The 71,773-nt window shown below is 46.9% G+C and overlaps 1 long non-coding RNA gene across 5 annotated transcripts; it reads left to right on the top strand.

Annotated features, from left to right (window-relative positions):
* The first annotated feature begins 25,999 nt into the window (after positions 1 to 25,999).
* Positions 26,000 to 46,141, top strand: LOC147828457 (uncharacterized). Of its 5 annotated transcripts, none has more exons than XR_015450800.1 (3): positions 26,005 to 30,073; positions 35,425 to 41,357; positions 42,295 to 46,141. It is a non-coding gene; the product is annotated as an uncharacterized LOC147828457 (long non-coding RNA). The 5 variants fall into 5 exon arrangements; XR_015450799.1 differs by having other exon boundaries at positions 26,007 to 27,240; positions 27,634 to 30,073; positions 35,425 to 46,141; XR_015450801.1 differs by having other exon boundaries at positions 26,008 to 27,913; positions 28,653 to 30,073; positions 35,425 to 46,141.
* Positions 46,142 to 71,773: the final 25,632 nt, after the last annotated feature.

Here is a 71,773-nt window from a genome sequence, read left to right as displayed (position 1 = left end):
GAATTCCCAGGAGCAGGAATTCAGGAAGTGAGCAGACCAGGATTTGAGACTGGAGGGGCAGGAAAGCGAGTTGCAGGATGTACGGGCGGATGAGCTTCCAGTGCTGGCAGCTGATACGTGATGCAGAAGACCTTTTGAGGGCTTTAGAACAATATCCAAACTAAGAGGACAATTGGAAGGAACTATTCGGGCATCTCCTCACATCTCTTATTGGTGAAGGATGAATTTCTGATCTCTTCTGCCCAGGACTTCTAGAAAGCTTCAGGTTATCCTGGGAGAGCTCAGTAAAATCAGCCTTGGAGCCATCTGACCATGAACTGAACCATCTGAAACCATGAGCCAAGATGAAACCAAAAACCAAGATGGATTTGGAAGGAATTCTGGTGAAACTATTGGAACAGAGTTGATTGGAATAAAAACAAATGTTGGGTGCATTTGATGAGGTGGACAACAACCATGTGATACAGTGTCAAATAACAGATTTCCACAGCATACAAAATATAAATACCAACATCAATAATTGGTTTTATTAGGAATGTTGCTATGGGTTTGCTTTTTTTTTTTTTAATTCCTGTTGACTTTCTATTTTTGTCCCAGGATGCAATGACCTGATTCACATTCTGGAGTAGCATTTCCACATGGGTATGCTGTCCACAGAATCTCACCAGTGGGTCCATGCTAAGCAAATGCTACCATCAGATATACTGTGGAAATGTTGAGCACATACTTCCATGCTGCATAATAATGTTTTATTTCATGACAGATGATGTACACTATGGTGGTCCCATTAGATTACAGAATCTTGTGACATTGGAGCCACCTAGATTCCTGGAAGTATGTTCTGTGGCTCCTACAAAGACAACATTGCCTTGAGACATTTTTCTCACAAGATAGTCCTGTCATAAATGGGCCCGTGACTGTTTTATCCTGTGGGCCATTCACAATCTTGCTGTCTTTGTCACCTTTACATTGCTGTGACAAAATATTTGAGTATAACTACTTCAAAAAGGAAAAGTTTGTTTTGGCTCACGGCTTCAGATGGTTCAGTCCAGGGCCGGCTGCTTCAAGGCAGAAACAGCATGGCGGTCAGAAAGCAGAGAGAGAGAGCAAGAAAGAGCCAAGAGAAAAGGACAGGGACCAGATATAGTCCCCAAGTTCACACCCCATACTATATTCTCTTCAACTCATTTCCATCACTTCTTGATAATGCCAAAGTATGAATCCATCAATGTGTCAATCCACAGATAAGGTCTCAGTGCTCATGACCCAGTGACCTTCCAGTGTCCTCACCTCTGTATCCTCACCTTCCAATGTCTTCCAATGCCTTCACTGCTGTGTTGGGGACCAAACCTTCAACAGAAGGCACCTTGGAAACATTCCAAAAGCAAACTATAAAACTGTATGACAAAATACCCCCACACTGAGTGTCATAATAACACACAAATGACGCACAAATGTCAGATTTTCTGGAGCTTAGCATCCTGAGGGCCTTACTGGAGAACTTAACTGATCTTGGGAGTTTTAATCAAGTGAAAGTGAGGGCTGCGAATGCATTAGGGTTTGAAGTAGGTAAGAATCTGGTCCCAAACTCGCTCCTGTGAGGTTGGGTACACTCAGTTTTTTGCTGGCTTCTGTTTGTTGGAGAAGGTGTGGTTTTTTAGGAGATATCTCCATTGTGTCTCCCGTGGACTTCTCCATTGTAAATGAGCAGGATGGAAGCCGGGTTCCGCCGGAGCAAGCAATCCAGGGAGCCAGGAAGGAGGTTTGGGAGGCAGCCTCCATCTAAGCTAGTCTTGCCAGTTGTCTCTCATATTGGCTAGGGTTTATATAAAATTATGCAAGAGTATTTATTAGATGAGCCCCCAGGGTCAGGTTGGAGAGCCCACAATGTCCGTGAGCTCTCTGGAGAGATGAAGGACCCCAGAGCTTCCCATTCTAAGAAGATGGAAGCCTCATAACAAGAGAGTTCATGATGCAGCAGTAGCCCCACGTAGGGAATGGGAAAGGGGACATTAGCCAAACCCCTGCAGTGGGCCCCGATCCCCTGTGAGCCATGACAGCACAATGCTAACTAGAGAATAAAGACAGGAAATGAGACATGGAAAAAGGCTGGGTCTTGGGCCTGATCAGTGCTGATCCAGACAGCAAAGACAAAGAAACTCCAAGCTTGCCATTATTTATTGAGTTTACCAGCTGCCTTTCTGCTGGATGGAGCTGGGCAGCAGCAGTCACTGTATTTTTCATCACACTTGGTAAAGACCCTCAGGAAAGAGGACTCCAGAGCTGCTGCAGAAAGGGGCAACAGCCGTGGGATGAGTGTGTGCACAGTGAAACCAGAGAGAGTATTTCAAGGGAGATTCATGGCAATGTGTCCTTTACTATAATACCTTTTTATCCAATTTAAACATTCACTGTATATTTTGATCATATAGCGTGTCATCCAGTAGACATTCAACTTCTGGGGAATCGTCAGTGTTTAATTCCTTCCTGGTTGTGCACACTCTGCATCCTAACCTCCCACCAAGCTGCAGTATCAGCACTTTCCAAATTGAGCTAGGTAATTCAATTACTATGGCCATGCCTCAGTAGTTGTGGTTTTGCAAGCTGCCAGCAAGCTCTAGTGAAGGATGTGCTGATTAATACCCAGGGAAAATTGATGGTTACACCAGCTGCTGAAATTTTTGTCAAGGCTATGCCCACATATTTGACCAATTCTCCCCATGCAAGGCTCCAAGAAAGCAGGAATACAATAGGAGGAAAGGAAATGCTTGCTCATAAACACCAACATACTTCCTTCTTTTCCACATGGAAGCTGCTGGTGATGTGTTGCATCTTTATTTAGAGTGGCAGAAAGCAGAGATGCTTTGTAACTATATTCATCCCTTATACTACTTTCTCATCACTTGGACAAAATACCTGACATCCGTAACTTAAAGTTGGAGAGCTTCACTTTGATTCATGGTTTCAGAAGGTTCAGTCCATGGTCGGCTGCTCCAAGGCAGGAACATCATGGTGGATGGGTGTGGAGGAGGAAAGATGCTCACATCATGGTGATCAGAAAGGAGAGAGAGAGAGACAGAGACAAAGAGAAATAGACCCTTCAAGGTCATATCCTCAATGACCCAGCTCCTCTAATCAAACTCCACCTCCTCACAGGACATTCAGCTATGAATGCGTGAAGGTATGGATTCACTGATGAACACAGCGCCCCATGATCCATTCATCTTCCAAAGCCCCACCTCTGAACACAGGAGACTTTTGAAGGTCATTCTAGATCTAAGCTACAGGGTCTCTACTATTTTCTTCTCGATCTTTACTACCATGCAGGTTTTCCTATTTCCCTTTATAACCTGTATCCTTTGCACCCTACTTCCAGTTGCATTTTAGGACCTTGTTTTGTTCTTGTGTGAAGCTCCAAGGCACAAGGTACTGGCTGAAAGTTGGCAACCAGCAAATGGATAACCACTGTCACCCGTCACTCCCCACCTCAGAGCAGGCCCTGTGTGTGTGCTGTCGGTTTAATTTTCCTGACTTTTGTGACCTTTGAGGCTCCCTCCAACACATGCACCACAGCTCCTCAGACTTTAAGAATTGTGTTGGATTTTCCAATTCCCAGTCTCGGTTCGTTTGATGTTTCATACGATGCTCATGTTCATTTCTTTCGTAGCACGCTTGACAACTGTGAAATGTGCTGTCCTTCCAGATTTGTGAGGCTTCCCCATGGTAGAAAATTTAATTCACATGCTTAATTTGGTTTGTACTCAGATGTGAGATACACAGATGATAGGTGGTAGGTAGATGGGATGGATGGATCGGAAGCAGCATGCACCTATGCAGGTGTCCATGAGATGGGTAGACAGATGACAGGTGATGAATGGAGCAGACACATATAGATAAGTAGATACCAATGATAACTGATGCACAACTGCATGAAAGAGGGGAACCAGGATTGAGGAGATGTAGATTAGGTGTATGTATGTATGTATGAAATAATGGATGGACAGATGGAGGCGAATATGTAATTATACATATCTGTGTGCATGTCCATAGAGTAGCAAAGAATTATCCATATCTCTGGTCTGAGCTCAATGAGACAATTTCAACTTTATATAGAGAGGGGAGAAATGATTCTCTCCCACCACATAAGAGATGCTGCATGGTTGACTCTTCTTTACTGTACCACTTTATTTACATAAGCTAGTTCAAACAGAATGGCTTGGTACGTTTGTGTGAGTATGTGTAGACACAAAAGATAGACGGAGAAATGGAGAGATACAGACATACAGAGATACAGAGATAAATAGAGGCAGAGACAGAGACACAAATACATAGCTACATAGACACGGATCCAAAGACAATAGATACATAGACAGATGCATAGATAGCTACACAGATGCATAGATAATAGATACATAGATGCATACAAAGATACATAGACACTAGAAATGATAGATGAATCAATTGATGAAGGGATCCTAGATTGATAGAGAAATTAGACACATACATAGACAGAGGTAGATACAGAGATAGATAGATAGTACATAGATAGATATAGATAGATAGATGGTAGATAGATGGATGGATGACAGGAACCGCTTCCATTAAAGCACAGCGCTATATCGTGTGCCTGACACTGAATACCGTCCGCTGGACCTCGAGGTCCACACTGGAGGGAGCGGGAACTGAACTTCCTGTTTCGGGCAGAGCTGATGTCTCCTCTAGTCCAGCTGGGATTCAGGACGTTGGTGCTCTCCTAGACCGTGGGAGGAGAGAGACAGTAGAGAGAGCCAGGCAAAAAGGAGCCAAAGGGGATCCAGGCAGGGGGCGTGCATAAGCATCGAAGCCTTGCGCTTTCTGTTCTTCTTTGGTTATTTTGTTTTACAGGCGAAGCACTCTTGAGCATGGCCCCCTTGATTCAGGCCAGCGCTGATGTTCCCTTAGTGAGGGCACAGACGGATGTCTGGTTTTCAGCTGCAACAGCAGCGTTCAGACCAAGGTATGGGCCACTCGGGACTGAGCTCGAGGCCTTGCACTTAACGCTTGTCTCCCTCTCTGCAGCTCTGGTTTCCCGGTGCTGCCACGCTCTCTTCTGCTTTTGAGATTTGGAAGAAACAGAGCCCCGTGCGCAAGCACAGAAGAACTCACACACAGCAATTAGACCATCCCCGCTTACAGATGCAATCGCCACAGGGCCGGCCGAAATAGACAGGCGCTTCTCAGAAGAGGTAAGAATTCCAAGGAGTGCGTGGAAAAACCTGCAGCATCTCTGGCCCTTGGAGAAAGGCAAATAAAGCAACCCTGAGATTCCATCTTACATGAGAAAGAACAGCCTTCACCGAAAACTCAAGAAACACCAAACGCAAGTGGGTGTACGGGAGAAAAGGGACCCTTCTACGCTGTTGGTGGGGATGTCAATTGGTGCGACCACTGTGGAAATCAGTGTGCAGATTCCTCAAAAACTAAAGCTAGAAATTCCATTTGACTCAGCTGTTCCCCTCTTAGGTATCTTCTGTGAAGAGTTGAAGACGTCGTGTTACGGGGATCCGTGCACACCCGTGTTCATAGCAGCACAACTCACAACAGCTACCTCTTGGCAGCAGCTTCTATGTCCAACAATAAATGAACAGATCAAACAAAAAGCATGGTGTTTGCAAACCATGGAGTACTATGCTCCCGTGAAGAAGGAAAAAATTGAGTCATTTGTAGGAAAATGCATGCACCTTGAAACCACAATGTTAAGTGAGATAGATCAGAGACACACAAGCTTCAGTACTGGGCGGTTTCTGTCATACGAGAAACCCAAAGTGTAAATAAAGAGCAGAATAGCAGATATGTGGTGAGAATCAGAGAGGCAGACATTTGCCAGATGGCATGGGCGTACAGAGAGGGAGAGAGACAGGGAGGTGGGGAGGGAGTGAAAAGGAATAAGATGAAAGAGAAATAGGTACCAACTCCCCGCCGTGTAAGTCTTCACTACCTATCACAAACATGTGCTACTAATAAAAAGATTGGTCAGATTAAATATGAATTTTAAGTGCAGTTTGACTTTCAGATAAACAATGTTTTTTTTAAAAAAAATGATTTTAGAGTATGTCATGGGCCTTATACTAAAAGAATTACCCATCATTAATCTGACCCACCTTTAACTGCACATTCTTTACTTTTTATTTTCCGAATTTGATATTTCTGGTAGAGGCCGGTTGGATCAGGGGAACTAAAATGTAAGCCATTTGATAGGAACCCAAATATTGGATTCTGTCATAAGTGCACATTGATTATCTTTCTTCTGAATGTGTTTATGAGATGTGATCACAAACACGGTGACTGCTCTGCCGAACACCGTCCAGAGGAAAGGCAGCTCGGAAACACACGGCACTATGTCCTCCTACACCCGAGTCACCGCAGCTGGCACTGTGTGACTCCTGGCCTCTCCCCAAGGTCAGGATGACCCGGAAAGGTCACCACTTTGAGTTCACTTGGGACATTGAGGCAGCCGGCACGGTGCAGCTAAAGACCCCCAGAAAAGAGGACTCCAGAGCTGCTGCGGACAGCGGCCAGGATGGTGGGAGGAGGGTGTGCACAGCCGGGGAGGATTCTGAGAGATTCGTGGTGACAATGTGTCTTTGACTGTAACAAGCTTTTTAAAATCGAAACATTCGCTGTATCTTCTACTCACGCTACATGGATGCTGATTACCTCTGGGGTGTATTTTCCCCATCCATGTCACCTCACATGGGTTAGACATCCGTCCCCTGCAGGTCCAAGGTGTTCAGGGACAAGCACACGCCATGGTGTCCGCAGGAAGCATCCGCTGTACTTGGGGAGTAGCAACACAGACACGATGTGTTTTATAAAATTCACCAACACGAAGGATCCTAACATTTTCCTCTTTGATGACAGCCAGCTTTATATTTTCTGAGTGTTTGTAAAAATACATCTTTCGCATTTCCAACCCATTATATGACCAGCGTTTGGCAAAATAAAACAGGCACGGATTCAAACAATTGCAAGATTTTCCTCTTCATTTTGGAACCAGAAGAAGGTTAGTGAATCCCTTGGATCTTGAATCCAACTCTATTGTAAAGGAAAAGTAAATGACATGTTTAGACATTTTTTTTTACTTGAACTCTACTTAAACAGAGTATAGCACAGGAAAAAAATCTCTGCAATTATTACACTACCATGGGACATCCCACCCATGCCAAACCGGCATATTTTAAGTCAGTATGCAAAAGATAAATTTTCACTTTAAGGGGAAGGTGGGTCAAAGAAAAAGAGTAAATTGTGATTATTAAAGATTCTTAAAAACTGACCTATAAAAAGCAACAGTGGGATGTACTTATTTGGCTTTAGCAAAGACCTGGACATTTGCAACTATTTTGTGCAAATGTACTTTTTTAAATGTCAGTACTTTAGTGAGGGAAGGAAAATGCAGTCATCAAAAAAAAACAAACAAACATCAAATGCTACGCTGAGTGGAGTTTAAAATGGATTAGAGCAGATGGCTGGGCTCCATCTAAAAAGTTTCCCCACCTCTTGGAAAACAAATGCAAAAGGGAAGTCAGTTTCCAAATTTAAAAATAAACCATTTGCCCAAAGAGACAGAAGAATCTCCTTCTTTCTTTATTTTTTGTTAGGTCATACCCACTCATCCACCTTTGGACCATGTGGGAATTCACGTGCGTCTTTTCTCTGAAATACCACACGGTGCCCTGGATTTGGAATCGAAACTCTTCTGAGGTCCAGCTTTGGTTCAAGGAACAAAACATAAATTGATGAGTGCAGGAGGGAGGCGAGTTTCTCCCAAAACCATTTACTCTGAAGAAGGTTTAAATTTCCTTTCTGGCTCTTTATTTATCCAGCTTGAAATTAAAGGGTTTGCCAGTGAGTATCTATTAAAGAAATATTTTTTTAAATTACAGTGTATTTGTAGCATTTGTGCATGGGAAGGGTGTTCTGTGGTGAATGTGTTTTGTGGGTGGGTTGCCGGGTAAGAGGCATCTTAGTACCCGAGGGCACTTTCTCACTGCAGGCTTCATGGGCCTGTGTGTGATGTTCCTCAAAAAGAAAATTCCGATGCTCAAGATCTACAAATCATCCTAAACCCCAAGCTTCAGGGTGCACGTGGGTCTGACTAAAACTCAGATTCTGGTGTTGTCAATGATCTTTTATCCTCTCTCCCTTCGACCTGTCTCCCCGGTGGAGTGATCATTTACCAAATTCTACATTTCCGGTGGTGCCCATGGTGCAGTGTAGCATTCGGTGGCCACATTTTGAGAAGTGCTGTCGTTTTCTGGATTTATTTTTAATTCTCCCTGGGGGCGCTGTTGTAGAGCCAGGGTTGAAAGACCCGGATCTGCACAAAAATGTGTACCTCTTCCTGATCATCTGGTACTCTTCTTCGAAGGTGCCTGGGCTCACAGGACAATCCACCATTCCCCTCTCCACTGATTCCCCGATCTTGGTACCTGGCTTTTCTTCACTGTTTATCTGTTATCAATCAAGATAAACATCTTTCCGAAGAATCTTGATTGATAAAAATAAATACTGCAGTGGCCACTCCCAGCTACTGTTCTTTAATGTGATTGACTTTTAGCCTGCAGAAGTAAATGACAGTGTGTGGGATTTGTCTTGGTAAGGGAGAGGGAAAGAGATAAGAGAAGGGGAGAAGGGCCGGGGATTTAGCTCAGCGGTTTTGCCGCCTGCTGCACAAGCACAAGGACCCGAGTTCGATCCCCCCCACCCCCCGTACCAAAAATAAAATAAAATAAAATAAGGGGACAAAAACATGTGGAGAGAGGAAGAATGCTGTTTTCTATCCAATAACCTTTCCCTGCAACAACCTACGAGACTTTCAGACTAATAAGAAAAGGTGGGCTTGGTGGTGCATGGCAATAGTCCCAGCACTTCAGGAGGCTGAAGCAGGAGGATTGGAAGTTTGAGCCCAGTCTGGGGAATTTATCAATGTAGCAAGACGCTGCCTCGAAATAAAAAATAAATTAAATGAAAATTAAAATGGACCAGAGATACTGCACAGTGCCAAAGCCTGGGGTTTAATTCCCTGTACCACCAATAAGGAGGAAGAGGATGAAGATGAGGAGGAAAAGGAGGAGGAGGAGGGAGAAAAAAGATCTCCCCTTATTTACATTTTGGAAGAACTCCAAGATTCTCCCAGGGAAGAGAGAGCAAGAGAGAGGGAAGCAAGCCACCCACACGCAGCGACTACCCTAGGTCCCAAAGTGCACCATTGTATAGGGGCGCAGGGCAGGAAAGCTGAAAGCCAGATCCTGGGTTTCAGAGTCCAGCTCCCACATGAATAAACACCATTGTTCTGACTCACGAGTTGAAGAAAGACAGTTTCCTGAAGAGGAATTAGCAAAAAGTCCAGCACCCAGAGCACGCGCACTCTACTCAGCAAGAGTCACTGTGATGAACACACACACACACACACACACACACACACACATATATATGGTTTTGCTTCTGTAGAAAATACTCCTTCCAGTCTTGCTTCTTTAGTTCTTCCTGAACTGGACAATCAGCCCTTTGTTTCCCCCCTCACTGTGCCAGACGTACCACTTACAGTCACGATGCCAGAAGCAGCAGCTCAGTGACGCTTGGCACACTGAAGGAGCCAGGAGGATGTCACAGTACCCCTGGGGCATTGTAGACAAACACATGCAAAAATAATAAGCGCAATATTAATTACCAACAATGTAGGGATTAAGCAAGAATGATTTATTATGACCCGTGGCTTTTGCAAACAATGAGCTCAGCAGGCAGTGCTGTAGGTAAGCAGTGTGTGTGTGGGAGACTTTCTTAGATGAAGATAACCGCTGAAATCCAAAAAGCCCACTTGTGTGACAGAAGTCATTTTTCTTGTTATGCAACAGGGCTTGCCTCCTTGGCTTTGCGGCCAAAGACCTTCAGTCGCCCATGCCAGCCGAGGTTATCTCAACGAGCACAGCCTTTGCCAGTCCTAATGCACCGTCTAGACGTGGACATTGTTGGCTGATTGGATCCCAAGCCACAGCTTTGTAGGGTGGCCAACCACAAACTTCATGCCCTGGAGGCCACCCACCATATTGGAGCTCCAGGAGAAATGGGCAACTCATTTTAATGTACAAAACACCGTGCTGGTGTTACAAGGTTATTTCCTTGGATAGCTAAAATCTCACACTTCCTCTGAGTATTGAGTGTGTCTGTGTGTGTGTGTGTGTCTGTGTGTATTACCCTACTTGTCTGTTCTTTTGGTCTGCTTCTAAACAACACCTTGTAGGAAAAAATAATGGACATATGCAATTTAGAGAAGGAGAGGTCTATTTTGGCTCATGGTGTCATGGGATTCAGTCCATGGTCAGCTGCTCCAATGGTCTCAGAGGATTCAGTCCATGGTTGGCTGCTCCAATGGTCTCAGAGGGTTCAGTCCATGGTCAGCTGCTCCAAGGCAGGAGCATCATGGCAATGGGCCTGGGGTAGGAAAGACGCTCACATTATGGAGGCCGGGAAGCAGAGAGAGAACAAGAAATCCTAAGGGAAATAAAGGGGCTGGGGACAAAAATACATCCTTCAGGTCACATCTCAACCTCCTCCAACTAAGTCCTATCTCCTTATAGCACATTGAGCTGTGACAATCAGTAGATCAAGTGGATCGATTCACTGAAGCGGGTAGCACTGTTATGATCCAGCGTCTTTGCAGGCATCTGTAATCCAGCCACTGTGATAGTTAAGAGGAACTGGCCCAATTAGAATTGCTTCTGTAAGTATTTCTCAAGCGTTTCTAATTCTCTGTTCCACAAACACCAAAATCTTTACCCAGAACGAGGAGCCTCTGCCTTGCTCAAATGGAAATAGAGGAGCCGTATTCTCAAATCAGAGTGTAACAGCCTGATTTTAGACTAGATAAGGCCCTCATGCACTCACAAGGAAAGCTTTCCACATGATTTTTAGGAATCCTCATTTCCAAGATGATGCAAATTCTATTTTTTGCTAATATTAACCTAGGCAACTGGAAACAACACAGTGATGTTATTTTCTTCCCAGTCCAGCACATATGCCAGCTCTTTCATTTTCCTGACAGAAAGACAGATGCTGGCAGAGGCTTAAGGTTAGCCAATGTGAGGATTGCTTTGGAACTTTTCCAAAAAGACAGCCATCTGCAGAGCTCCAGCCAGAAAAACTCTATGATGAGGAAGGAGTCGACGTGTAACTTGGGAGGTATTTATTAGGAATATAATAAAAGCTCACTTTTCTTACAGATTTGCTAGTGTCCCAGTATTTCCCAAATCGCTCTGTGGAGTTGAAATCATTGGCGTGAAGAGATTCATTTTGCTGCTAAGGACAAAGAGATTGTGTGTGGAGACTGAGTGTTTGTTGACTGACTCTCTGACCCGCAGGATCTCAGCACATGGCTGTTTGGAAAACAGGTCTTAAAGAGCCGTGAAGGTAAACTGAGTCCCCAGGGTGGCTCTGACCCCCACAGGGCTGGGTCCTCCTGAGAAGAGGACAGGAGGACGCGGACACGCACAGAGGGACGCGCGTGTGAGGACACAGGGAGACCAGGAGCGAGGCCTCGGAGGAGCAGGCGCTGCCCATGCTGGGCCTGGGCCTGCAGCTCCGGGATGGACAGGAATCATCCGAGGTTTAAACTTCGCAAGCCATGGGATTTTATTGCAGCAACCAGAGCAGATGAATGCGTCTATTTTCTGCGTTCCCAATGCTTTTGATAAACATTCTTGATGTTTAAGCTTACTACTTGGAATAAAAAGGGAGTATGTATAGATGTGTACCCGCATCTATACATAAATATGTATGGGATTTTTTTTTTTTCCTGAAATGTCACTTACGTCTTCTCCATCTTTGGATAAGGTGCATAGGTGAAGGATTATTGATCTCGTGGGAAATTTAAATTAATTCCAGTTAATTCACGACCTCACGAGATAGTTTAAAATACTCCTCGTGAGAAGAATAGACACGGCTTCCGGACACTGTATCCGTGCTGATCAAGCTGCCTGTCTCCGTGTCTCACTTGTGGAGGATTAACTAATGGGCAACGCGGGACGCCCGGCTGAACTGAATCTGCGTGGTTGGGCGCAGAGGATCCACCTGGGGATTGTCGCCAATGACATAAAAAGAGAGCTGGAGGGGAAGATGGGGCCTGTTGATTTTCTAGGAGAAGCTTTCTGCGCATGGTTTTCCTGATGCAAACTCGGCTGTTCTTGTGTCGGAGGAGGAGCTCGGGGCCTCGCTGTTGCTGGGAATGGCTGCTGTTCTCATCAGGGGACCCCTGAACTCCACCGTGAGCCTCACTTCCTGGCTCCAGTGTGGATCCCTCAGCCTGGGGGCACAAATCCTTCACCCCACCAGCATAGGTTTTCTGGCTTCCACCACTGGCCTTGGGCCTTCCAGGTGCAGATCCTCAGTACAGACAGGCATGAGACATTGCCGTGGGCTCTAGGCCTTCGGTTGGACTTGTTTCTTCTTTTTTGGTACTGGGGATCAAACTCAGGACCTTGGGCTGGCAAGGCAGGCGGCAGAAACACTGAGTTAAATCCCGGCTTCTTTCAGCTGGACTCGTGTGGGATATTGCCGTGGGATGCAGTTCCTCGAGTGGATTCCTTGGGTCTCTCATGTGCAGTTAATCTCTTGCACTTTTCTGCATTTGAGTTTTTGGGTGACTTTTATAAAATAACCCTATAAATTATGCATCCTGTACTAAATCTACTCCCTTGCAAACCCTGGCTACCACATGACTACAGCACCCCAAGAAAACGAATCTGTGCCAGATGCGGTGACTCAGATGGAGGAGGACACAGCGTTGTGTGTTTACGAGCTGCCTTTCTGCTGGACGGCAGCAGTCACCGTGTTTGTGATCACACTTCATGCACTCATGGGGGGGCGTCCATTCTTCCCCCCCAACAGTGGGGAAACCACCAGGCTTCTCCCCCGGGTCCTGCCCCTGCTCCCTGAGTGCCCCACTGGGGATGGGCTGTTTCCACGTTCTCCACCCTGGACCAATGCAACGTTGCCAAAATTCCCTCGGACTCACGGCATGCTCCACACTCTTCATCCTTTAAAAAGCATGATTATGTAATCGTGTCTGTTCGTGGATTCACCGTGACATTGCCACACAAGGCTGCAATGCGGGATGATCAGGTTGAGTGAATCAGGACTTCTGCCTCCTGAGATAGTCTCTCTTCGTGTTGGGAACCTTCATGACCTTCTATCCTAGTCTTCTATAAAATGCATAATCAGTTGTTGTTCACACTAGTCCCTCCTTTATGCCTTAAAACACGGGAACTCCCTCCTCCTAATTGTATTTTGTACCTGTTATCCCTTACATTCCTACCATTCCCAGCATCTAGTTTTCTCCCTTCTACTCTTTTCTTCTATGAAATCAACGTTTTTAGCTTCTCCATTGAGTGGTGTTTGCCTTTCTGTTTCTCTCTTCTTTTGTTTGGTGTAATGCCCTGTAGGCTCATGCCTGCTATCACCGATGACGGGGCACCCTCTTTTCAGGGCTGTGTAATATTCCACTGTGTGCGCTATGTACCTGTTTTTCATCTTTCCTCCCACCTTCCTCTTTTTAACTGATCTCCACTGTGTTCAACATGAATGAGATCTTTCATGGGGCTTCCAATACTCTCTGCTCTAGGTCCATTCTCCTCTCCCCAGTTGAGTCCCTTCCCTCTTTCCTTTTGGTGTATCCCTTGGAACATGCGGGTTTTTCCACCTGCTCGGGACATTTTGGACACGCAGAGTCTTTTCTCTGGACCACAGGGACCCCTGACCTGCTCCACCGGCCGTCATCTCTGGTTCTCCTGGTCTCTCTCTCCACCACACCTCTTGCCACTGAACATCTTGGCTTGGTTATCTGTGCCCCTCCAGGCTGTGAGACCCAAGAGCAAGCTCGCGTGATTAGTCGGCTGCATGGACACCCGCAAAGGCGCGTGCGTGGCGTGGTGTGTGCACCCCGCACGCCCACAGAAGCGCAGCGGCTGAGCTGCCTGCCCCTTAGGCTTTGGCTGAGAGGCTGCAACAGGATGTGCTCTCTCCACAGCTGACCACGCAGAGGTCTGCAGACAGTGGCTTGGGAGGCAGCTCCTGCAGCCCAGCTCTGCCTCAGCGTGTGTCTGTCCTCACACTCAGGCTCCGCTGCAGAAACACCACTGTACGAACCACTCCTGTGCAGTTGTTCCGTGTTCGAAGACGGGGGGAGGCTTCCGGGCAGAGTCCCTCCAGAGACGCTTATCATGTGTTCTTCTGTAGTTAATTATTTCCCACTGGATGCATCATTCTGGTTTAAAGCTAGATCATATTAGTCTACAATAAAGCACATAAATTTTAGATGCCCCCGTGTTAGGGATGCAGCCCAGGGCCTCAGACATGCTGGGCAAGTATTCCACCACTGAGCTACATACATCTGCAGCCTACAAGGTATTATAGATTTACAGTGGAGCCTCGAGTTACAACCAGCCTGACATACAAACAACTTGGGTCACGACCATCATTTTCATTTTAACTTACAATGAAAGTCTTGAGTTATGACCCAAATCTCGGCCACTTGTGCTTCCAGATGGTCTCAGATACAGACTGAACCCTAAAGAGCTTTGGAAGGAACAGGACAGCATCCTCTCCCGTGTAGGGTTCACTGAGAAATCCTGGGCCAGGGTCCCTCTAAGGCCACTGAGCTCTGCCTGTGGGCAGGAGAGAGACTCTGAAGGCTGTGTGGAGGAGCTGAGCCTGCTTTGACCAACTTGAGCTACAACCAGGCCTTGGGAACGAATTGAGTTCTTAAGTCAAGGGTGCGCTGTAATTATTTTCCCCGTAGCTTATATAACCTCTACAGCCTAATTCAGTATCTGATATCTTTCCGTATTTGCAACTGGAAGATGTAAGTTTTTCTCTTTGTATCCGTTTACATTGTACCTTCTAATTACGTGCAAAAAATAAAGATTTTCTCTAAAAAGAAAGAAAGAACAAGTACAGGGAAACCATGCACATGTGAGTGTGTGTTTCTGTGTGGAGTGTGTGTCTGAGAGTGTGTGTGTGTCTTGCTCATGGAATGCTGCTGACCTCAGAATAAATGTGCGTCTCTATATTTGGTTTGGAAACAGCGTGAGGACGCATGAATAGCTTCATGTCGTAGAGCCAAGGATGCCTTCCAGAGTCTCACACGTGTGGCTGGAAGGATGATATGTGAATATATATACCCTTTGGACCCATTCCTGGGCAGACAGCAGCCTGCTGTAATGCTGTCCAAAACCCAGTAAGATCTGCAGAGGTGAGGAAAAATTTCTCAAAGAAAGGAAGCCAACCACAGCCTCAAGTCTCTGCTGTATTGGTGGGGGTCAGGGACACACACGGTCTAAGATTTTAAGAAGCTACCTTTACCCCAAGGTTTCCCGGCATTAGGATATTCTCAAAGTTTGTGCCTGGGACTCTAGATGGTAACCATGCCTGAGAAAAGTGTTGAGGTCTGAGCTGATTGCCACCCTCCGTCTAACTGAGTGGGATAATTGCGTGAATTCTGGCAACACAGGAATTCCTGCTGCTCAAGCGGAAGCCACTGTCCTTGCAGGGTTTGGGTGAGATGTTTTGTTTCTGCCGATGTCTGATGCCGGCTTCAGCAACCATCCTGCATTCCATGGTCACATTCTAGGACAACGACCCACACACCCCGAGATTCACAGGCTCCATCCAGCTTAACCCAGCTGAAGTTTGGAAGCTTGTCATGCCACGTCAGAGTGCCTCAGAAACACGGAAGTTGAAATCTAAAGATTTTTAGATTCTGGGTTTTATTTTTTTGTTTCCCATGTTGTGAGATGTCAGTGAGAATTATAATTTAGGGTAGACACAGAGCCAGGAGACCGAATGTCCTTCACAGAATCCTTGGAGAGCAGCATGGTTTACCGTGGATTCTGATTCGGGTTTGTGGAGAATGATGTCCATGCTCAGTTCTTCAGGCAGAACTTAAAGTTCTGGTTACTGATGAAATGTCTGCAAGCAAAGTGAGGGCTGGGACTTCTGGTGAGAATGAAAACTGAAATGCCGTGTCGAGGAAATATCACTTGCCGTTATCTCTGATTGATTGGAAACTCTACCGAGGAAAGGATCCTGCATTGGATCCAAAGGGCACAGGGTTTTTTGAGGACATAATAACAGATGAGCTGAGAAATCTCTCTTTTTCTGGGTGAACGTGTGTATTCTGATGGTTGAACACTAAGCTACACCCCCAGTCCTTTAAATACATATATATATATATGTAATTTTAAGACATCTTTGAAATGCTTTTTTTCTAAATTTTTTTTTTTTTTTTGGTACCGGGGATCAAACTTGGGCCCTTGCGCTTGTGCAGCAGGCGGCGAAACCACTGAGCTAAATCCCAGGCCCTTTTTTTCTAAATTTTAAGACAGGATCTTGCTGAGTTGCTAGGTCAAACTTGTGATCCTCCTGCCTCAGCCTCCCGGAGTGCTGGGATTACAGGCATGTGCCACCATGCCAAACTCAGAAGGATTTCAACAGGATATTTTATTAAAAGAAAAAAAATATATATTTTCTGTCTCTTAAGAGTGGCAAGAATATGGCTTATGGGAGCAAAAGCCACCAGCAATTCGTAGTGGCTGACAGAAATAAATAATAAGGTAATGGAGCTATGCGAAAAAATTTTATAATGAGAATGCACTGAAATACAGATGGCCAACATGTCCCACCTGAAGGAAAGGTACTTAGGAAGGGAGTTTTAAAGGGAATCCATGAGCAAGACACCAAGACCAAGTACCCGTGGGACTGGGGTCCCAGGGGTCCACAAGGAGAGGAAAGCAGTGTGGCCAGCATGTGTGTATCCCCATACTCTCACGTCTGATGCATGGAGCTCCTCTTTGGGGAGCAGTTTGCTACTTAGAATTAATTAACCGGTACATTTTCTAATTTTGATGCGTTTCATGTATGCTAAACAAGAAGAAAATTGTTTAGACTTGGTTAACTATGTTATGTAAAAAATTGTGAATGCTTTGGTACATGACCTTTATTTTACATATATGCAGTTATGCACATAACATTTATTTTATGTGCATAATATATATAGACACGTTTACATTTATAAAAACACTTGTGTGCATGTGTGCAGTGGGGGGAGGTGTGTGTGCTGCAGACTGAATGCTTATTGGGCCCTAAAATTTCTGTATTTAAATCCTCAGCCCCAAGGTGATGTCAGGACTGGGGCCCTGGGAGGTGCCAAGGTACTAAGGGTAGAGCCGCATGGATGGGATCCGTGTTCTCCTCACATACCCCAGAGAGCTCCCCGCCTTCCACCAGGTGAGGACACAGCAGGAAGGTGACACCTGTGACCCGGGAAGCAGGCTCACCAGACACGGGCTCTGCCATGCCTGGACCTCGGACCTCAGCCTCCAGGATTGGGCACCAAGCTCTGCTGTCTGTCAGCCACCCGGGCTGTGGGACTGCATATGGCGGCCCCGATGGACTGAGACAGGGAGAGACCAGTGCAGTGGACCTCAGCCCCCACGACTGGGCCTCCAAGATCCTCACCTGGTGGAAGGCGGGGGGCTCTCTGGAGTCTGTGAGGAGGACACGGATCCCATCCATGACATTCCACCCTCAGGACCTCAGCACCTCCTGACACCACCACCCTGGGGCGTGGACTCAGCACAGGAATTTAGCAGGCCCGAAATATCCAGATCATAACAGCCAGCAAACCTTGAAGAGGAGATCTGTGATATTTTTAAATACGCAACACCTATGAAACTCTGAACCTGTATCACAGACTAAAGAAATAGACAAGGCTCCACCCTTCGGATCTCATCACCTGTAACCATCTTTCCTCCCAATCGGAATCCCAGGAAGCCAGCGTGTCCATCTGCTGATGTGAGGAAGCACCAACAGGCAAACCCTCCCGCAAGCCACCGGTCCGGTTGGGTACTGACCGACCCTAAAGACCGGATGACCACTTCGTCACCATTTGAAGGCAGCTGTCTCTCCGATGGGCAGGGTATCAAGAGAGGAGGCAGGGAGAGGAGGCGGAGGAGATGGAAAGGAATGGAAGTGCAGCGTGCTGATGCGCCAGCTCCCCACAGAAACGTGTCCTTAGGTCCTGCAAACACAGACGCCTGCAAACCTACCCTAGCAGTCTTTCACAGCACGAGGTCAGCGGACCACAGAGCCCGGTGCGGGGCCCGTCCTGAGGAATGTCCCCGCTCACCGAGCAGGAACATCACTGGCTCTTTCGGACACACCGCCCCTGACCTCGCGGTGAAACCATTTCCACTCCCCATCAATTCCGGGAAAGCAGGAACAAGCGTGAAGTCCTGACAGCTGGCGAGAAAAACGTATAAATATGAGATGCATCTGTTGCCTCCCTGAAAAGAGTCATTCCAGCTCCTCCACACCTAGGCAATCCTTTGGCAAAGCGGAAAGTCCATAGGATGAAAGGCACGCACGGATTCTTCTGCATTCCTCGGAGCACTTCGTAGCCAGGGGGGAAAATACGCAAATGTGGAAAAGTCGTTTTCGGGCTGTTCAATTAATTACCGTGCCAAAGATAGGTGTGCAGGCCGCTATGCTCCTGAGCCTCTCCACCATCCCCCGCCTCGGATGGAAATTCGTTTTGGGGGACAGAAGTTCAAGCCGAGAGAAAAAGAAAACAAGCAAAGTATTCACTACTAAATTGAATATCCAAGTGCGCTCTGCACAGGTTTGGGGTGAAAATCGTTGCTAACTAACTCCGTTTGCAGAATGATAATAAAAATGGGGGGGTTGGTTGCTGGGTTGTTTTAGCTTCTCAGGATCCAGCGTTGGCGTCTCTACCAGGACTCTGTCCCTCAGATAATTTGGACGTACCCAAGTCCCGAAGCTGCAGGCCCCAGGCCCAGCGTGGGCAGTGCCCGCTCCTCCGAGGCCTCGGCCCTGGGCTCCCTGTGACCTCACACGCACGTCCCTCTGTGTGTGTCCGAGTCTTCCCATCCTCTGCTCAGGAGGACCCAGCCCTGTGGGGTCGGGGCCACCCTGGGGACTCAGTTTACCTCTTTAAAGACCCCATCTCCAAATGCAACTTCCTCGTCTGCATTTTTCCACTGTAGATATTATTTATCCCATGAACCTCTATGAGGGCTTGGAATCATAGAAACTATACTATTTCTCAGCCTGTATTACTATATGTTCCTTCACACGAACATCTATGATAAAGTTTAAGTCATCAGTTAGGCACGTGAAGAGATTAACAGCAATAACTGATAATAAAACAGAATAATAAATTATAACCATATTGTAATAAGTAATGTGAAGGTCACCTCTCTCCTCTCCGTCTCATCTCTCTAAATATCTTGTACCACTGTATTCATCTTTCTTAGGATGACAGGAAATGATATTTAGAAAAATAACTTGAAGTCGTGTCTTTGCTACATCTGAACAGTCAGCAGTTTGGGTCCATGACTAGGTAAAATAAGGGTGAATTGAACACAGGTACACAAATACCATGATGGACACTTTGATACGTAAGAAAGGTACACAGTAACTAGTGGGTAGGTAACATATACAGCATGGATACGCCTGACAAAAAATGTGACATACATTGCCAGCAAGGTGTGAGTGGACAGTGTGAGATTTTATCATCCTGTTCAGAATGGCGCACAATTTAAACATGGGTTGCTTCTTTCTGAATTTTCCATTTAATATTTTCAGACTTTGGTTGACAGTCATTGGAACTGTGGAAATCAAATCCATAGATGAAGCTGAGACCAAGAAACAACCATACTCTGAGGTCGCCGGGGTCAGAGCTTTAACACATACATTTTGAGAGCACTTGATTCAGACCATAGCAACTTCCACCTACTTTTTCTCTCCTTTTCATCAATCTTAGGACACAGAACAAGTGTCCATTTTCAGAAAAGTGCCCTGACCTTTTCTCAGGATGGTAGTTTTCCTGGCCCTTGTAATCCCATTTATTTCCTCGGAGCTCAATAGGTGTCAGGTGACACAGCCCGAAAGAGGTCAGATCCCAAACACCCGGTTCACATCTTGCTCCAATTGCTGAGCAGTTGAGGAGTTCCTAAATGTGTATATGCATCGTGAGCCTCAAGTTCAGTTTTTAAGAAATGGAGATATTTGTGTTTGCTTTTGGGTTTTTTCCCAGGGGATTAGGATTTGAGGATTAAGTCTCATGGAGCGTAATTTTCATTTCTTTTTCCCCCTCTTTTCCTTATTTTTAATCATGAATTTATATGCTTGTGATTGTTATTAAATATTCAGCACTGGACATCTCCCAAGACCTGCTGGCTAACAGGCAAGGTCTTATGGAGCATGCAGGAACACACACGTATATATGCACACGACACACTGCAAGGGAATAGAAGAGTCCTGGCTGCTAAAGTGTGATGAATAAAGCATCTTGAGATTCACTTCACTAAGTAGACATTTGTTAGGAAAACTTGGGATCAATCCAAAGCTGTGTAATCACACACACATGCACACACACACACACACAAGTTTATCTGACACACACACAGCCTTCTTGGAGTAGAAAATTATCCAACTTGCCAATGAGACACACAGGATATGGAAGGAACAGGTAAGAAAGAAAACTCGGAGTGGAGAATGCAGTAACAGAGCTGAAGATGCTGAGTGTGCCAACCTAAGACCAGTGTGGAATTTTCAAGCTCACCTCATGGTGATCAGGAAGCAGAGAAGGGAAGAATCAGGGAAGAAGGGAGTGGAGCTTAGCTTAAAGTGAGGAGGAATGCTGGGTTTTGTAGAAAGACCTGGGGAGATGTAAAATAATGATTTTAGAGACAAGGGAGACAAATTGATAGCTATGGACAGAAATTGATAGGCATGATGTGGTTCATTGCTGGTAGCATCTGGATCAGGAGAGCTGCAAGCCTGGTGGAAGAGGAGAAGACGCTGGGTCTCGTTGTCAGAGAGGGGGTGAGCTAAGGATGTTTCTAAAGCTATTATTATGTTTTAATCATGGCAGTGAGTACTGGTGCTGGACATAAACAGAGTAGGTTGATGTTTCAGTGCCCCAACGACAGGCACTGAAGACCCCAGGGAAAGTTACTTACGATGACCCTGTGTTGTGGTGAATGCTGGAAGCAGCTGCAGGTTCTCCTCAGCTGATAATGAGGTCACGTCCACACGAAAGCACCACAAGTCAGAAACGCCTGTGAGAGACCCCATGCACTAAACAACAGAGCCTGCCTACCTTCCACTAACCTGCACTTTGGCAAGACCATGGACTGCAAAGCCTATTTTATCATGCTGCATGGAATGTCTCGTGCTGTTCCTGAGACAGTGTAGCCAACGCGAAAAACAGATGATCCTTCTGGGACGTCTTCGTGTCATTTTAAAATGGAAAAGCAAATTGAACCATTAATTCAGGGAACCTCTGTATTTCGGACGTGGCATTGATGGAGAGGCATTTGGGTAGCACTAAAGCAGGGAAGAGGTGAAAGCAAGAAAGGGAAAAATTATTTGGTGGGCATCACACGTGAGTTTTATAGACTGCAATATATGACAAGTGTAAGCCAAACATCGTTTTACCTGTCAGTAATTTCAGCAGGCTGGGGGGCTGAGGCAGGTTAGGGCTCACAAATTCAAGCACAGCCTGGGGAAGTCTTTGACTGGGCAAGGCCGCATCTCAGAGTGAAAAATAAATTTTTAAAAAAGAGCGAGGGGTGTAGCTCAGGAAGAAGATCCTGGGTTTAATCTAAAATCCCCTCTCCTAAAATTAGCATTTTAATTGGGTAAGTCAGATACCTTTCACACACCCTCATTTTAAGTGTGGCTAGCAAAACCCATAAAAATAATTTAATGCATTTCTACCTTAGCCAAGAGGGAAGAACCTGGATTTTTCATTCCTTTGGCATTCGGAACAGACACACTTTAAGATTTGGCTCTAAGTCCGTTTTTACGTGCATGAAGAGGTTATATATTTTTCCTTTGCAAAAATACCATCTATAAATTTTAAATGATTGCCCAACACCTTAGATTATGAAAATACCTAAAGAGAGAGAGCTTGGTAAATTATTTTCTATTTGTTGTTTTTGGATGTGCTTTTGGGACAAAAAAATTTAAAAGAAAAAAAAAAAAAAAAGCAAAAGCGAAGCCAGAAGCTAAAAAAGAGCAGGAGGGAATGATGAACATTCAGTGTTTGAATTCCATTTCCCATAAACGAATGCACATGAATTCAATACTTTTGATTTTTTTTTTCAGAGAAACACAGACTTTCAAAATATTTTTCATTCAGAGAGAGAACAAAGCTGGGTGTGTGGATCTTAGCTTAGATGAATGCTTGTCTATAAGTAGAGAAATTCCATGATTACAGCAGCAGTGAGGATTTGAGAAGACACAAGGCTTTAGGTGAAGTGATCTATCGGTGTGAGGGAAATTACGGTGACTGTTTTCAGTTTTAAAAATTCTCACCCTAAAATACACTTTGCCACAAATCCCCTCGGCTCCTCCCCAGCTGTGCACACCCTCCTCCCGCCGTCCTGGCTGCTGTCCGCAGCAGCTCTGGAGTCCTCTTTCCTGAGGGTCTTTAGTTGCACCTTCCCGGCTGCCTCGATGTCCCGAGTGGACTCAGATCAGTGACCTTTCCGGGTCATCCTGACCTTGGGGAGGAGCCGGGAGTCGCACGGTGCCAGCTGCGGTGACTCGGGTGGAGGAGGACACAGCGTCGTGTGTTCACGAGCTGCCTTTCTGCTGGACGTTGCTCGGCAGAACAGTCACCGCGTTTGTGATCACGCCTGGTGAAGCCCTCAGGAAAGAGGACCCCAGAGCTGCTGCGGGACGCAGCCAGGACGGTGGGTTTAATGAGGTCAAAGCCAGTGGGAGGCAATGTGTCTTTTACTGTAATAGTTTTAAAGTTGCAATATTCACTGTGTATTTTGACGGCCCCTTGTGTGTCGCTAAACTCAGAATCAGCCTGAGAACCTCCCCGCGGGATGCTCTGAAACTGACACATTCTCTTAGGGCATCTGACCACCCTGGTGTTGAGCAGTTGTGTCCGGAAATGCACTCTGAGCTTTCGTGGGTCCTTGTCCCTTTCCATCTATGAATTTTGCTTTCTTGTTCTGCAGAAAGAAAACCACCAAGTGGGGTCCTTAGTCAACCAGCTATATTTTTTCCCCTCAGGCCCGTGTAACCAAATTCCAGAAAAAAAGAGCTATCCAGATGCACCCACAGGTCCTGACCGTAAGTGTTGGTAGGAACAGATTTGCCTGGCATTGGTCTCCCTCTAGCAAGGACCCTTCCAGCTTGGGACGTTCCTACCGCACTGGCCAACACATGAGCCTATACTTTGCACACCTTCCTCACTAACAGTGGCACCTGGCCTCGGAAGCCCATGGACTCAGGGACTGTACGGAATGAGCCAGCCAAGCACCTTGAAGTGGTGGCCGGATGTAAAATCGAAGACCCATTTCCTCTGGGTCGGAGAATGTTGGGCACTCTTCCAGGGTGAGCTTGGCTCCTGTCTCTAGTCTGAGTTCCAGAAAACCAAAGGGGTCACCTAAGAAAACCTGCTGCGTGGAGGGAGCCCCAGGAATCCTGAGATGTTTCCCACCACCCCTGGAAGCTTTGTGTCTACCCACATGTACAAGGGATGGCGTGACAAGATAGTGTTCAGGCAACCTCCCCGGGGCTCCTCCTATTTCTTCTCCTGCTAGGTATGCTGTGTGTGTGTGCCCACACGAGTGTGCACTTCTGGCTTGAACCTTTTAGCTAGAGAATTACTGCCGCTGCTCCGTATGGAGGTGAGTTGCAGGAGTGTAGCTCTGGTCTGCCACCTTAGTATATGCTTTTACCCGATGAAGTCTCATTTCTGGAATTCCTTTCCCTCCCCACATCGAGGACCCGAAAGCCCTTAATGAAGCGTTCGTAAATGGCAAGCGCAGGATGGATCTTGCAGAGCGTAAGTCTTGATATCACTTGGTAAAGCCAAACTGTTATTTTCCCTACACGGACTCAATATTTTCCCACACCCATGTGGCCCACTTTTGGAGAAGAGAAGAGAGATTTTTCAGGAATCATTTGGATCGGGGAGTTTCTCTGATGCTAAATTTGTCTCTTTTTTTGCAGCGGATATGACATAGTGCTGGCTGAGGGATGTCAGGGAAAAAGCAAAAAGGTTATTGTGTTTGAGGAATTTTTAAAGACGCTGAGATTTTTTGTAGGGGAAGACGGTGCCGTGCCTGATTGCAACCTTTCAGCCCCGCACTGGGTCTTAGAGACCTGGGTTGTTGCAAATTCCGAGTGGGTAGGGAGTGAGAGATGTCGGATCGCCAGTGACCCCTTAATGTGTCGGCAGAGGTCTATGCTGACCAGCAGAAGGAGCTTCAAGTATCTGTTGTGCTGTTTGGCAGGAACCTACAGGAATTGGACTCGTGTTGCAGCTGGATAAAAATGGATATTTAATCAACATTTTTTAAAGAAAGCAAAGGGGATCAATGAATCTGCCGTGACAATTTTTGCCATATGCTTACTGTAAAAGACTATGTTGATCTTGCTTCAAGAGAATAAAGACAATTTTTAAAAAGCATATACTACACTTGAAAGAGCGTGAGATATTTCTTTGGTGACTGCAAAACGGATGGGTTTTCCAGACTTGATGGTGTACATCCGTCATCCCAGCATTCTGGGGGGCTGAGGCAGGAGGATCGAAAGTTTGAACTCAGCCTAGGCAACTTAGTGACTTAGCGTGATCTTGTTTCAAAGTAAGACATTGAAAAAGGGCTGAGGATGTAGCTTAGTGCAAAGACCCTCACACAAAAAAAGATAGGAAAAAAATGATTGCCAGACAGATCACGTAAATGAGCCCAAAGGTTGTTATTTGAATAGATCTAGTTAACGTTAAAGACACACTAAAGAGATTTATAGTTTAATTCTCCTGTATATTTATATTTTATATGTCTAATGCATAATTTATGAGTGTGTCATGCCTACTTTTGTATCGTGTAGAAATGATACCATCCGATTTGATGTGTAACTATTTCCCTATGTTGGACCTGCGCTTGTGCTTTTAACTTTGGTTTTTAGTAAAGCCTTAAAATGTAAAAGGAAAAGGAAGCGAAACATCAGGGGTGATAAATCTGTTGTCACAGAAGGCCAGAAGCAGCGGGCATGAGTAGAAAGCTTCCTCCCTGCCTCACCAAGAAACGGACTCTGGATTCCGCCTAGCGGAATCACTGTAGCTCTGAGTTGCCACGAAGACGTCCGGATTCATCTTGTCCTCATTCATCGTTGGTGTGTGGGAGCCTGCTGTCTTGGGGTGGTCGTGTTCGTACCAATCTGCGAAGCAGCTGTTTGCTCCCCGAGGAGACTGAGCCGCGGGCCTGGGCTCCCTCCACCCACCTGGAGCAGGAGAGAGCAGCCCACAGCTCCCTGGAGGGTCGAGAGGAGCTGGAACTCTGCCAGGAATTCCCCCGGGCGTGCAGAGTAGCAGAAACAGACTGCAGCGTGAGGGTGGCCTTTTGCATTTTGACATAAATGGCAAACGAAGGTGCCGTTCCGGTATGCGGTATGCAGGTCTCTGCAGCTAGCAAGATGCCCCGTAATAAAAAAAAAAAAAAAGAAAGTCCAAAGCTCTGTTCTCTTCTTTCTTTCAGGCGGGCTGAGCGCTCTTGGCCTAGGATGGGGAGGTTGATCTAGGTCAGATGAAGGGAGGCCAATCCGAACACGCGGGAGAAGGTGGACCCCGGGCGGGCCCAGGTCTGCCCAAGTCGAGGCATCTTGGCTCTGAAAAGAGAATTTCCAGTTACCTCAAAGTGGTGGTGATGATGGGGCTCAGGTTAGGTCAAGACTGGGCAAGACATTAGGAGGGTTTCAGGTGTGGAAACCCAGGCACCTAACAAGGTGGCGGATTTGGAGTCTATTTTGTTCTGCAGTTATTCCCCGGGGCCTGGGTGGGGCTTGTTAAAATGTCCTTGTCATAGGCGAGCAGCAACACGAACTTGCGTCTCTGCTGTTAGGGTTTGCTGGGTGGTGCTTTCCACGTTCCGGTGTGCGCGTGTGCGCGTGTGCATGCGTGTGCGTGTGTGTGCGTGTGTGATAAATAATGGTTGCATCGAATTCCTGGGCCGCTTGCTTTCTTCAGGTCTTAATGCAAAACAAAACATTCACCTCTGACAATCCTGATGCCGGTGAAGTCCTCAATGAATGGTAACTGCTGCTTTTATGTTAAAACACGGCTGCGAAGTATGTCACATGTCGTGAGACAGTAAGACCGGGGGTGCTTGCGCAGAAACACCGACGAGGAGACGCGCTTCTCAGACAGTGCATTTGGGATGGGTTCCTCAACCCGGGCAGGTGGAGATCCGCAGAGCCTGGGAGGGGACTGTCTCGTGACAGGGGATGGAGAAGGGGCAAAGGACAACAAAGGGAGTGGAGAAAGTTTTCGGGAGTGAGCAGAATGGAGAAGCGAAGAAGAGGGTTTCATACCCACATTGCCCAGGTGAGACGCAAAGGATCAGCCGAGCCAAGTCATTTAACGGAAAAATAAACACACAAAGAAATACGCCTCGGGGCCGGGAGGACATGTTAGGGCCCCTTCCCGAGGCTTCTGTCCTCGCCTCTCTTCTCTTCTCTGGGAGGAAGTGCTAAGAAAGAAGGAAAAAACTGCAAGATCCTTTCGGTCTCGCTCGGCATTTGTCGGGTCTTTTTCTGACTCCCCCGTCCTGCGTACAAGAGCAAGAGCAAGGGTTGCACGCTTTGTCAGAGAGAGGGAGAAGCTGCACACGTTCCGGGTGTCTGCCGAGACCTGGGATCCCAGCACACGTGGGACTGTCACGGCGGACACGTTCTCGGCACATTCCCAGCTCCGACTCGGCGCCTCCTCTGAGTTCAGGCACTGGGACCCTAACTCCAGGATCTCAGGATGCGGCAGGTTTTGAAAATGGCGTCTTCATAGACATGATGGAATGAGGTCCCCAGGGTGGCCCCGAGCCCAGGGCTGGGTCCTCCTGAAAAGAGGGCGGGAGGACGCGGACACACACAGGGACGCGCTTGTGAGGACACAGGAAGCCTGGGGGGAGCCAGCGTTGCCCACGCTGGGCCTGGGGCCTGCAGCTCCGGGATGTCCGAAGTTGAAGGGACCAGGCGAGGGGACTTTAATTTGCAGAGGGAGGGCACAATTCTGCTCCTAACAGGAATTAGGCATGTGGCAAAATGCGCCTTCTACAACAGTGCTGCGTACACTGGAAAGCAGTGCATTCTCTCCCTGGTGCAAACTAGGTAAGTGTATTGCCAGCGTGCGGATGTGTGTGTGTGTGTGTGAGTGTCAGTGTGCAGGGTGCATCCACACTTTCTTAGGAGGCAAAGACAGACCCCACTGAACTGGAAAGAGGATCTCGCTCTGTCCTGGGAATTAAGGGCTGTGTAGTGTGCTGTTTGCATTGCATGGTGTGGTGTTGTGCGCCATTGTGTTGTGTTGCACACCATCCCCGAGATGTGGCAGGGAATCGGTAGTGGCTAGAATTCACACATGGCACACATGCACTAAAAAGTCAACTCTGCAGTGCTTATGTTGAAAGTTCAATGTCACGCCAACCACGCTGACATATTAAGGGAAAATTTGAGCATAATGCACAATTTGCGTTTGTGTTTTTTTCATGATCACCTCTGCAGAAAAGAAAAATCAGAAAAGCTAAGTGAGCAAAGGAAACTGCATCTAAACAGAGTGTTTTACCTGAGAGGGAAAAAGCACTTGTATGCTCATCACAAACGGGTAGGAGCTCCTGGATTTCATGTGTCTTAGGAGCATGATACGCCCCGGGCCAGCTGAGCCCAGGCTCCTGGCTAGCTCACTTCCAGCCTTCTCCAGCAGATATTTTTCATTTATTCTTATCTTTTCTCAATGCTTTCCCACGGAGGAGTTCATACATCTGGCCTCTCCATGAGATTCTTGGTGAGTACCGTTGTGAAAAAAAAAAAAAGACCCTCCTCCTCGTTCCAAAAACTTGTGCTTGCAAAAATAATATCATCTGTGGCTGCCAAAGTCTCCTCCCAAAAGCCTGTGCTTGCAAAATAATACTCAATTTCCCCTACAAGCTACATTGTTTCTCTAGAAACTACATTGTTTCCATGGGAGCTCCATGGTTTTCTTGAAGTTACCTTTTTTTTTTTCTAGAAACTGTGTTTTTTTGTAGAACCTGCAAGTTGTTCCTAGGAGCCGCTTTGTTTTCTAGAACGTACATTTCTTTTTTTTTTTTAATTTCTTATTTTTTATTTATATATTAATTGGTACATTTTAGGTATACAATACATTTACACTTATCATTGGGTGTTTGTACCTGAACATGATGTACATTTCTTTTATAGAAGCTACATTTTTTTTTTAAGCGGTTGCATGTCATTTTCTAGAAGCTACATTTTTTTCTAGAAGCTCTTTCTGGTAGAACCTACATGCTTTTTTTCCCCTAGAAATTCTTGTTTTCTAGAAGCTAGATGTTATTTTTAAAAGCCACATTTTTCCCTAGAAGCTGTTTCCTCTAGAAGCTGCATGCTTTTTGTAGAACCTATGCTATTTTCTAGAAGTACATGTTTTCTTCTAGAAGCTGGGTTTTTTTCCCCCCTAGAAGCTACATGTTCTTTCTAACAGCTACAGTTTTTCTTAGAAGCTACAGGTTTGTTTATTTCTTTTCCAGATGCCACATTTTTCTCCCTGGAAGCTGGTGTGGTGGCCCACACCTGTCAGCCCACTACTCTCTCGGGAGGCTGAGGCAGGAGGATTGCTGCAAGTTTGAGGTCAGCCTGGGCTGTGTAGCAAGACTGTCTCAACAAAACAAAAATCAAAACAAAATAAAGCTGTATGCTTCTGTCCGTGGGAGAGAGACATCCATTTCCCTATCGGCTATGACAGGCTGGTGTAAACTTTGGAAGCAAGCAACTATTCGCTTCTTTTTTATTTTTAGGAGTGCATATTTACAACACGTAATGATTGCATTCCTCATGGGGAGGTGGGGTGTGCATAATGCAGCTTAATGCTTTTACTTCTCTTTCTCCTCCTCTCCATCTTTTTGTCCCCTTCTCATTTGAGAAATACCTGTTTCTCTACTTCTTATTACCTCTCTTTTATTTTGCTATTTATCTATACTTTCTGTTGCTCATGTAAGAGAAACCATGTGATACTGAAGCTCGTGCATCTGATTTATTTCACTTAACATTGTGGTTTCAAAGTGCGTCTGTTTTCCTACAAATGACTCAAATTTTTCCTTCTTTATGACTGAGTAGTACTCCATTGTGTGTAAATACACTAGACCCTTGACTTATGAACTCAATCCATGCCTGAGAGTGGGTTGTAACTCAAGTTGGTCAGTGGAGGCTCAGCTCCTCCACACAGCCTTCAGAGTCTCTCTCCTGTCCACAGGCAGAGCTCAGTGTCCTTGGAGACACCCTGGCTCAGGATTTCTCAGTGAACCCCACGCAGGACAGGGTGCTGTCCTGTTCCTTTCACAGCTCTTTAGGGTTCAGTCTGTACCGGAGACAATCTGGGAGCACAAGAGGCCAGTATTTGGGTCGTAACTCAATACTTTGGTCGTAAGTCAAACCCAGGATCTGGTCATGATCCAAGTTGTTCTTATGCCAGACCGGTCGTAACTCGAGGGTCCAGTGTATCACATTTTCTTGCTTTGCCTTTTTCTCTTTGGTCTTTAGGCATTAGGGTGAGGTTGAGGGTAATTTTGTCTGGAGGAGTTGAATTTGGACTTCAAGACTGTAAGGTGTGTGTGTGTGTGCGCGTGTGCATGTGTGTGCGTGTGTGTGCGTGTGCATGTGTGAGACAGCATGTTCTTTGGGGTCGGAGTTGCAGTGCGAGACATGCAGACCCTGGAGCACTCTCGTGTTCTAGAGTGAGACTCCTCGCCCACCGTCCTGTCCCGTTTCTGGGAACCACACACTGCAGCGCAGTTGTTTGTTGAGTGCTTGTGAGGCGAGACCACCCCCCGGCAGCTGGACAGGTCCTCACAGGGAAAGATGAGCAGCATCCCGTCACACGTCTCGATGCCCGGCTCGAATTTCGTTCCTTCTCTGTTGGAAGGTGCAGCTTATCTGACCGGAAGCCTCTTCGGTGAGTACAGGACAGAGGTGCAGGGGTCGGGCACGGGCTGGGGAGCGGCCACTCATGACCAAGCGATGCCTCTGGCCGCGGGGCTGGGGTCAGGAGCCGCGAGTCACCGGGCTGCTCGGGAGCCTGGTCCGGGGGAGGAAGAGTGTGACAGTGCAGAGCGGAGAGGACACAGAAGGGGCTTCGGGCGACACGGACACGGGAGGGCAGGTCCACACATGCGCACACGCATGCACACGCATGCACACGTAGAGCACAATGGCACGGTGATTAGTGTAGCTGTCGACAGCTACCGCGCTGCTGGGGGCTGGGCCCGGCTCCCTGTGTATCTTCCGTCTTCTCTCTCCTGTCTGTCTGTCTGTGATGGCGAGCAATCGTCTATCTGTCCTCTACACCCACCCGCCTGTTCTTCCACTCATCTCTATGAGCCACCAATCACTGATCCAGTTCCGTCTACGCTGCCTGCCTTTCCACCCACCCACCTTCTTATCTATCTGTTGTTCCACCTGTCTGTCATCTAGCTATTAGCCATCAGCCTATACCTGTCTGTCGTCTGTCTGTATCTCTTCTGTCACATCTATCTATCTTTTATCACCTAGCTATACATTTTATGTTCTATGTATCATCTATCATATATCTATCCAGATGCCATCTGTTCATCACATCAATCACCTGTCTATACATTCTGCTTATGTTCTATTTCTCCAATCAGTCAATCTATCGATCTATCACCTATGCATGACCTACCTATACCTAACATTCTATTCTGTTAGGTAGAATATTATAGAGAGAGATATTATATATCTCTCCATCTATTCTATCCCTTATCGATCTGTGTATCTGAGCATCTGTCTGTCTTCTTTCTACCATTACCTCTCACCTATCTATTATCTGATTCGATATCTATCATCACTTATCATGGCTCACTGTTACCTAATTCTGTATTCATCGTCTATCCATCTGTCATTTACCTGTCACCTGTTACCCATCCCCCAGCTACCGGTCACTTATCATTGTCTTCTAACTTTATCATTAGCTACCATGCACATGCTTATCTCTGTGTCTCTCGTCTAACGATCTATCTATCACCTGTCATCTGTCTATCATCTTTCTATCCATCCATCCCATTTATGTATCCATCCATCCATCCATCCTATCGCTCCATCTACCCACCATCCATCCATCCACCCACCCATCTCCTGTATCCTCTATCTATCTATCATCTCCGTGGTACCTACACCTCCCCACCCTCCAGTGTCCCTGTCTGTCTGCTGCCTGCCATCTGTTCCCCTCCTGTCTCCACCCTCTCCCCTGTCACCTACCAAGAGAGCCCGCAGTGCCGCCGCGTGCAACGATTAGATCTTCCAAATGCCCAGATGCAGGGGTGCAGTGGTCTTGGGGTGCAGGCTGCAGGCAGGCTTCATCCTAGCAGACCTCCCGGGTGCACAGGGTGGTGAGGACTCTGGAGCCCCCGGGCCCTGCCTCCTCTGTGTGTCTGTGACCAGATCCGCAGGGCATGTTGTCCCAGCTTCCAAACCACAGTCGGGGAATCAACTTCCTGGGCCCCAGCCTCAGCTGCCCGGTTATCACCCACCCAGGGGACTAATGAGCAGGGACGGCGCCTTGCGCACCACTGTCTCTCTCCTGCCGCAAGCACCCGGCCAGGCCGTCGTCATCGGGAGGTGGGCAGGCGGGCAGGCGGGCCGACCTTTCTGATCTTTGCAGGAATTGTTTCCCCTGCAGGAAGCAGCAGCCTGCTATTTAATGTCAGCATATCACCATCTTCCAGGCAAATAACTATGTTTTTAGGCCAATGCCTTTGGGGGAACACAGTTAAATATATACCGAGGGCCACAGAAAACAAAGCCTGCTGTGTCCTGAGATCTCTCTGCAACAGCCAAAGGTCACCTCTGGAATCGCAGGGGGAGGGAAGGTCGCATTCAGAATTCCCAGACCCTGGGATTTTAGGCTGGCCTTGCCTTCCCCGTCCTCCTTCCCCTCCTTTCCTTTTCTTTTTTCTTTTCTTCTCTTTCTTCTGCTTTCTTTGCACCTCTTTTACATCAGCCCTCCGTGGAAGTTCGTTTTCTGACACTGCCCCTTTGTAGCCTCTGCCTGTGTTTCTGAGACCCACCACATCTGACTAACATCCTCTCTCCGCCGTGGGGGAGCCCATCCTCACTCCATGCCGGGCTTGATCATCCCTTCGTTTCTTTTGTCTCCTTGCCTTGATTCAGCATCGGTCCTGGCCGTTGTTAGGAGCAGTTGGAAGTGCGGGTCAGCATTCCAAGCTGTTTCCATAATCCTTTCTAGAGTTTTGGGAAATCAGCAAGCGATGGCTGAGGGGTTTTTCCTCCTCCCTCTGCGGATGTCCCTGGGATCTATCTTGGGGGATGTAAGGTTTTCCTGAAATTTCAGCTCGGGCTATTGCCAGGGTGGTTGCTGCGGCCTCATACACAGAACCTGCTGCCCCCCAAACGATATGAATGCTCCCCGCAAAGTCTCCGGCTCGCTGAGATATTTCATGTTTTCCTCTTCTGTAGATGACAGAAGCCTCCTGCAGACCGGAGTCCAAATCCATCCCTTGCAAGACCAGTTCTCTCTCTAACTTCCCCGTCCTTCTGCCTCACAGCTCTGTGAATCAAAGGGATTTGCTCATTTTTGCCCCCTTCCCCTGCTTCTGGTCTGTTGCTGTCTCCATGACTTCTCTCTTTCCCGGGCATGATTTACATTTCCGAGGAAGAGAGACCCAGGTCAGTAAGCATCTGAGGACTCCTCCTGGAACCTTTGTGTACACTTTCTACCCCTGGCTGAGTACTGAAGACACTTGGTCCTTGAGCCAGGTGGGCTGGTATTTGGGTGCATTTGTCCCTGTGCTGGTTAGGCTGAGCCAGTTTGCGATCGTCAGTGTGAGCACAGGATGTGAGCCATCGAATGGGCCCGGGCGACTTTGGCTACACAAGAGCGGCTCCTGAAACGTGTGAGCCTGTGCCCGGGCAGAGGGTTTGGAAATGACAAGGCTGAAGTGGATGTTTCTCGCTGCATCCGCAGGATGTCCGCTGAGCTTTGCAGTCTGGCTCTGCCCCAGTCCCCAGCCTAGCTGTGGCTGGAAAGAGAAATTGGTTCTCTAAATCCTCGGGGAGGCGGGAGGGCACATTGTGCTCCAGGGAGAAAGTCTCTTTCATACAGAAGGTCTCTCCTTGCAGAGAGTAGACAGATAAATAGAACGAGGGGCCGGGGATTTAGCTCCATGGTTCTGCCACCTGCCTTGCAAGCCCAAGGACCCTAGTTCGATCCCTGATACAAAACAAAACAAAATAGAATGATAGTTAGATAGATAGATGATAGAATGATAGGTAGGTAGGTAGATGATGGATGGATCGGTAGAAATATCGGATGCAGATGGATAAGATGGAAAGATGATAGATGAATGGATAGATACTGATAGATACAGATAGACACACATATGCATAATGCATACATGATTGAGACATGGGTGGATGGATAGATGATTGATTGACAGATTAATAAGTGACAGAGTGGATTGAGAAAAAGTAAATCGATAGAAGCTTGATTGACAAATTGATAGATGATAGATAAAACTCAGATGTATAGGTAGATATATAGATAGGTGATCAACAGATTGATAGATGACTGACAGGTGATCCATGGAAGCATAGAGATATAATTAGGTACATAGATGCTTGATAAGTTGAGAACATCCTTTTGGGGTACAGACAGAAACCCTCAGGAGGGCCACCTGGACCACGGGACACTGGTGGGAAATGACAGCAATGTCTGACTGTGTTTTCTAGACGCAGTCACAGTACACAGTCTTAACTTGCTGCACCAGATTTTAGGGGAAAACAGGGAGGTTTTCTCCACGGGTTATCATTAACGTGAACTGGGTTCTTCATAAATGGCCTTTATCGTGTGGAAGAACTTTCGCTCTGCCCCTAAACTACTCTATTGAGAGTTTTTATCAAGAAAGGAGGTTGGATCCCATCCAAGACTTTCTGCCTCTGTTGAGATGATTCTGTGCGTTTGTTTTTCACTCTGCTAACCTGATGTATTACACTGATTAATTTGCCTGTGTTAAACCAGTCTTGCATGCCAGGGATGAATTGCACTGGGTCGTGATGTTTAATCTTTCTTGGTGTGTGTGTGTGAAATAGTCTTGCTTTGTAGTCCAGGTTGGGCTTGGATTCACTGTGTAGCCCAGGCTGACCTCAAGCACATGGTAGTCCTCCTGCCTCAGCCTCCTGAATGCTGAGATTTCAGGCGTGCACCGCCTCACCTGGCAATGAGAGTAGATTTTAAGTGTTCCTACCACAAAACGATGGTACTTTTGTGAGGTAATGCACCCATGTGTTAATTGGCTCAATTAAGTCAATCCATGATGCATGCATGTACCACAACCACACAGAGCCACACACCGCTTAATGACAGGGTGCGTGCTGAGAAATGCCATCTTAGGCAACTTCTGCATCGTGTGAACATAACCGAGTGCACACATGCAAACCAGCGTGGCTATGACCACGTGATCCCTGGGGCCCGCGATCCTAAGTGAGGTCCATTGTTATGTAGCACAGGGAGCCACAAATATGATTTCAGCCTGACAGCTTGGAAGCCAATTTTACAAAACACAATGAACAAAAGAAAGTAGGACATTTATACAGCCCAGAGGGTAGAATAGGTTCTTAAACCTGTAAGACAGCTCACAGGAGGTGCACTGTGCGGACTGTGGATTCTGCAGGGCTTTGGAGAGATGAAGAAAGTTAGAGAGCAGCCCCTAAACTGGGAGCGTTTCACGTAGCTCAGGTCTGTTCCTGCTGCTATAACAAAATGACTGAGCTGGCGCTTTCTAAAGAGAAGAAAGGATATCTGCAGAACGAGAATTGGAAGGAGAAAGGCTTTGTGGGCTAATGTGCACCGAGGGCTTGGGCCATCTTGTTGCATCCTCACACAGGGGAAGGAAAATTGTTCCCTTCGGCCCATGAACGAAGCCCTCATCCCATCCACAACACCCACCTTCAAACACTGACGATCCATCAGCTGTGTGGTTTGGATCCAGAATGAGCCCCAAGGGCCGAGTGTTCGGGGCTGGGGCTTTTGCAAGGTGGTCGGATCGAGAAAATCATGTGCAAGTCATATTCCCGGAATGTGTGTTGAAAATCACAAATCCAGCCTTTAATTTAGTGGCCGTTTGTTTTGTGGTTTTGGGTTGTTTGGTGGTACTGGAGCTCACACTAAGCTACATCCTCAGCCCTTTAAATATATATATATATATATATATATATATATATATATATATATATATATATATACACACACACACACGTTTCCTTTTGAAACAGGGTCTCACTATGGTGCTGAATTGCCAACCTGGACTCACACTTGTGATCCCCCTGCCTCACCCTCCCTGGAGTGCTGGGATGACAGGTGTGCACCATCACACCCCGCTCACAATTGACTTTTTAAAGTGCTGCTCATTTTGCCCCAGCTTGAAAAACAGAGACTGATGAAATTGTTGCAAGACTGTAGAAGGTTTTTAATGCTTTGTTGCTGTTGTTAATCCACCAAGGCAGTATGCATTTTCCCGCTGGAGAAATACCTTCTAAACTGGATCCAACATTCTGAGCCCATTTCTGCCTTGGGACCTACATCACTGTAGGACTGGAGGAGGGGAGGAATCTTACCGATCCTTTTCGTGTTTATATTTACAATAGAACAAAGGCTGGGGCAGGCATTCTGCAATTTCTGCTTTTTCTTTTGATGCATGAAACAGTAACCTTCCACTGTGTTGTTTACGTGTGGAACTGAGCATGTTTTGTAAGTGCTGTGCTAGAGATCGTGAGGCTGAGGGGTGCACAGGGCTAGATGGAGCCCCAGACTGGCTTCGGGGACATTTTGCAGCCTCGATCCCACTGCCCTAAGCTGTCCATGGCTCTGAAGTTCATTCCCCTCCTCAGACCCTATTCTCAGGACAGAAGCTGGTAACAGACAGGTGCAGAGGTTCATTTTTACCAATGTTTTAAAATCTTTTGTCAGTGTGTGTTACTTGCACCCATTCACGAATTCCGGTGTGATATCTCCATACATCCACGCAGCACGTACAAATCCAATGGAAAATCCAACTTCTCCCATCCCATCTCCTTCCCAGTCTCTAAGGATTGCTATTCTCCTTTTAGCTTTGCCATGTGACAGAGGACACATGACATTTGTCTTTGTGAGTCTGGCTTAGTTCATTGAACACAGTGGTCTCCAGCCCCATCCGCTTTTGTGTGTATGATATGTCATCCTCCTCCGTTGGCTTCTTTGTGATTCTTTAGGACCAGAGAGTGCCAACACCATGTGTATGGACCCCACCGTGTCTTTATCCATCCCTATATGGATAAGGCTGGTTCCTCAGGCTGGTTCCTTATCTTGGCTCCTGGGAGTTGTGCCATGATAAACATGGGCATGGAGGGCCAAGGATTTAGCTCAGTGGTTTCACCACCTGCTGCGCAAGCGCAAGGACCCGAGTTCAATCCCTGGTACCAAAAAAAAAACAACCCAAAAACATGGGTATGGAAGTCTCATTACTGTTCTAACCACATTTCCTGTGGGTATGCGATGTCTGAGTTACTTTCCATCACAGTGACAAAATAACAGACATACACAACTTAAGGAAGGAGAGGTTTAAGTTGGCTGTTGGTCTCAGAGGGTTCAGTCCATGGTCTGCTGCTCCAAGGCAGGAACATCATAGTGGATGGCATGGAGGAGGAAAGATGCTCACATCATGGTGGCCAGGAAGGAGGGGCAGGGGGACTCACGGTTCTCATGGTCTCAGAGGGTTCAGTCCGTGGTCAGCTACTCCAATGATCTCAGAGAGTTCAGTCCATGGTCAGCTGCTCAAATGGTCTCAGAGGGTTCAGTCCATGGTTGACTACTCCAATGGTCTCAGAGAGTTCAGTCCATGGTTGGCTGCTCCAATGGTCTCAGAGGGTTCAATCCATGGTCGGCTGCTCCAATGGTCTCAGAGGGTTCAGTCCATGGTCAGCTGCTCCAACGGATTCCGAGGGTTCAGTCCATGGTCAGCTGCTCCAATGGTCTCAGAGGGTTCAGTCTATGGTCGGCTACTCCAATGATCTCAGAGAGTTCAGTCCATGGTCGGCTGCTCAAATGGTCTCAGAGGGTTCAGTCCATGGTCGGCTGCTCCAAGGCAGAAACATCATGGTGGACGGGCATGGAGGAGGAAAGATGCTCACACCATGATGTCCAGGAAGCAGAGAGAGAAGGGAGGAGCTGGGACAAGAACTCACCCTTCCAGGTCATACCCCAGTGACCTCCTCCAGCCAGGCCCCACCTCCTACAGCTCATTCACCAGGAGCTCATCCATGATGCATCCACTGATGAGCACAGCGCCCCATGACCCAGTCACCTTCCAAAGCCACTCCTGTGAATACAGGAGATTTGGGAGACATTTTTGATCCATTGACCAATATCCTGGGTAATCAAGGTCCAGTGCAGGTATTTGAAGTTCACTCAATTAAAACTGGCTGAAGAAAAGCCAACTGACTCTCTAGAAAAGAATGAACTGAGTGTATTTCATAACTCATGAGTTGCAAACTGAGCAACATACAAAGAATCTGAAGCCTCACGTTATGAAGTCAAAGGGAAACAAAGGAAACAAAGAAAAATATGGGCTCAAGGAGCTCGTGCAAGTCTGAGTGCATTCTTCACTCACAAGGTGAGGTAACAAATGAAGCACAGAAGGCCTCGTATGTTCCTCTGACTTTCCACCACATCTCCTGTAGGGTTCGACCCTCGTGTTCTGAGTGCTCGAGCACTCCTCCCAAAGCGTATCATAACAGAGATAAGATGCGCCATTCCCAGTGCAGGTTTTTAAGCTATAAAGTTGTCCCCACGAGCTTCACATTTGCTTTTACCTGATGCAACTTCAGCTCATAGGTAGCTGTCTTGGTTACTTTTCTCTCATTGCTGAGACAAAATACCCAACACCCAAAGGTAAAGGAGGAAAGGTTTATTTAGCTCACTGTTTGTGGAGGTTTCAGTCTGTAATCAGCTGGCTCCAGTGCAGGGTAGATGCAGAGGGGCGTCGCAGAGGAGAAACAATCCACGGCATGGCAGGCAGAAGGCAGCAAAAGCAGCAAGGGACCTTAGCAGTTTCTTTCTGCGCCTTTTATGCTCTCTCTGGGCTCCTGGGTTTAGGGCAGTGCCAAACCAATCAGTGGACTGATTTAGTAATCAACCACCCTGCATCCCAGCATTGCATCCTGCATCAGTCACACACTGGATCCAGCCACCTCTGAAAAAGTCTGCATGAGGCTTTGGGTGGACAGCTAGACACAACGCAGAGCAGAAGCAAACCCAGGAGTTGGGCTCTCTGGAACACTCTGTTAAAAGGGGAATAGATTCTCACTTTCTCTGAATTCTGGGCCTTTTATTGTGGGTATTTACAGCAAGGATAGTGGTTCCTTTTTTCCCACAACATCTCTGGAGTTGGTGGTGGAACCATATGGCTTCCCAGTGTCTACAACCTGCCTTTGAATCCTACCTTGGGATCCTCATCGAGTTCCAGTTATGGTTGATATGTTGACCACCATGGGAAGGGAAATGGTATCAAAGAGAAATTTCTTTCTCCTTCCTTCCTTCCTTTTTTAAAAAATGCTATTGATTAAACCCAGCACCTTGCACATGCTACCAATGTGCTCTACCACTGAGCTACACCTCTACTCCTTTAATTTATTTTGAGACAGAGTCTCACCCACTTGCCCAGGCTGGCCTGAAACTTGCAATCCTCCTGCCTCAGATTCCTTCATAGCTGGGATTACAGGCCCTCACCCATTGCAGGCTTAAAGAGCAATTTCTAGATGCCAAGCACAGCCTGGCTAAATGACCTTGGTACCATATAGTACTGAGAACAAAGTACTGAGGTGTGTTCTGACCCCCTCGGCAGCACGACCTGAAAAGTTAAGCATGGCTGTAACTTCATAACGAAAGTGTGCAGCTAACAGTAATAACCTGTAGATCGAACTAATATCCACATTCCCAGAATAGGAATAGAGGGAAATAATGGGTCAAAATTTGAAAGTACAGTGAAAACACAAAAAGAAAGAAGCAAGCCACCTTATTTGCCAGTTTAAAAAGTTCCTTGAAGGTGGGCCTGGTGGCTCACACCTGTAATCCCAGCTCTTGAGAGGCTGAGGCAGGAGGATTGCTGCGAGTTCGAGGTCAGCCTGGGATACAGAGTGCGTTCAAGGCCAGCCTGGGATATACAAGCAAGGCCCTCCCTGTTCAAAAATCCATTCAAAAGTCTTGCAAAACACTGAATTCTGTAATTTCATAAAAGCCAATTTCTTGCAAAACAATTCTACCGCCCCAAAACAGAAAGTAATGGAATCCATTCATTTTACAATCAGCAATGGCATCTGTCTAATAGAGGATTATGTTTTTTAAATTGATGGCACCTTGCAGAATTCAGTTTGTTTTTTGTGAACGCAGCAGGCTTTCATCGGGGTTTATGAACAGAACTAGCCAGTGGGCAGTGTTGGAGACGCAATTAAACACCGCCAGAAGACCCGAAATGGGAAGACCTTGTCTAATCCCTTTCTGCACCGGGCCGGGGAAATCTCTTCTGGCAAAGTCTGGTCCCGCTGCAGAGGGTTAAGTGTTGGCTGTAAATTTCCTGAGTCTGTACTTCATCATTATTTTCTTTCAACGGGAGCTTTTATGCTCTTCACAAATTGAAGAACCGCTCTGGAGTTCACACGCGGCCGGGACACATGGTGGTCCTAATTTTCCAGGGTCACCAACCGAGAAATGTTCATTATTTACATGGCTCCTTGCTAAACTGGATTCCTCTCTTAAGAAAAGTGGTCATGAATGGAGGTCAAGCTTGGACCATGGACATTTACTGGAAAATGAAACAAAAATAAAAGAAATAAGTTCTGATTCTCTTTAGAATAAGTCTTACAGGTAAGTTTGGTTTCTCGGTCGGATGCCTTCTTAGTCAAGCAAAGCGAAACGCTAGTAGCTGTGTGTGTCCACCCTGCATTTCACCGTGGCTTTGTTTCTAAAAGAAAATTTCTAAGTCAAGTGCTAATTTGTTTTTGCCCTTAGAAAAATTGAGAGTAGTGGTAAATGCAAAGGTGGGGACAATTGAGGACCAGGACATCTCAGATCCTCTTGGAAATAAGTAAGAAAACACTCGCACCTCTTCAAGGCAAAGCTAGGTGTTTTGTCCCTTACACGTTTCCCATCTGATCTTCGTGGCAATCACAATATTGTCACTTTTCCTCTTGCTTTTACAGGTAGGAAAGCCAATGTGAAACAGGAAAACTGAATCCAAATTCATCCAGCGTAAAAACCCATGTAATATTTTCTTCCCTCTGGAAACGGGGGTGTCCGTGTACTTGACGTGGTTTGCACCAAAACTTAGGCATGTGGTCCTGCCTGGGAGTTAAACAGGCACACGGATTTCTTTGGAGATTTCCAGTTCTTCGAATGCGATTTGCAAAAGCCAGATTCTCTTGTGTGTAGGCTGAGCTGTCTCCCAGAAAACCAGGGGGAGAAGCCAGGCTGTAAAAAGCCCCCAAAGCATGCAGCGCTCAGTCCTGCGGGTCGGGTTAGGGGCCAGGACTGGGTGTGGTTGTTTCCAAGGGGGAAGAATTGGTGGAAAAATACATGAATTACTCCCAAGCTACTGGCTGGGTTGGTATTATTTAGAAAAGAGTCAACGCGCCTAATTCGTTCCAGAAGCCTGCTTATCCAAACAATGAACGCACTTCAGGCCCCCTCAGGTGAGTCATCCACGGCCCGTCTCTGCTTTGGATCATTGAACTCTCTGTCCACCCAAATCCAAGACCCAGCTCTGCAATCAGGTTTTTTTTATTGTTGTTTTTTTTGCAACCATTTTAAAAGAGACATAAAATAAAACGGAGAGGAAACTCGATGCCGAGAAACACACAGAGCTGCACACATCTGGGTTTGATTGGGGCTGTGTTTTTATTTCCATGTTGCAGCTTTCATTTTTCCAAATGACCGATGGGTGAAAAATTTTTAATGGCTGTAACCCTTTTTTTCCAACCGACAACGGCGATCCGGGCTGTCAGAGCCCCAACCACGTTGCATGGTTCTGCGAAAACATATCAAGGATAGAAGTCTCCCGTCCTTACAAAAGCCCTGCTTAATTGATCGCGTATGCTATAGGGTGGCCACGTCTCCATGTCTCACATGACCGTGTGCAGCCTGGGGTAATAACAGAGCCCAGGATCCATTTAATAAGGCAAGTGCTGGATATTTGAATTGGGGAGAAAAAGAGGCAAAATAGATAGATAGATAGATAGATAGATAGATAGATAGATAGATAGATAGATCAACACAGGCTATATTCAGTGTACACCTCATCTCAAATAATTATTTTCCACAATAATGAGATTTGATTTTCTTTCTGTTCCCAAACACAGAGAATAGCTGTCTTAATCCCTATGGGATACTCTAACAAAATACTATAGACTATGTATATTTTAGACAGCAGGGCTTGGTGCCCAGTCCTGGAGTTTGAGGTTCACTGTACTGGTCTGTTCCTGTCTCTGTCCATCAGGGCCACCATATGCAATCCCACATCCCAGGCGGCTGACACACAGCAGGGCTTGGTGCCCAGTCCTGGAGGCTGAGGTCCAAGGTCCAGGCGTGGCAGAGCCCGTGTCTGGTGAGGCTGCTTCCCGGGTCCCAGGTGGCGCCTTCTTGCTGTGTCCTCACCTGGTGGAAGGCAGGGGGCTCTCTGATCCCCTCCACGAGGCTCCACCCTCAGGACCCCAGCACCTCCCAGAGCATCCAGCCCTGACCCCACCACGTTGGGGTCATTGGGATGAGGGGTCAACATGTGAAATCTGTGAAGATTCAGAGCTACTCCACTCAAGGAGATCAGATTAATTTAGGGAGATCAAGGGGAAAAAATATGTCCAATTTTCTAGAAAATATAGAACCCAGAAATACAAGTGTTCATCTCTACTTCTACGGATGGCAAAACCCTACATAAAGAGAAGTCTGCTGAAGGTGAAGTTCTGGGATGATCATTTATTTTCCCATTTCTCCCAAGTTGCTTCAGGTGGTGTACGGGTGCAAAGAAGTTAATCATATTGATAATTTCTGGTGAAATTGTGTATAACTTTATACTAACATTCCATAATGGTTAATTTTTTTTTTTTTTTTTTTTGCAGGAGGTTGTCAAACCCGGAATCTGTGTACTGAGCTACAGCACTGGCTTTATTTTATTTTATACCCACATATTCCCAATGGCAATTTTAGCCCTGCTTTTGGGCTGCCACCCATCCCATAGGATAAAGTGTAGAATTTCCCACTGCTTTCATGTTCTGAGTTCCAAAAGTTATAAGTTTTGGAGTATATTAGTTTTCTTATTTTCAGATTATGGATTTCAACCCTGTGGGTTTGTTTTTTTTTTAAGTGTTGGATAAATCTGAGGGCAGCAGCACACACAACTGTCATCCCAGTGCTTTGGGAGGCCGAAGCAGGAGAGTCCCAAGTTCCATCCCAGCCTGGGGAACTTAGTGACAACGCTTAGACTGTCTCAAAATTTTAAAAATTTAGAAAGGGATTGGGATGGAGATCAGTGTGAAGGCCTTGGGTTCAAGCCTCACAGTGAAAAATTTTATAAATAAATAAATAACAATTTTGTCCTTTCAAAAAATAACTGTGGTCCATAAAAAGCTATGTCTTCAGCTTTTGTTATTTTAGTGATTCACGTTAAATTTAATATGTGTCTTATTATTAGCAGGAAGACACTAAAACTATGCTTTCCACTCTCCTAGAAGGAGACAGTATTTCCGACTCTGATTACTTCCTTTGCCTCCAACAAGTTATTGGGACATTAATTTTGTCTCCACCTTCTTTTCTACCTTCAAGTGAGCCATAATGTTACTGATGGGGACTATGGAGGTTCACCTAGCTGTAGGAATTTCCCAAAGCAGTGGTGCTGTATGCGCCCAGTGCTGGCTGGGATTTATATTCTGCTTTCTTCTTCTTCGTCCTTCTTCCTTCTTCCTTCCTTCTTCTTTCTTCTTTCTTCTCTCAGCACCGGGGACTGAACCCAAGGCCTTTGCACACAACTCCATCCCAGCCCCTCTTTGTAGCTCATTTGGAGACAGCGTCTGGCTGAGTTGCTCCGTTGCCCAGACGGGGTCCACACTAGCTACGCTCCTCCCTCAGCCTCCCCGAGTGTGGGTCGGTTCCTGTTTTCCCCCAGCATTTCTCATTCCCTGTCCATCCTGCTGATCCTGGTGTCTTCCTCTTCCTGAGGAAAGTTCGCTTTAGGAACCAGTCCTTTCTGTCCGCATTTGCTGTGCGGAGTCGAGACCTGACCCCATCCTGCTCAGCGCTGAAGATGGAAATCTTTCTCTGCAGGTGTTTCTAAACTTTGGATTTTTGAAATCATGATGGACCCCAGGGAGCTATCACTTGCTATTTCTATTTCTCTCTCTCTCTCTCTCTCCTTTGTTAGAAAAATGTACACGTTTTCTCTCTCTACAAATTCAGGTTTTCAAGCAGACTATCTTGAAATTCATTCAAAAAATAACTTGGTAGTCAAAAAGGAGGCATGATCTTTCTTTCTTTCTCTTTCTTTCTCTCTTTCTTTCTTTCTTTCTTCACACAGGGTCCCGTTATGTATCCATGGCTGGCCTCAAACTTTCCATTCTCCTGCCTCAGCCTTCCTTAGCCAGCACACAGCCCGTTACCCTGGGAATCCCAAGATTATGGTATGATGTGATAGAAGCCATGATCAACTGGCATCCTGGGGATTTATTATGGCTCCACTGGGGACAATCCCATACTGGCATGGGAGCCAAAGGCAGGAGGAGGAGGTGCCCTGCTGGGGAAACACCTACAACAGCCAAATCTTGGAAGTGGACTGTATGTCTATCAGCTGATACATGCATAAAGAAAATGTGGTGTTTACACACAATGGAGTACTAGTCTGCCGTGAAGAAGGATAAGCTTGAGGCACATGTAGGAAAATGGATGCACGTTGAGACCATAATGTTAAGCAAAATAAATCAGGCACACGAGCTTCAGTGGGGCATGGTTTCTCTTCTATGAGAACTCCAACGTGTAAATAAAGAGCACAATAAAAGACAGAAAATAGAAAGGAGGGAGATGAAGCTTTTGCACGTGAGAAGCGGACCAAAAGATGCAGGGGTGGAAAGGGCAGGCGGGAAGCAAACAGGATGAAGTTGTCCGTGCACCACGTTCCCACGGTGAAGGCAACATTACAGACAGCAAACACAGACTAACGGAAAGCAAACACAAACCGAAAGACAGCTCAGTGTCAGGTGCGGACAACGCAGTGTCTTGCTCTGGAATCCTGCACACCCGGAAGAGGAGCGTGTGGGCAGCGTTTGTTGACTGCCCCACACGAGCCGCGCCAAGGTCCTGTTCAGCCTCACTGTCTGTGCTCCCGTCCCCCGCGGATCTGGCCGTGACTTTCTCTTCTTCTTCGGAAAGCACAGAAGTTCTTTGCTAAGACCAGGTTGCCAGTCCTTGGGCTCTTTGCAGAATTCTTTCCTCTTCACCTGAGGACGAGAAGCGTCGGCTGGGGACCTCGTGTGACAAATGAATCTCGCAGAGATGTTTACAGGCTGCTTAAACAAACTGCGGATCCTTAATCGAGTTGGGTCAACCGTGTTTATCCGTGGGGTCCGTGCTTAGGGGCTGGAGAGCAAATCAACAAATACAAGTCGGGCATCGCTGACCCGGGAAGGGTCTCCAGGGTGGGAAATGGCAGGGCAACGCGCTTGCCCGTCACTCAAGGTCACCTTGAAATCTCAGCAGTGGGAGTGGAAAAGTCGATCTATTGCGCATGGTGACTTAATAAGACTTGGTGAATCTTCCTCTGGGATGTGGACTCTCTAAGCAGTTTCGATGTCCGGGTTATCTTTTATTTTGCCCAAAATAAACTTTTTCTTAACTTGCTTTGGAATTTGTTTCTGGAAGAATACTCCCCAGAGGAAAGAGGGTAGCCACGGTTTCTTGAAAACTGCATTTCTCCTCCCAAAACTCTGTGCTGAGAATTCAAGTCGCCCCCTGGCTGCGGGGCCGGCTGTCTGACACAGTCACCGAAACACGCGGTTTCATGAAAGCTGCTCCCTTAGCATCATCCTCAGGCTCTCAGATCTGCAAAGTCCCATAAAAGTAAAAAATAAAATTGCAAAGTGAAATACCTGAGCATGGAGGCACACACCTGTCATCCCAGTACTCTGGGAGGCCAGGGCAGGAGGATCACAAGTTCCAGTCCAGCCTGGGCAATTTAGCAACTTAGTGAGACCATCTCAAGTCTCAAAATAAAAACCGAAAGGATGGAGCTCAGTGTGAAGGCTCTAGGTTGAATCCTCAGGACTGCAAATACACAAAACAAATTTTGTTAACAGGGTAAAATACTTATTAAGTATTTTCATCTGAGTAATAATGATAATATGAGGTAGGATCAAACAATAGAGTGAGTACCTAAATTTTTTTAATTTACTATAATAAATGACGCATGGTTGCGAATCCCCTCCAAATGCTCCCCGGCTGTGCACACCCTCCTCCCGCCGTCCTGGCCGCTTCCACAGCAGCTCTGCAGTCCTCTTTCCTGAGGGTCTTTAGCTGCACCGTCCTGGCTGCCTCGATGTCCCGAGTGGACTCAAAACGGTGACCTTTCCCGGTCATCCTGACCTTGGGGAGGAGCCGGGAGTCGCATGGTGACAGCTGCAGTGTCTCAGGTGGAGGAGGACACAGCGTCGTGTTTTCATTGAACAGAAATTGCTGTAAATTTGCTGAACTATTGGGTGCTCACTAAATTAGATGAAAGTTTAACCTAAAAATCTATTGCAGTAAAAGACACACTGTCACTAAAGCTCCTCGAAATACTCCTTACTTCAAATATTCTTATGCCACTGTTCTTTTTAAAAATAATGTTTGAGAAATTCTTTTTTGAAAATTTTTATTAGTATTTGTTTGCAGTTCAGGACACTGTGTATTATTATAATAAAGTTTTATAAATTTAAACATTCACTGCAGTTTTCAATCATCCTTTGTAGTAGTAGTAGTAGTAGTAATACTAATAATTATAATACTAGTAATGTGTTTTTCAAGTGAGGTGTCAACATGAGTCACCTGAGAATGTTATGAAGATGCAGATTCTGATAAGAAATATCCTGCTTGGAGATAAGAGATCTAACAAGCAAGACTTTAAGGCACAATGCATGACTAGTTAAAAGCAATATTCAGGGACTTGAAGTGGTAGTTAACGGTGACAAGATGGCACTACATTGGATCCCAAGCAAATATAAGACCACGAGGATGTGATCTTGGGAGTTAGAGTTTTATAGACACAAGCAAGGGAGCAGGAGATGGATTCAAGATCTACAAATGGACTAGAGGAGGTTGGTGGTCAGCTGAATGGTAATTTTAAGAGTGCATAGAGCATACTGCTCAGATTTCCCACCGCTGGGACATAGTATCCAACACTCCCAACCTAGAGAAGGAGAGGTTTATTTTGACTCATGATTTCAGAGGGTTCAGTCCATAGTCAGCTGCTCCAGTGGTCTCAGAGGGCTCAGGCCATGGTCAGCTGCTCCAATGGTCTCAGAGGGTTCAGTCCATAGTCAGCTGCTCCAGTGGTCTCAGAGGGTTCAGTCCATAGTCAGCTGCCCCAGTGGTCTCAGAGGGCTCAGGCCATGGTCAGCTGCTCCAATGGTCTCAGAGGGTTCAGTCCATGGTCAGCTGCTCCAGTGGTCTCAGGGGTTCAGTCCACGGTCAGCTGCTCCAATGGTCTCAGAGGGTTCAGTCCATTTTCAGTTGTTCCAGGTTAGGAACATCATGGCTGATGGGTGTAGAGGAGGAAAGAGACTCTTATCATGGTGGCCAGAAAGCAGAGAGAGAAGGGAGGAGCCTGACAGGAGGGGTGCAGGGACCACACACATCACCGAAGTTCACACCAGAGAACTCATCCAGAGTGAGCTTTACTAATCCACTAGGCATCCACCAAGCCAATCAGGTTTAAAATCAAGATGAACCTTCACAAAGCCACCCTGAAATAGAAAGTATATATTTTTTCTTCGAAGTATGGGTGTCCCATATTTCCTAAAATACAGATAACAAGAGGAGCTATGCCAAATGTGGACATTCTAGTGCTATTTCATGCCCAGGCTTCAACCAACTCTGGCACCTCTTCTGCTTTGTACCTGCATTGTCTTGGGAAAGTTCCAGGGTATTGGTCGCCTTCAACTTCTTCATCCAAATACCAGAGATGACTGCTTTCTCTGACAAGTTCGGTAAGGTGAGGGAACTCTTCCAGTAGGCAAAGCCAAGAACTAACAAGGCAGATCATGCGGTAGGAATGTGAAACGCCAAGGGAGGACATGCAAAGTACTCTCATCTGGTGGTCACACTTTGTGTATAGGTCGCACTGTACCCCGTGAATATGTGTAATTATTGCATGACAATTAAATGGGTTATTTTCCTCTTTTTTTACAAACCCGTGTTTGCAGTACACAATGGTTACATTCCCTGTGTGGAGTTGGTTCATGTACATAGCAGGTCTGGATTCTTTCTTTGATCCCCTTTGTCTCTCTTTCCTACATCTCTTGGCCCCCCTTCCCTTTGGAAAAGATCTATCTCTCTACTTCCTATTATCTATCTTTTCTTCCCATTATCTATTCTCTTCCTATTTTCTGTCTATTGCTGTGTATTTATTCTTTGGGTCTCTCATATAAGAGAAACCACATGATACTGAAGCTTGTGTGTGTAACTTATTTCACTCAATATTATCGTCTCAAAGTCCATCTATTTTCCAACAAATGACTCAAGTTTATCTTTCTTCATGGCAGAGTAGTACTCCCTTGTATATGAATACCATATTTCCTTTATCCCCTCATTCAGCTTTTGGGAAGTGACTGGATCATAGCCATGTGGTACTGGATGAGTCCACTGATGAGTTTGTAGCTGGGTGTGATGTTGGGAGATGAAGCATGGTTGGGGGGAGGTGGATCACTGGGGGTGTGTCCCACAAGGGTCTACCTCCCTCCTCCTCCCTTGATCTATCTCTCTGCTTCCTGTCACCATGCCATGAACTGTTTCTCCTCTTCCATGCAGCGTTGCTTTGGAGCTATCCAACTGTGGTCTGAAACTTCCACAGACAGAGCCAAATAAGCCTTTCCTCCTTTAAGTTGTGAGTGTTGGGTATTTTGTCTCAGTGGTGGTGAGGTAGTAACTGAGACAGGCACCTCTTCCCATTGTCTTGTGGGCACAAGCTTTCCATCCAAAGGGAATTAAGAGGATGTGGGTGCTGTGACTGCTGGAAGCTATGGACTTTGGAAACTTTTACTCCTCTGCTTTCATGATTAAACACTTGGCTTGCCATCTGTGTCTTCTTACTCACAACCTCAGCCTGGTGTCCACATCTTTGGTTCTGTCAAATCCATCACAGGGAAGGGTGTTGATCTTCATGCACAGCACGGAGCTCCGATTTCTGAGCTGTGAACATGTGGAGTCATATGTTCCATCGAAAGAGCCTGTACCCGACTGACAACACCGTAGTGATAGAAGGAGAACAGGGACATCCCACCTCATTCTCCTCAGAATGGAAATCAAGGCACCCCGAGAGCTGTGAAGATCAGAATGCTGTTGATGAAGCTCCCCAAGGGCTAGGTTTGCATCTCAGGGCAAGCATCGATGACAAATCCTTCTCTCTTTGCTTTCTCGATCTCTGCCTGGAGCAGAATCAGGGAGGAACTTGATAGTCCATAAACAAGGAGACAGTAGAGAGGAGGCAGCAGGCAGTAAATTTGCCATCAAAGGGGAAATTGGTTTTTTGGATATGTTTTCTCTGCTTTGCAGTCAATAAACCATGTTTTTGACAGTCGTTAATTTTCCTAAAGATACAGAGATACTTGCCAACTCGAGTTTATTTTTCCCATCTGTTGGGAATTTCACAGGAAAAGCCCTGTTAACTCTCACCAGGGATTATATGCCATTTTCCTACTGCAATGCAGTCGAAGGAGATGGCTGTTAGGAAAGCAATTTCTACAACAGGTGACTGAAAACTGTGGAAGAGGTTTCCATTTAAGAGAAGGTGTATATTACAATAAAAGACACATGGGCATGGATCCCCTCAAAGTCCTCCTCCCACCGTCCTGGCCGCGTCCCGCAGCAGCTCTGGGGTCCTCTTTCCTGAGGGCTTCACCAGGTGTGGTCACAAACACAGTGACTGCTCTGCCAGGGGCCGTCCAACGGAAAGGCAGCTCGTAAACACACGACGCTGTGTCCTCCTCCACCTGAGTCACTGCATCGGGCACCGTGCGGCTCCCGGCTCCTCCCCAAGGTCAGGATGACCGGGAAAGGTCACTGTTTTGGGTCCATTCAGGACATCGAGGCAGCCGGGGCAGCACAACTACAGACAGGTGTACTCATACTTGGTATGAGTATCAGTTGGATCATTGTGGACTTCATTGGATGGGAATTGCTGTCTCATACCATGGTCTGGGGTCATTTTTTTCCAGATCTTCATGGCCCTACACCCTTCCCCTTCCAAACATTTCAATTATTGAATTAGAGTTTATGTTTAGGGAACACTTCTACTCCATTAGAGAAAAGAGTAAAATTCTATTAACAAAGTAAAAGAAATCCAAGTTCCTACAGCAATGAGAATCATTGTAATATCCATTTGTATTTCCTGTCCAATCGCAGATCATAATAAGCTGTAGAAACTAGAGTAAGAGCAGCAGGGATAAAGACTACCTCATGATAAGAAGAAAAAACCTCTTTAAAAAGTATTCACTTTTGAAAGTAGCATGAAATTGTCTTTAAAATCTATAAGCAGAGCTACCGTATGGTGGCAGGTACCTCACTCTTGAGTCAAAAGCCAAAGGAAATGGAATCAATGTGTCACAGAGGCATCTGTAGGCCCATGTTCATGGCACTGATGTTCACAACAACCAAGAAATGGAATTAAACTAAATTTCCATTGAATGGATAGAGATAATGTGTTATATAGAGAGATAGATATAGATATATATATAGATAGATATATAGATATATAGATATATGCTGTGGAATACTATACAGCCATGAAAATGGGTGGAAGCCAGTTATTTGCATCAAAGTGGATGGAAATGGGGGGCATTCTGTTAAGTAAAATAAATACACAGGCCAAAAAAAAAAAGAGAGAGCTAAATATCACCTGTGTGGAAACTGAAAAGCTGGCCTCATTAAAGAACAGAGAAGAAAATTGTTCACTAGGGACTGGGAAGGTCAGGGAGGCGTGGATGAAGACAGATTAGTGAACAGGCACCAAAGTAGGGTTAGGTTAGAGAAATTACATCTCGTGTTTGGTGACTGCTGTCTACTCCCATCTGTAGTATATTTCACGATACATGGGAGAGAACCAAAGTGCTCAACACACAGAAAAGGTAAATGTCTGAGGAGACGGAAATGTTTGTTGACCTCGTTGGTCATTATGCAATATGCGTAGGTATTAAATTATCACATTTTATCCCGTAAAGATGTATAAATACAAAATTCCAAGACACAAGATTTAAAAGTTGAATTTTGAGGAGGCAGGGAGGAAGGGAGGGAGGGAGAGAGAGAGACCTTTTTAAAAAAAAATTGTTATCATTACTAATTTATTTGAATCTATGTTGTTAACACACATCATTTGTAGATATTAATGGGATTTGCGGTGATGGCTCTATGTACACACACAGTGTATATTAATCATATCCATCCACACTTCTACTCTGGACCCTCTTCACCCCTGTCCTTAGCCATCTTTCTTCTATTTTCCCATCTACTTTTTTTCTTTTAGTTTTCTTTATATGAGAGAGCACATATGATACTTATTATTTTTATTTCTGGATGATTTTGCTTAATAAGATGTCCTCCAGTTCCATCTGTTTTGCTGCAAATGGTGGGATCTCCTTATTTATGGCAGAGTAACACCCTTGTGTATATATTTCATATTTTTTCATTCATCCCTTGATGTCCACATTCAGAGATTCCATATGTAGTTGTTACAAATATAGCCATTCACTTATCTCTTCTGTATGCTGACTTCATTTCCTTTTGGAATATACCTAGGAGTTGGAGAGCTGCATCAGGCGATAGTTTTATTAATTTTTTGCAAGAATTTCCATAGTGTTTTCCATGGTAGCTGTGCTACTTCACATTCCCACAAACAGTGTAGAGAAGTTCCTTTTCCTTCAAATCTTTCTCGGCAATTTTTTTTCTTTAATATTAGTCATTCTAACTGTGGTGAGAATGACTCTAACAAATGCTGCTAAGAACACCGGGTACCCACGTGCTAGAGACTGAAACTTGACTTCTTCTCTTAACTGGAGATGTCAGGTTAGCAAGGAAATACACAAAGTTTAGGATCTTCCAGGTAGAGCATGATGTTTTTCACATTATGTTTTCACTTTTTTTTCCCTTTTTCATTCTTATTTTATTGTAATCTTTTGATCTTCCCATCTACCTTTATATCTCATTTGCTCTCCAGATTGTAATGCAGAGAATTAACCTTTCCAAGGATTTTAAGGAATCAATCCAGAGCAGTCTGCCTAGCACTGGTATCATATCCACAGGTCGAGAGAGACCATTGTAATTTTCCTTCTCAATCCTTCCTTGAGGAAGAAGTGTCTAGAATAGCTAATGAGAATTAAGGTTTTTGGAGTACTACTCTGCCATAAAGAAGGATAAGCTTGAGTCATTTATAAGAAAATGGGTGCACCTGGAGACCGCTGTGTTAAGTGAAATAAATCGGACACACAAGCATAACTTTATCACGGTTACTCTTATATGAGAAGCCTAAATTGTAAATCAAGAGCCAAATAAAAGACAGGCAATAGGAAACAGGGAGAGAGATCTTTCTCAAAAGGAGATGGGATCGAGGGAGCAGAGGGGAGGTGGGAGAAGGGGCCATAAAAAGCAAAAAGGGAGGGAACTGAGAGCCAAGCCTCATTTGTCCTCACCAGAAAAAGGTGAGGTGAGTTAAACACGAAATCAGCAGGAGGATGTGAGCTGCTGACCATGAATGTCGTATGATGGGCTCAGGGGGGTGGTTTTGAAGCAGTGACATTTGAATGCAGTCTAAGGATTGCAGGCTCTGAAACTTCTGACTTGGAGGAACTGGAACTTTGGGGGACATTGTGAGGGTGTTTGTTTGTTTGTTTTTTGAGATGGGACTCACTGTGTAGCCCAGGCTGCCCTCAAACTCGTAGCTTGCGATCCTCCTGCCTCAGCCTCCCGAGTGCTGGGATGACAAGCACGCACCACTGTGCCCAGCTACGGGAACCGGAACTTTGGCTGTGGGTCACGAGCCCCACCCCAGGCATCCAGGCTGCGTTCTCTATGTGTGCACCGGCTCCCAGTATTCAGATTCTCCGGACGTCGAGACAATGCAGTCGCCTCCCTCAGCCCGAGAGCAGCTCAGCTCTACAAACAAATAAATCAGCAGCGCTGTGGCTGGAACCGGCCTCGCCGAGCTGCGGCATGAGCCACGTGCACTTCGGCCCCGACCCCGGCAGGCACGGGCGTGCCAGTGTGAGGGGGCCCCCTCTGCCAGGGCACGGCTATGAAATCGTGATGGGTGGATCTCCTCCAGACGCTACTGCTCGGGAGATTGCTTCCAGGAGAAAACCTGCCCACACGTTGGCCCAGGGTTTCCCTTAGGAGGAAGGCATCCCGTGCTGTGAAGTCCTGGCCCGGAGCGGAGGGCCAGGGGAGTTGTTTTGTGGACAAACGATGAAGAAGGGGTGCACTGCGCAATTTGCTGTCTTTGCCCACGGTGTGGGTTCAGTGGGGTTTGCTGAGAACATCGCTGATACCCACGACAGCCCTGTGACCGGGGTGGGGGGGGAGAAGTGGGGTTCACTCAGGCTTGCAGTTGGTGTGGGTCTCCGTTGAGGGGCTGCAGCTTTTCCAAGAGATTCGTAGCCCAGCGCTCCTCTTACGATGGGAATGTGTACGTCACGTGGAAGTGAAAACGCACATGAAACACGTGCGTGGGGCCTGGTTCATCTGGGAGCAGTGGCTGTTGATCGCCATCTCTGGACGTTCAGATGCGCCGCGATGCTTTGGTGGCCCACGCAGGAGTCTATTCCACGCTCACTGGAGCATTTCCCTTGCGCCCGACGTGGCCAACATTACACACTGGTTGCTCTTTCCGAGCGTGCTCCGGGAGCCCCTTTTATTTTCCAGTCTTCTTTTGCAGTATAAACCTGGTAGGGTGGCCCTCCTTCGTGGGAAATTCTTCTTCCCCCACGACTTGTAACGAGTGAGTGCACATTGGTCACCCAGCTCCGTGGGTTTCGTGCTGGCAGAGTAGAACGCGCACCTCACGTGCTAGGCTCGGCCGGGTGTAAAGTGCGCCCCCGAATAAGGACTGAGACACACAAGGAGGCTCTATTTCTAAAGAAAAAAATAAAAAGTGAGCAGGTCCTGGGTTCGATGTCTAGGACTGCAAAAATCAGAGAGAGAGAGGAGGAAAGGAAGAAAAGAGGGGAGAAGGGAGGAGGAGGAAGAGGATGAGAAGGAGAGGGGAGAAGAACAAGGAAAAAGGGGAAAAGGAGGAGGAGGAGGAGGAAGAGGAGGAGGAAAAGAAACAAGAAAGAAGGACACCTAGTCTTTGATCGCTTATACAAGACAGGGCATGTGGTTTTTAACCTTCTGAGTCTGGCTTATTTTGCTTAACATAATGGTCTCTGGTTCTATCCATTTTCCTGAAAAAGATGTGCTTTCATTTTTTTTTTTTTTCCAGTACTGGGAATCAAACTCAGGCCCTTGCGCTTGACAGGCAGGTGCAGTGCCTCTGAGCTAAATCCTGGCCTGATTTCATTCTTTTTCATGATTGAATAATACTCCATTGTGCATATATATGATATAAATCGTATACCATATATATATATATATATATATATATATATATATATATATATGACTTTTTTCCCATTTGTTTGTTGATCGTTATACAGGCTGCTTCCGAGACCTAGCTATTATAAATTGTGCTGCTATAAACATGTGTGTGCATGGATCCCTGTAATAGGATGTCTTTAATTCCTTTGGGAAGATGCCTGGAAGGGGAATCACTGGGTCAGCTGGAATTCCCATCTTTAGGTTTCTGAGGATTCTCCTTGCTGTTATCTGCACTGGTTGTATGGTTTCCTTCCCCCCAACAGTGGAGAAGGATCCCTTTCTCCCTGCATCCTTAGCATGCATTGTTTTGAGTTCTCTGTGACCTGTGATACAGATCTCAACATAGCTTTGACTTACACTTCCCAAATGGCCAAGGACGCTGAAGCTTTTTTCATACACTTTCTAGCCAGAGAAAACCAAAAGAATCCCATGCATATACAACCATGAGATTTGGGGGAGAAAGCACACATTGAGGAAAACACAGCCTGTTTGACACATGTTGCTGGGAAAACTGGAAAGACTGAAACGAGATCTTATCTCCAAGCCTGAGCGAAACACATATCCAAAGGGGTTAAAGATCTAAATATAATCCCGGAAACTTTGCCACTGCTGGTGGAAAATGTAGGGGAAATACTTGAACACATAGGCAGGGTCCAAGCCTCCCGGAATAGGCTCCCGATAACTCGGGATGATACTTGAGACAATAAAGTGTGGGGTGACTTTGAACTGAGCAATCGGAAAAGGTTGGCTGAGCCAGGAATCCTGGGAAAGACAAAATCCCGGTACCAGTGGGGGTTGAAGTCCACCCAACCAGGGGCGGAGGGGGTGTAGGACAGACCGGAAAACATGCCAGACAGATGGAAGAATGCAAACAGGCTGAGCTGAGAAGTAGCTTGAATTTTTTTTTTTTTTTTTTGGTACTGGAGATCAAACTCAGGACCTTGCACTTTCGAGGCAGGCGGTGGAACCACTGAGCTAAATCCCCGGCCCTAGTTGGAATTTTGTTATCCTGAATGAATTAAGGAGGTTTTAATTCTGGGTGTAGAAGGGGTTGGTGGGCATTTTAGGCCAACGACCTCAGGTTTTCTTTTGCAGCAATTAGACAATTAGTGCACACCCTCCTCCCACCTTCCCGAAGCTGCTCTGGGGTCCCCTTTCCTGAGGGTTTCACCAGGTGTGGTCACAAACACGGTGACTGCTCTGCCCGGGACCGTCCAGTGGAAAGGCAGCTCGGAAACACACGGTGCTGTGTCCTCCTCCACCCAAGTCACCGCAGCTGGCTCCCTGCGACTCCCAGCTCCTCCCCAAGGTCAGGATGACCGGGAAAGGTCACCGTTCTGAGTCCACTGGGGACATCGAGGCAGCCAGGACAGTGCAGCTAAAGATACAGAAGAGAAGAGAAGAGAGGGAATAAATCTGGGAAACATTTGCAAAACAGAGTCGGTTCGAACAATGGCTGCTGCTCCTCGCCTCCTCACAGCTCTCCTTCACCCCAGCGTTTTCCAGATTCACTCTGCCCTTTCCTTAGCAGCAAGACCCAGCAACGTTTCCCGAGGAGACTGAGCTGTAGACAGGCCACAGCCCTTTGCCTCCTCATATATTAGTACCCATTGCCAGTGACGGAGCCAGGAGCCAGAAGCCCCTTAGAGCCGGGCCCAGTTCTTCCTTCGAAGAATTAGAAGTCACCTGGGCTCATCGAAGGCTCCAAGCTCAGGCAGCGGAGATGCACGTGGTATTCGAGGGAGGACCAAACGGCGTTTGTCCAAGGTGTTTCAGAGGTGGAGCTGGCCTCGAGCAAGGTTTCGATGCAGCATTTTGTAAGTGAAGTTAATGGCTGGCTTCCCGATGGCAAAATGAACAAGCCGTATCGCATCATCGGGTGGCCGGTGTTACTACGGCATTTCTTTATTTCCAGGATAAGGATGCATTAGATGCAAGGAGGGATGTGTTAGTGAGAAAGATGCATGCGTGCTCGGGTCCTCCAGTGATGGGTTTGCCTTGCTCATTGGCTTTGTGGAGTTTGGATGGAGAAGATTTCCCCAGGGGCCCCAGACACAGGCGTCTGGCCCTCTGGGTCTGAAGTACCAGGGTCATGGGGAGCCCGCTTGTCTTACACAGGCCCAGCCCAAAGGGCTCACTTGTGCGTGTTGATCCCAACCCCCGGCACGTGCAGATGTTGCTTAAGGACTCTTCGTGACCCGTGCCTTTTGTCTCTGTTAACTGGGATCTTTCTGACTTCCGACTTCTGCCGGTAAAGGTTCCTTGTTGGGCCTGGAAACTCAGAATCCGCCGTGCACTGATGGCAATCCCAGTCACTTCGTGGTGGATGGAAAGACCTCGTCCTCCCCGGGGCCTAGCAGCGGCTGCTCGAGTGGTGAGACGGGGGATCCCACCCTGCCACACGGCAAAGATTGTCTGAATCCAAGAGCACCACCTTGGCCAGAGATGTTTCCTTCCTCATTTGAAGCGTGAGCTGGTTTGAGTCTGCCTTGCACCCCTGCGGACTCACTGAGGCATGCACTTGTGCACTGTCCCCAAATACCTTAGAAGAAGCAGTGACCAGATGGTCGTCAATCAAAGATACAAAAACTACTGGGGACAGAGAAACAGAGAGCTGCGAGGGACAGAGAGCAAGAGAGAAAGGCTAGGGTTTGACCCCAGGGCCTTTGCACTGACCTACATACCCAGCCTTTTTTAGAATTGTGTGTCACCACACCTCTTGCAGGCTCCATTTTCTATATGGAGTCACAGATGCACAATCCATGTCTCCAGCCAAAACACTGCATTCCAGGCCCTCCGGTTGGGCTTCGTGCCATGATGGGTGTCAGCATTCAGATTGGCCCTCTCAACACTGGTTCTTTTTCATCTCTAGTGGACCAATTGTACATCTAGAAATTTCTTAGCTTTAGAAGCATGTGAGTCAATTTCTTATGATAGATAGGTAGATAGATAGATAGGTGAAAGGTAGGTAGATACATGAAAATAGATGAAAGATAGATGGTGAATAGATAGGCAAAACATAGATTAGATGGATGGGTGGATGGATGGGTGGTTGGGTGAATGGATGATGGATGGATGGTTGGATGGATGGGTGGCTGGGTGAATGGATGATGGATGGATGGATGGATGAGGGATGGGTGGATGGATGGATGATGGATGGATGGATGGATGATGGATGGATGGATGGATGAGGGATGGGTGGATGATGGATGGATGGATGATGGATGGGTGGATGGACAGGTGGGTAAATGGGTGGATGGATAGATGGGTGGGTGCATGGGTGGTTGGGTGGATGGATGGACGGATGGACAGATGGTAGATGGATGGGTGGATGTATGGATTGATGGATGGACAGGTGGGTGGATAGGTGGTTGGGTGGATGGATGGATGAATGGATTGATGGATGGACAGGTGGATGGATGGGTGGATGGACAGATGGGTGGGTGGATGGGTGGGTGGGTGGATAGGTGGAGGATGGGTGGATGGATGGATGGTTGGGTGGATGGATCAATGAGACAGATAGATAGATAGATAGATAGATAGATAGATAGATAGATAGATAGATCCTATGGGTTCTAAGTTTTGGAAAACCCAGACTAATAAATATCTGTGTTCTTACACACCTATAGAAATGTGTGCATGCACACACACACACACACACACACACACACACACAGAGCCTCCAGCCCATTTTGAGCTGATGTAGGACTTACACACTTCCATGGTCGAGCTATGTGGGTTTCCCAAGTGCTCCTGCCCTGGGCAGTGTCCCGTAGCTTGAGAGACACATTCATAGATGGTTTATCACTGGACAGACCTTCACAGCTGATGAGAAAAATCACACTTTTCCTGCTTTGCAGCTTGGTTCTGTCTCTCTGGACCTGAGGTTCCGAGTGCCAGGTTGGTTGATTTGGGGGCCAGAAGAGTGGGTACCGGGGCGGTCTCTGGTAGCGGTCACCACCAGATGTTGACATAACGAGGGGGAAGAATTCCTGTGGCAGATGGCTGGCTCAGTTCATGACGCCCACGACCGTCATGGCTCACAGTCAGATAACACTTGGTTTACCCCAGCAAGCACCACTGAGCTCTTGGTGTATGAGCCCTAGAAACTGGGACCAAGGCCAGAAACACAAAGCTGGGAGACCAGTTAGGAAGATGCAATTTCCCTCTCCAGAGCAAGAATTTGAGCGATTTAGGGTCTTTCTGGACAGCTGGGGACAGGATTCGAAGCTCGTTATTGGAGTTTGGTAGATTCTGTAGGATTTGTTGTCGGCTGGATGGGAAAGGAGAGAGATTCCCTGTCTCGCCTGTTTTCTTTGTTTTTGCTGACAGACAGTGATGTGCATCTTCGTCTCATTAGCACAGATTGGCAGCACACCGTGATTGCGGGCATCGTGGGGAGTTGGTCCACGCACATAACACATCTTCATTCTTTTTCCATCCTGTTTGCCTCATCTCCTTCTCTCCTGCCTCTGTCTGTTGGTCCCTTTCACTTTTGCAAAAGACCCAACTCTCTGTTTCCTATCTTTTATTTTGCTCTTTACTTATATTTTGGGTTTCGCATAGAAGACACACCATGCGATGTTGAAGCTTGTGTGTCTGATTTATTTCATTTAGCATGAGAGTCTCACAGTGCATCCATTGTCCCACACATGACTCAAGGTTATCCTCCTTCGTGGCAGAGTAGTCCCCCATTGTGTGTGAATATCACATTTTCTTTATCCACCCGTGTTGGTGCATCTTTGATGGGGCACGCTGTGCCACTTTTGTATGTTTATACATCATGTGGTGATCAATTTAGGATGATTCGCTTTCCCTCATCTCAAATATTTATTACTTGAGCAACTGTACAGAGCATGGGGCTGTTCTGAGACAGGAACGTCTGAAGAAGAAAAAAGATTGGTAGTCCTTCTATTTTTGCACAAAGGGGTGTGTGTATATGCTCAGCCAAAGCTCTCAAATAATAAGTGCAAACACGCCCAGCCTGGTTCTAAGTCCTGCACGGTGCCCTGCTTCAAATATACCCCAGTGCTACGGAGAGTTTTCTCTTTGCTGCTCATCGGCCCCTGCTTTGCTGTCGCTTTTCCCTTTTCTCCCTTTTCCTCTGTAAGCAGCTCAGGCATTTCTCAGTTCCCGCCTGGTTCTGACGCCAGCCCACGAGGCCTCAGGAGGCAAGCGGGGCCCCATCACTTCCAGAACGGGGGTCCAACCCCGAGCACCCTGCTTCATCTTCAAAAGGGCAGAGCCACAGGCTACGGGCAGCAAGCACCCCCGACCTGTCAGTCTTGAGCTGCAATCACGGATACGTGTTGGAGGGCACCGTCTCAGAAATGAGACGAGCAACCTACGGGCAGAGGGGTGCGTGCGAGAGGGGACGGCTGCATTTGCAGCCCCTGCAGGCACGTTCCAGCACGAGGAGACACGGGTGGAGCTGCCAGTTTGGAGCCCTCGAAGGACACTTTACAACAACTCTCAGCAGCCCGCTCTGCAAAGGTATCGGCCTGCTCGCGGCTGCTGGGCTGCCGTGGACGTCCGTCCGTGCATTGCCTTCTCTCTGCCTCAGGGGCGAGTCCCAGGCGGTTCCTGGCAGATGGGATGGGGCCGTGTGAGCCGAGTCTGAAAGTATGAACGTTGGCGAGCTTCGCTCTTTCACACCGAGAGACCGTTTCCAAAACAGTAGGTGGGTGAGGCCCTGATGCTGGGCTTTGTATGAAGAGATTAGCTGTAGAGAAATTCCTGAGGGGTGAGGTGGAGTGTGGCAGGGGTGAGGTATATAAATATTTGCGAATATTCAGGGCTGCTTGGTTGCCTCCTGAGGAATAGATGAACGCTTAGAAATAGGAGAGGGGGATGTGATGGGTCAGTAGCTGCCGAGGAGGGGAGTTTTGCAAATCAACAAATGCAGCGTTTAGGGGCAACAGTACCCACAGGCGCACGTACACGGCTCTCTCTTTTGCTTCTATTTTAATACTGAGCGAGACAGACATTTTGCAAAAGGAAAGGGGATCGAGCCGTGGAGGGAGAGGGAGCGAAGGGGGGGGGGACAGAAAAAATAACGCAGCTGCATCCTGTGCTTGCACCAGCTCCCCACGAGGAATATGATCGTTTTGCTCTGCAGAACATGGACTCAGAAAAATGAAAAGTAAAAAGTAAAAAATATCTTACTTGCAGTCTGTGCCTTATTTTTAATGTGACTCCTAAAAAGGGATATTGAATAAATACATAAATTCAACGAGTACGAGAATCTTGTAGCTATATAGAAAAATACACCTGAACGCTCCCATACATAGTGCACCAGGTAATCTAGCAATTACACTTCTTGGTTCAAAAGAAGCTAAAATCTTCTGCCTATGTGGTAACCTCCACATGGTTGCTTACACCACGCTAATTCATAATCAATGAAACTTAGAAACAACAAAAATGTTCCATATTTATGAGGTTCTTGCCACTGTCCGCAGCAGCTCTGGAGTCCTCTTTCCTGAGGGTCTTTAGCTGCCCCATCCCGGCTGCCTCGATGTCCTGAGTGGACTCAAAACGGTGACCTTTCCTGGTCATCCTGACCTTGGGGAGGAGCCAGGAGTTGCACGGTGCTGGCTGCGGTGACTCGGGTGGAGGAGGACACAGTGCCGTGTGTTTGCAAGCTGCCTTTCCGCTGGACGGCACCCAGCAGAGCAGTCACCATGTTTGTGATCACACCTGGTGATGCCCTCAGGAAAGAGGACCCCAGAGCTGCTGCGGGATGCAGTTAGGACCGTGGGAGGAGGGTTTACAGTAAGGGGATTTCAAGGGGGATTCATGGCCATGGGTCTATTACTGTAATAAGTTTGTTTGTTTGTTTGGTACTGGGGCTCGAACTCAGGTCCTTCCACTTGCGCAGCAGGCAGTGAAGCCACTGAGCCAAATCCCCAGCCCATGTAATAAGTATTTTTCCATATAAACTCATGAGGTGCTGTTTGACACCCCACCCCCGTATATACCCAACACGGTATAATTGCTGTGGAAATAGTTGTTAAACTGCATTGTTTAAGGGAAAAAGTCAGCAGAGGATTCTGTAGATGCCCAGTACACATGCAATGGTCACAAATATTTTTGATGCAATCCTAACTGGACCCATAGACAAGGGACACAGGGCTGCAGCTCTAAATGAGCTGAGCCCAGGGCCACGACTGTGTGGCATTCATCCGTAATTTCCCTCAGCGCTCTGGGAGGCTGAGGCAGGAGGGTCCTGAGGAGGACCGCAGCCTGGGTAACTTGACCAGCAGACTCGTGAGACCCTGGCTTAAAATAGAAAGTAAGAGGGCCGGGGATTTAGCTCAGTCGTTTCAGTGCCTGCCTTGCAAGCGCAAGGTCCCAAGTTCAATCCCCAGTACCAAAAAAAAAAAAAAATAGAAAGTAAGAGGAGCTGGAGGACCATGCTGGCTCATTGTGGAGGCCCTGAGTTCAATTCTCAGGACCGCTGGAAGGAGAATGAAAAAGGATGCTTAATTTTGCCAGGTTTTGCCTACGTCCTTGGGCACAGATGACAGCTGGGTGGAACATCGCTCTGCTAATGGGGAGAAGCATGTGGCACAAAGAAAGCACCCCTGGAAAGTCACGCCTCCTTCTTCTGTCTGCTTTCCAAGCTCTTCCAGCTGAGAGGGTGCAAAGCCATCTGCCTCCGTCCACCTTGAAGCCTGGCGTCTCCACGCCCCACGTCTCCCCTGCAGCCCAGACCTGATGTCATTCCCCGCCCAGGCCTTGGCGTCTGAGGCTGCTCAATAGAGTCATTTATCTTGCCCTCGCTGCTGAAGCCTCACAGATATTTGGAGTGCTGGGCAAGCAGGGCCCGACAGGAAATCGCACGAGCTTTGCAGCGGCCTGACTCATCAGCTGTAAGTCAGAGCTGGCCCGAAGGAGGTCCGGGGGTCTGCAGCAGCCACGTGTGTCCCTGCCCCAGCATGGACCCTGCGGGTCTCTGGGCCCCAGGCCCCAGGGCTGGCTCCACGGTGTGGGTGCCATGACATGGTCACCTGTGTCCCGGGGGGAAGGGGAGGCCTGGGGAGGGGTGGAGATCCAGAAACCAGGACCAGTAGTACAGGGGCAGGGAAGAGAGAGAGAGAGAGAGAGAGAGAGAGAGAAATGGGAAGGTATGATAGGGAGGAGAGAGATCCTGGGTAGATGGGTGGGTGACTCGTACATAGGCAAAAGATGCGTGGAAGATGATAGATAGATGATAAACTGATAAACAATCATGCATAGACACATAGATGATAGATACAACTACTTTCAGAGAGATGGATGATGAATAGAGATAGATGATAGACAGACAGACAAAGAGATGCATAGATAGACATAAATGGACAGATGCATAGATATATAGATGATGGATACACAGATAGATATATAGAGACAGTGGATGGATGGATGGATGGATGGATGGGTGGATGGATGGATGGGTGGATGGATGGATGGGTGGATGATGGATGGATGGATGGACGGGTGGATGCGTGGATGGGTGGGTGGGTGGGTGGATGGATGGATGGATGGATTAATGAACGGCTAGATGGACAGATAGGAAAACACGCCAATAGGTCGTAGATACATGCAGACAGGCAGGCATGGATTCACATCTACCTACATGTATGCAGGTCTCCATGTCCTGACACACATGTATGAAGAGGCAAGTAAGTATGAGCAGAGAGATGGAGAGATGCAGGTGCATGGGCGGGCGGATGGATGGACAGAAAGAGGTGATGGGCAGCAGCATCTCTGGGGACCCCCTCAGGAGGTTGAGGTGCAGACCCCTCTCTGGCAGCAGGCCCTTCCTGTGGGAAGTTTGTTCTTTCCTGACCTCAGCCCAGGTAGGAGGTCCACAGAGACAAGGGCAGCTACACCTGCCCGGCTGTGACATCAGAAAGCATCTGCCAGGGAGTGAGGGGCAGAATTGCCCTAGGACAAAAACTGCCGGCCTACATTCCCAGAAAACTAGTTCAAAAGCCAGGTGTGGTGGGCACACCTGTTATTGCAGCACTGAGGAGGCTGAGGCAGGAGGATCACCACAAGTTTGAGGCCAGCCTTAGCTACCCAGTCAGTTCCAAGCCAGCCTGGGCTACACAGTGAGACACTGTCTTAACATAAAATATAGAAAACAGGCTGGGATGGGGCTCGGGGAGAAGGCCCTGTGATCAGTGCCTAGTACCACACACACACACACACACACACACACACACACACACCTGGGTTCCAGCCCTAGCACTGCAAAAATAGAATATTTTCCCAGCACTAGGGAGGCTGAGGCAGGAGGATCACCAGCAGTTCGAGGCCAGCCTGGGCTGCATGGTGAGTTCGAGGGCAGCCTCAACAGCACAGCGAGACCCTGTCTCAAAAAGAAAAAACAAAAATAGAATTTTTTTAAAGCCAAGTGCACTCATATTGTTTTCCTACATGTGACTGAGGGATGAAGACAGATTTTTTGTCTCAATAAATTCTAACATTTTGAAAGCCACAGAGTCGGATATATTAATTCATCATCATGTAAAACTGCTGCTGGGGTGTTGCCTTACTTTGAAAAGTCTGTACGGAAAGAAAAATGAGTCCAGAAGATCATTAGAGAGCAGGGTGACCACATCTCATAGCAATGTGTTGTACACTTGGAAATTGTTCAGAGGCCATTGAACCTTCTCAGCACAAAAAAAGAGAAATACTTCGTGTGATGGATGTACATATACACCGCATTTTATACCATAAAATGCATGATTTGTCTTTGTCGATTTAAATATATATATGGGGGGGTGTCTGTGAACCCGGGCTGGCATCAAATCCATGGCGATCCTCCTGCCTCAGCCTCCTGTGGGATTGTGGGAGTGCGCCACCCCGCCCACCCCCTCGAAATGATTCGTAAGAGTGTAACTGATAAAGGAGAATGACAAATATCTATGGAGCGCAGGGTGACGGGGTGATAAGTGTGTGGATGTGTAATGATGGCATCCAGTCAGGCATCACCTCTCTTGCCTAAAACTTTTGCCACTTTTTGAGGCTGAGAATGCTCCCAGTCCTTTCTTGCAGCTATTTTGACATAGACAGTAGAAGCGCTTCACACGGCCACTCCACTGTACCGTACAGTCATGCTGGGGATCGTCCCTGGGATCTGATTTATTTGGAAAGCCCCTCTCGGGTGACCAATGTTCCGCTTTCTGACGATGAGATCCACCCTTTTATCTCCCGTGTGTCCGTGACATCATGGGAAATCTCTCTTTCCGCCTCTGCCTTCCTTCACTTCGCACACGGCAAACCTTTTCAAGTTTTCCACCTTCGCGTTCAGAGATAAAGATCATAAAAGCAGGTTTAAAATGCCTGGGTTAGTTGACCTGGTGTTCGCAGTGGGATATGCCAGCAGGACTGCAATTCTTTTCCAAACCTCCACCCACTCTTTGATTTGGGAGTTTCTGGAAAATGAGCTGGAATTGATGCTGCTTCCTTAAGAAAGCAAGGGCGCTTTTCCTGGGCAGTTTCCCCTGTGTTCCTTTTCAGTGTACGGTTTGTCTCTTTGATTTAATATGCTGAGGTCTTTGGTGGGGAACTGTCAGCTATGAAACCCTATCAACAAATTGAGCACAGAAATTGCTAATGACCGATTTCCGTTGTTACAGGCGTGGATCCAAGATGTTCTTTGTGAATCTGCAGGAAGAGAAATCAAAATGACAAGGATCATATGCGCAAAGGGGAAAGAAAATATTGTATATGTTAATAATAATTCTTTCAAAATCTTGAAGTCTTTCTACTCAGTTCTAGTTCCATAAATTCTGTCAGTTCATATTGATCTTTTATTTCACTTTAAATTTTTTTTTAAGTTTTTGTGTCAGTCCATATGTGCAGTGCATGCGGACCGTGATCCCTGTGCGGAGCTGGTGCATGCACAGAACCCATCTGAATTCCTTTTTCCTTTCCTTTCCTCCCCTCCCTGCATCCCTTGCTCCCAATCCCTCTGGAAAAAGCTCTTTCTGAAGAATATTCGCTGCTTACAAACGCATTTTCTCCCTCAGAACTGAGATTGCTTCACTGTTTCCTGGGAAATACCAGAAAACTTGCATCTAATGGCAAATGGCAAATAGTGAAATTTCTTTCTCTGTGCATTTCGCGGTGCCCGGCAGACGGTTCAAAGTGGCTGCATTGTGAATAAGTAAATGTTTCAGTTTATAGATGGAAACCCGTTCAGGACACACCCAACCCAGACCCGATTTCCACTGGGATATCCAAGCTCAGGCCTGGCCCATTTCATGCCCGATTGGGGATTAGAGACAGCTTAACTTACAGACTTAGTAAGAAGAGCTCCAAGGCTTACTTGAAGCAGGAAGCTAAAAATTAAAGCAATTGCTAACTCTCGTGTTATTTAGATATGTGTTTTTCATCGTCTTACTTTACTGAGAAGCACAAGTTAGCATTGTATTTCTGCAGCATGGATGAGCTACAAAATCTATTGACTAATATCCAAGAGCAGCTTCAAGGTATTGCTGGGGTTCCAGGAGGACATTGGGTGTGGGTAGAAATGAAACAAGATTGTCCAAGGGTTGGTGATTTTTCTAAGTAATGCGGATATGGAGATCTCATGTACAATGCTCCCTACGTGTGTGTATGATGGGAATTCCCCAGAAAAATAAAAGCTCCCTGGAGTCACAAAGATGTTAGAAGTGAGGATAGTTAAACATTTGTGCTTCCTCCATCTCCTTCATCCTAAACCTCTTCATGGAAATATGTCCCTGTCCACCTCAGCAATGCAATTGCACAATAGTAATGATTTAGTCATGAACTTCCTAGAAGTAAAAGGGAAAAAAATAAGACCATGTCTCTAGTGTGGATAATACATTTCTCATCAAGAGAAGCAATATCTGAGTCATTAATACCAAAACTATCTTTGCTGATACCTCCACGGTCGACAGTTCCATAAGCTGTGGAAGCACCGTGTGTGGTTATTCTCATTGCAATGCCCTGGGCAGGGTAGGAGAGTTGGCCCAGTGGTAGCAACTCAACAAAGACATCCAAATGAAGGTTGTGCTGAAAACTAAATCGTTAGCTTGTGGGATGCTGAGTCCTTCAGACCTTCCGAAGTGTCTCTCAGTGGGGCTGCTGGAAGCAACCGAGGTGGATTCTAGGGTTGGATCGTTGGCCGCTGACATGTGGAAAACCTGCGATTCCCACAGCTCATGAAGGGTAAATGAATAAACCATCATGATCAATCTTGAGAATTGTATGGTGGACACCCCACTGGGGCAGAGAGTACGTGGGAGAGGGGTGAGCTTTTCTCACAGAGCTCATGATGTGCTCCCCCAATGTCAAGACCTTCCCATCCCTCTCTCTACCTATTGCCTATCTATCTATCTATCTATCTATCTATCTATCTATCTCTCTATTCATCTATGCAATCTATCTACCCATATATCCATCCATTCATCCATTTCTGTATTGAATCTATCATCTATCGATCATCCATTCATCTATTTAATCTATCATCTATGTACCTATCTTTCTCTTCATTTATTTAATCTATCTACCTTTTCATCCATTCATCTATTGAATCTATCAATCAATCTGTTCATTTATCTGTTGAATGTATCTACCCATATACCCACCCATTCATCCACGTATCTATTGAATCTCTCATCTACCTATCCATCATCTATCATCCATCTATTCTACCATCTATCCATCCACACATCACATCTCATCCATCTACTTCTATGTCTCTACTTCATCCATCTGTCATTTATCTGTTTACCTCACATACCCACCTCTGTTTTTCCCATCTGCCATCTAAATGCCCATCCTCTATCTATGTACCCTCTGTCCATCATTTACCTCAATGGCCAATCAATCCATCCAGCCATATCACTACCTAGCATCTCTCTGATCATCGTATCCATCTCATCCATCCTTTCTCTCATATCGGTTCCCTCCATTTTATCCAGTCTCATATCAATGTCATCTATATCATATCCATCATCTATCTCATCCAACATCCATCTACCCATCACCTATCTATATATTATCTATCAATTATGTATCTATATCTATCATCTATTATCTATCAATCCACACAACTATCCGTCCATCATTGTACCTATGCCATACAGCAAACATCTGTTTGTCTGTCCATCTGCCTGTCTGTCTATAGCTCTCTATCTCTGAAATTTTATCTCTCTCCAAGGTACATGCTCACACTCCAAAGACAGACCTCCCACCCGCTATTCGTCTGGGCCTCAGTTAGATAATTTTAGCCAAGGCAAAGGGTCCAGGTACAAAGTAGAAGTGACTGGTTCTGGCAGAAGAAATATTTACATCACTGTCACACTGGACATCTGGAGTCATACAGTGCCGTTCCTTTGTGATGAATGAGAAAACAGTTCATGCAGAAGGGAGCTCAAACTAACCCAAACCAATGTGTGAAATTCTTGCACATGCATGCATATTGGTCCTTCACCCTTTCTCTGGCTCTGTTCTCCCATTCTCATTTCTGGCCATCATGATGTGAGCGTCTTTCCTCCTTCACACCGGTCCACCATGATGTTCCTGCCTTGGAGCAGCCGACCATGGACTGAACCTTCTGAGACCAATGGGGCAGCCAACCATGGACTGAAACCTCTGAGACCATTGGAGCAGCCAACCAGGGACTGAACCCTCTGAGACCATGAACCTAATTAAACCTCTCCTCCTTTATATTGTGGGTGTGAAGTGTTTTGTCCCAGCAATGGAAAACTGACTAATAAAAAAAGTATGTCTCTCCTGCTGTGCAAGCACAAGGACCCGAGTTCGATCCCCGGTACCCCCCCCAAAAAAAAGTATGTCTTAAGAGAAATAAGTAATAGATAGTTACAGATTGTAATAGCTAGCTACATCAAAAGCAAAATAAAAACTACACTGAGCCATGACAATAAGCCCTGATAAAACTTACAAATGTAGGCGCAAAAGGACCCATGTAATGGGCTCCAGAAGAAGCAGACTATACGTCAATTTCACACTCAATTGGTGGAAAATCTATGATTGGAAAAGTCACACAGGTGGGATTTATCTTCTGTCCTCCATCTGAAAGAACCATTGCACAAATGTACAGTTAATTAATGAGTGTATCAGATAGATAGATGATAGATAGATAGAACAAATGAATGGATGGATGGATAGATAAGTGGACACTTGGATGAATGATGGACAAATGGATTAATGAGTGGACAGGTGGATGGATGGATGGATGGATGGATAGATAGATAAGAAGTTGGATTGATAGATGGATAGACATATTAAGAGATAGATAAATAGAGTGAGATAGATAGATTGATAGATAGAGAAAGAAATAGATCATATAAATAGAAAGATAAAGAGGATACATGATGGATACCAATCAAAACTGATAGATGATAGATGCAGAAGATAAAGAAATATATAATGAAAAGACACATAGAGGAGAGAGAGAGAGGAGAGAAGGAGACTTCCAGATATAGGTAGACCGATTAATAGATGTTGGATCCGTATAAATGATGGATGCGAGGCAGATGGGTCCAGTGGCTTTGTCTGATGTGTCATGCGTATTATCTGGATGCACACACACCTTTGTAATTCTTTCAAACTTCCCCTTTTCTGGAATGCTCAGTTGAAGAGAACAGTACCCCTCCAGCTTTGCACATACCCTGCACGGTGATGGTATGGATGTGGTTGCAGGCGGGGACCCTTCTTGGGGACCTAATCCCCCCAGCTGCACTGCCCAGGAAGAGGAGTCCTGGGGCTCCATCACCTGGAGCTGGACTCAGCTTGCTGTCAACACACCCAGGAACCCGAGCACAAACATACGGACTGGGCATTTCTTTCCAATTTGTGCCCGGGACTGGATTCCAGTACTGGACATTGAACCCAGGACCTTCAACTGAGCTCCATCTGCAGTGCTTTTATTTTAAATTTTTGAGACCAGGTCCTCTAAATTGCTAAACTCCCAAGACGGAGGCTCGAACTCGGGATCCTCCTGCCAAAGCCTCCGAGAGCGGCAGGGGTGACAGGCGTGCGCCACCACGCTCAGCATTCTGTCCACCCCTAGAAAGAGAAAAGGAGCAAGAGATAGAATTAAGTGTCTGCGTATCCCCATGGAAGAGTGCAGGCCTGTCATCCCAGCTCTCTGGGGAGCTGAGTGAGGAAGATTCCAAGTTTAAGCCCAGTCTGGGAAATTTAGCAGTATAGCAAGACTGCCTGAAAAATAAAAATGGGCTGCTGATGGAGCTCAGTACAAAGGGCATAGGTTCAACTCCCAGTACTGAAAATTTAAAGAAAATAATACACATTTAAATAATTAATTATTTATTTAATTAATTAATTTTAAAAATAGTAACAGTATTTCAGGCACAGCAGAACTCTTGATTTTCCTGATACTCCTTCGTTTGACCTTGATCATTATGTCAGTGTTCTTAGGTCTTAGAGCTACTCTTTTTTTTTTCTGGTACCAGGGATCGAACTCAGGACCTTGCGCTTGGAAGGCAGGTGCGATTTCACTGAGCTAAATCCCCGGCCCTGGGATACTCTTACAAATTACTGTTAACCTGGAGAATTAAAACACCACACACACACACACACACACACACAGAGTTCTGGAAGTTAGATTCCCTAAATCACCATCACAAAACCCAAAGGTCCTCCTGCCTCTGCCCCCTCCTGGGCTCTGGGCAGCCCTTGGCAGTGGCCCCATTGCTCCAGTCTCTGAAATCCACGGTCCTTTCTTCCTCTTGGAATCCTAGACTGAATGTCCTGGGGAAAGACCCCTTCTCCAAGCAAATCTCCAAAGATGACAGCTCCAGAACTGAGACGCGGAGGCTCAGCTAGGGTTTCATTCCAGGCTTCAGGGGCATGGATCCGAGTGTACCCCTCTTGACAGGGAACACAGCCTGGGTCACACCTGAGTGTAGCGGGCTCCAAAGCACCAGCGTGCACGCCAAATAAGCCAATGGTGGAGGTGGTGCTTGTCTCTCATCTCAGCACTCGAGAGGCTGAGGCAGGAGGATCACCTAGACTTCGAGGCCACTCAGGGCTGCCTAGGGAGACCCTGTTTCCAAAAACGAAACAAAACACAAAATAAGAAAGTTGATCAGGGCCAGAGAAACACGTTGGACGTGGCCGGCTGGTCTTATTAAAGCAAAAAACGTGGATAAACGCTGGGGAATTTCAAGAACACACAAGGGCTTGAGTCCATTTTCTGCCTGATGACATGGGAAGCCCAGCTGGGCAGAGTCCACACCGCTCCACTCGGCACCCTAAGCTGTCTGTCCCGGTGTGATCAGACAGATCCTGCGGAAGGCAGGAGGCTCGCGGTGTAGACCTAACATCGGCCTCGTGCCTCAGGACTCCTGGATGTTCCCCCCTTGCCAGATGAGTCTCCCCAGGCAGAGCTCCTCTTCCGCCGTGAACTCCCAGATGCCCTCGGCCCCTCCTGGCTGCAATGAGCCAAATGCTCCTCCCCTAACCAAAAGCACATGCTGAGGTTTCCATGACCTCAGCCCGATTCCTGCAGGGTGACGGCCTGGGGAGCTGAGAGCAGCTGCACAAAAATGGAATGAATTAAACAAGCGGCTTCCAGCCCCTGAGGGACACCACAGGGAGAGAGGACAGGCCGGGCCGGGAAGCACGGCTGAGGGCAGCTCAGGGGCAGATTCGAGCTCCTACTGCTGAGCAGGCAGAGCCCAGGGGCCCAGGGCTCAGCAAGCTGGGCCAGTGGCCGGCTGCTGGCAGCAGACACAGTGCGCGCAGGCTCTCCCTGGGGAGACACTTGGGCGGCCGCCCAGCTCCTCCCACGCTTGGGTCTGCTCTTCGAGGCCTGCACAAGCCTGTGGGTCGGGGCCTCAGCTCTGACATCCTGAGCTCAGACTCCTCTGTCCCCGGCCCGCCTGCTGCGTGTCCTGCTCAGAACCCTGCACGGGGCACTCTGAGAGTTAACTCAGAGGCCTTGGGTTTTTGTCCACAGAACTTTACAGGAATCACAGAGACCAGATGAGTAGGGCTCCTGTGGAGGGAAAGGAAATGGGGATGTGTGCAGGCTCTGCAGTGCGGGGATTTCTGTTTCCCTCCAGATAATTCTCTGTGCTTCCTCCTCCTCATGCTTCTTCTTTTCATTCTTCTTCTGCATCTACACCTCCTCCTCCTCCTCCTCCATCTCCTCCTCCATCTCCTCCTCCTCCTCCATCTTCTCCTCCATCTCCTCCTCCACCACCTCCTGCTCCTCCATTTCCTCCTCCATCTCCTCCTCCTCCATCTTCTCCTCCTCCTCCATCTCCTCCTCCATCTCCTCCTCCATCTCCTCCTCCATCTCCTCCTCCTCCTCCATCTCCTCCTCCATCTCCTCCTCCATCTCCTCCTCCATCTCCTCCTCCTCCATCTCCTCCTCCTCCTCCATCATCTCCTCCTCCATCTCCTCCTCCATCTCCTCCTCCATCTCCTCCTCCTCCATCTCCTCCTCCTCCTCCATCTCCTCCTCCATCTCCTCCTCCATCTCCTCCTCCTCCATCTCCTCCTCCATCTCCTCCTCTTCCTCCATCTCCTCCTCCTCCATCTCCTCCTCCATCTCCTCCTCTTCCTCCATCTCCTCCTCCTCCATCATCTCCTCCTCCATCTCCTCTTCCTCCATCTCCTCCTCCATCCCCTCTTCCAACTCCTCCTGCACTGGGATTATCCTTACCTTTTTTTTAGTTTATTTGAGGAATCTCCATATGTCTTTCTGAGGTGTGATCAAAAACA

This window comes from Heterocephalus glaber, unplaced genomic scaffold (assembly GCF_053883595.1).
Source record: "Heterocephalus glaber isolate CG9 unplaced genomic scaffold, H.glaber_assembly_v1.0 deba00001072, whole genome shotgun sequence".
Classification (NCBI taxonomy): domain Eukaryota; kingdom Metazoa; phylum Chordata; class Mammalia; order Rodentia; family Bathyergidae; genus Heterocephalus; species Heterocephalus glaber.
Note: the sequence above shows the minus strand (reverse complement) of the source record. Positions and strands in the feature narration are given on the sequence as shown.